Source organism: Nicotiana sylvestris, chromosome 1 (genome assembly GCF_000393655.2).
Source record: "Nicotiana sylvestris chromosome 1, ASM39365v2, whole genome shotgun sequence".
In the NCBI taxonomy this organism is placed as follows: Eukaryota; Viridiplantae; Streptophyta; class Magnoliopsida; order Solanales; family Solanaceae; genus Nicotiana; species Nicotiana sylvestris.
This window is the reverse complement of record NC_091057.1, coordinates 107,917,712-107,989,800: the sequence shown is the minus strand read 5'-3', so window position 1 is coordinate 107,989,800 and position 72,089 is coordinate 107,917,712. Positions and strand designations below refer to the sequence as shown.

The 72,089-nt window shown below is 37.3% G+C and overlaps 4 protein-coding genes, 2 long non-coding RNA genes and 1 other non-coding gene across 7 annotated transcripts in view; 3 read left to right on the top strand and 4 right to left on the bottom strand.

The window, feature by feature from the left end:
- Nucleotides 1-9,671: 9,671 nt before the first annotated feature.
- On the bottom strand, nt 9,672-12,737 carry LOC138880293 (uncharacterized). The gene is made up of 3 exons (XR_011402804.1): nt 12,628-12,737; nt 12,487-12,549; nt 9,672-9,868 (listed from the first exon to the last, which is right to left on the bottom strand). It is a non-coding gene; the product is annotated as an uncharacterized lncRNA (long non-coding RNA).
- A 15,419-nt stretch (nt 12,738-28,156) lies between these two features.
- LOC138873045 (uncharacterized) lies at nt 28,157-31,271 on the top strand. Its single transcript, XM_070151479.1, has 4 exons — nt 28,157-29,296; nt 29,603-29,859; nt 30,545-30,668; nt 31,167-31,271. The coding sequence occupies exons 1-4, from the start codon at nt 28,157-28,159 to the stop codon at nt 31,269-31,271; spliced, it is 1,626 nt and encodes a 541-aa protein (XP_070007580.1).
- A 6,955-nt stretch (nt 31,272-38,226) lies between these two features.
- Nucleotides 38,227-38,966, bottom strand: LOC138880291 (uncharacterized). Its single transcript, XR_011402802.1, has 2 exons — nt 38,851-38,966; nt 38,227-38,772 (listed from the first exon to the last, which is right to left on the bottom strand). It is a non-coding gene; the product is annotated as an uncharacterized lncRNA (long non-coding RNA).
- A 2,240-nt stretch (nt 38,967-41,206) lies between these two features.
- On the bottom strand, nt 41,207-43,655 carry LOC138873038 (uncharacterized). Its single transcript, XM_070151469.1, has 4 exons — nt 43,521-43,655; nt 42,880-42,941; nt 42,070-42,721; nt 41,207-41,836 (listed from the first exon to the last, which is right to left on the bottom strand). The coding sequence occupies exons 1-4, from the start codon at nt 43,653-43,655 to the stop codon at nt 41,207-41,209; spliced, it is 1,479 nt and encodes a 492-aa protein (XP_070007570.1).
- Nucleotides 43,656-50,466: 6,811 nt separating this feature from the next.
- On the bottom strand, nt 50,467-50,573 carry LOC138882080 (small nucleolar RNA R71). The gene has a single exon (XR_011403558.1). It is a non-coding gene; the product is annotated as a small nucleolar RNA R71 (small nucleolar RNA).
- Nucleotides 50,574-51,408: 835 nt separating this feature from the next.
- LOC138873033 (uncharacterized) lies at nt 51,409-52,898 on the top strand. Its single transcript, XM_070151463.1, has 4 exons — nt 51,409-51,753; nt 51,871-52,125; nt 52,300-52,604; nt 52,733-52,898. The coding sequence occupies exons 1-4, from the start codon at nt 51,409-51,411 to the stop codon at nt 52,896-52,898; spliced, it is 1,071 nt and encodes a 356-aa protein (XP_070007564.1).
- An 18,430-nt stretch (nt 52,899-71,328) lies between these two features.
- LOC104242165 (uncharacterized) overlaps nt 71,329-72,089 on the top strand; it is a 1,230-nt gene continuing 469 nt past the window's right edge. Inside the window, exon 1 of the mRNA XM_009797183.1 lies at nt 71,329-72,089. This exon is cut by the window's right edge and continues 469 nt beyond it. Within this exon, the coding sequence (XP_009795485.1) occupies nt 71,329-72,089 (761 nt within the window).

The window sequence follows — 72,089 nt, the reverse complement described above, 5'->3', positions numbered from 1 at the left end:
CGAAATTGACAAGCCAGCCAAAAATGCTGAACAAGAAGAAATGTTCAGGAAGGTCAAAAGTCTAGAACAATCATTCCGAGACATGCAGGGATTAGGTGGGCAAGTCAGTGTAGCTTACAAGGATTTGTGCTTGTTCCCAAATGTACAATTACCAGTTGGTTTCAAGATGCCTAAATTTGACCTATACGATGGGCACGGCGACCCAGTAGCCCACTTAAGGGGTTTCTGTAGCAAGATGCGAGGAGCTGGGGGAAAGGATGAATTATTGATGGCTTACTTCAGTCAAAGTCTAAGCGGATCAGCTTTGGAGTGGTATACACGCCAGGACCATGGGAGATGGTACACCTGGGATGACCTGGCACAGGCATTCACATACCATTTCCAATACAATCTGGAAATCATCCCAGATAGATTATCTTTGACAAAATTTGAGAAGAAACATAATGAAAGTTTCAGAGAGTATGGTTTTCGGTGGAGAGAACAGGCAGCAAGAGTGGATCCTCCTATGAAGGAGAGTGAAATGGTAGACTACTTCCTCCAAGCCTTGGAACCAACTTACTATGCCCATTTGGTTTCAGCGGTAGGGAAATCATTCAACGAGGTAGTGAAGATGGGAGGTATGGTGGAAGAAGGCCTCAAGACAAATAAAATTATGAGCTATTCAGCAATTAAGGCAGCTACTCAAGCTATTCAAGGCAGGGTAGGAGAAATCGGAAGAAAGAAGAGAGAGGAAGCAGCGGTAGTTGGTTCAGGAATTTGGTCGGGACCCAGAGGTTCACCGCCTTACTATAATCAACAACGACCTCGCCAATCAACTTACCACCACAATTCATCCCAACACTACTATCACCTTACAGAGCCCCATTCTTCCATTAACCAAGCCCAAACATATACTCAGCCTCCGGTTCGCTCGCAATGGCGCGCACCGGCTCCCCAGAACACACATACACCACTGCAAAACACCTATTCACCACCAAGAGCCTACAAGAACCCTCCAGGGGTAGGTTTCCGGGGAAATCAGGCTTTCAGAAATGAAAAAATACAAAGAACATTCACTGAGTTAGGGGAAACCTATACTGCCGTGTTCCACAAATTAAGGCAGTTAGGCTTGTTGAGTCCTGTTGAGCCCAGATTGCCAAATCCCTTTCCCAAAAATATGGACCACTCGGTAAGCTGTGAGTATTGTTCGGGGGCTCTCGGTCATGATACCGAGAAATGTTGGAAGTTGAAACATGCAGTACAAAATCTTATTGACACCAACAAGATTGAGGTTCAGACACCAGAGGCACCCAACATCAATCAGAACCCGTTGCCGGCACAACTTGAAACCCACATGATTGAGCTAATGCACGAAGGAGGGAAGCTAAAGAAACCCTCACAAACAGTGATGATGATCCGTGTCGGTTCAAAATAAATGTTAACCAGTGGGAAAACGGTGGTATAGTTGGAAAAGGTGGATAACAAGCCAGTTATGGTGTTGGGAAAAGGGTCCAATGAGGCAGATGTACAGTTTGTGGGGTTGAAAGCAAAAATCAACAATTGAATGGCTACTCCTCTTCCTATACGAAGGGAGTCTTGGTAGTGGGCTCTGATTTTCTTTTTTGTTGTCTGGATTATTCCAGGGTTGTAATCCAAATCTTTCTTGTGCTCGCCAAAGTGTGAAACCTTGCTATCCCGTATTTTAATAAAGTGAAAGTTTTTTTTCCCTCATTCCTTATTTTGTTTTAATTTTTCTTCTTATTTTTGTCTTCTGAACAGTTCTCTTTCTACTGATTCTAATGACATGGCATGCACGACGGATCTTCAACCTAGTCTAAAATAAGAAATCAATCAATCTGATTTCGAACTTATAGTACAAGATTGTGATGATAAGTCGGAATACGATGAGGACTAAGCCTTCAGAAAAATTAACAGAGAGTTGAGCCAAGTTGAAAAAAAAAAAGAGCCCAACTCAAATGACACGGAAGCCGTCAATCTAGGGGATGCGGATGACATCAGGGAAGCTAAGATAAGCATCCACATGGAACCAAACGTCAGGGAAGAACTAATCAAAGCACTTACTGAATTCAAAATATTTTGCATGGTCATACGACGACATGCCGGGCTTAAGCACCAATCTAGTGGTTCAAAAATTGCCCACTGACCCGGCATTACCCCCCGTCCAGCAAAATTCAGGAAGATCAAAACCAACGTGAGTGGGAAGATTAAGGAAGAAGTGACCAAACAGCTGAATACTAAGGTTATTCGGGCCGCTCGATATCCTGATTGGTGGGCTAATGTGGTGCAAAAAAAAAAAAAAAAGGAAAATCCGAGGTTTGTGTTGATCATCGCAATCTAAACAGAGCAAGCCCGACGCTTTATGATCCACAGATATCGAAGGGAAATGCGTCGACATGGCTATCAATTCTGACGCAGTTAAGAGATATTATGATTTCTGGTAATTGTAATTGTTGTTTGTTTGTACTTAGCATTTATCAGAGAATGAAATGACGGAGGCAATTCTTTCTTCTATCCAAACACTTTGACCTTTGCTTCCCCTTTTGAGCCTTATTTACTCTTTCATACCCCTCTTTTGGAATCTGTAATAAAAACGAAAAAAGTAATGATAATAAGAACAAAAGAAAAGTCAAGAAAAAAAAGGAATGGGAACTACGTTTGACCTGATTCCTCAAAGAAGGATACGTAGGCGCCTCACGGCTCGGTCATAGTGTAACATAGTGTGCATAAGGTAACATATTGTGACAAAATAAAAATCCCCAAGCAAGAAAAACTGGGGCAGAAGTTGGCGCTTGTAATTTTGGCAAGAAAGTTTGATTCCAAGAGTTGTACTATTTTACCCCTAAAAATTATTTTTGAACTTTTGATACCCCCTTCTCCTTTCAGCCATACACAAAAATCCCTATTGATGTCCAAAAAAGACCTCCCGATCAGTATCTGAGAAGTGCTAAGTCAATGCAAATGGAAGTCGGGAATAACACTCTGATCCCCAGCAAAGAAGAAGATCATAAGCTGGAACTGAATTGATAGCCGAAAGAATCCCCAACAGAGAGAGTCATATCGGCAACACTCCAATTCCCAGCTGAAAAATAAAATAAAATGAGAGAGTCTTATCGGTGAAAACCTTCACAGGCACCATAAGGCGACAGGAGTTGAGAGAAATGAGAGAGTCTTATTAGTGAAAACCCCTCGAAGGGCACTATGAGGCGACAAAACAAGATTGGCGGGAAGGATCCGCAAAGAGTTGAGTGCCTGTTTATCCCCAGCAACATGAGGCCGTCTGGAAGGTTGATTGATACAAATAGACTGGGTTGATTAATCCGGAATGCGCGACATGAACGTTGGAATCGGTTATATCATTCAGATAAGTTCTTTTCTTTCCTTTTCCCTAGCATTTGTTCAGAAAGACTTCTTCTTTTTTCTATTTTTTGAAATCATCACTTTTTCATTTCTTGGTTTAAAAGACTTACCTTCCCAGCAGTTTGTTTTTGAAAAGGATTTTCAGAGCTTACTACCAGTTGCCAAAATGATGCAAAGCAAAATGCGAATAGGACACGCCAAAGATAAGGCGATAAAGAGAAAAGAAGTTGGTCGCAAGACCAAATGATGAAAGGGGCCTAGATCCCAATAGGACCAAATTTCCAGGGGAAGTTGGAGAAAAACAGGAAAACAACAGTTGAGAAAATTGTGGACCTAATTCCAAGAGGGCCCCCGACAGATCATCGAGATGTAGGAGCATCCCCAACAGATTTTCGACCAAGTTCCAAGAGGGTCGGACAACATAGAGTGGGGAAGGGAGAAAGGGAAAAAACCATCCCAGTAGGAGTATCATAACCAACCACCGGGTTTTTAAACTAACAAATTTTGTTTGGTTTGAAACAGGTAAATGGAATGGCAGTGAAGACCATAAGGGAAAATGCAAACTGGGGCAGAAAATTTTCTTTTCAGTTAGAAAATTTTCTGGAAATCAGGTACCCATTTGGGGAAGAATAAAGATAGCACCAAGGAAGTGGTCTTTGAACCAGGGTTTCCCCCAACATAATAAGCTTCCAATGGAGGAAGTTGATCCCCAGCAGACAAAACAAAGAGATGACATTTGTGCTCAGAAAAGCAAAGAGCCATTATCCTCCCCAGCAGCTTCCAGAAGAATGAAGCATCGATTTGAAGGGATAAAATTCCCCAGCAGCGTTATCCTCAACAACGTTATCCCAAGAAGATAACACTTTTATCCCCAGCAGTGTTAAGAAAGAAAAAAAATTGAATTTGAAGGAAGGAAAGAAAGGAGACTCCCCCAGTGGTATTATCCCCAGCAATCAGGCATCCACCTGGAGAACAAGGATGAGTAGTTGAAGTATTAGTAATCAGGCATCCACCTGGAGAACAAGGAAGAGCAATGAAATATCAGAAATCAGGCGTCCACCTGGAGAACAAGGAAGAGCAATGAAAGAAACAACAATCAGGCATCCACCTGGAGAACAAGGATGAGTAGTTGAAGTATTAGTAATCAGGCATCCACCTGGAGAACAAGGAAGAGCAATGAAATATCAGAAATCAGGCATCCACCTGGAGAACAAGGAAGAGCAATGAAAGAAACAACAATCAGGCGTCCACCTGGAGAACAAGGATGAAGAAAAGAAATAGCAATCATCTGGAGAACAAGGATGAAGAATTGAATTAACAGTCAGGCGTCCACGTGGAGAACAAGGAAGAACACAGTTGAAATATCAGAAGTCAGGCGTCCACCTGGAGAACAAGGAAAAGCATCAAAACTGGGGCAGAAGATTTTCTGCCATGGTCGAAAATTTTCTCAGAAGAACAAGGAAATCAATTCAAGTTTTAAGAGATAGCAAGACAACAAGATTTGGAGAAAAACAGTCGAAGGTAAGACAATTCCAAGATGTTGAAAATGGGATCATCCGCCCTCGAATAGGATATTTGGGTTCATCCGCCCTCGAATAGGATATTCTGGGTTCATCCGCCCTCGAATAGGATATTCTGGGTTCATCCGCCCTCGAGTAGGATATTCTGGGTTCATCCGCCCTCGAATAGGATATTTTGGGTTCATCCGCCCTCGAATAGGATATTTTGGGTTCATCCGCCCTCGAATAGGATATTTGGGTTCATCTGCCCTCGAATAGGATATTTTGGGTTCATCCGCCCTCGAATAGGATATTTTGGGTTCATCCGCCCTCGAATAGGATATTTTGGGTTCATCCGCCCTCGAATAGGATATTCTGGGTTCATCCGCCCTCGAATAGGATATTTTGGGTTCATCCGCCCTCGAATAGGATATTTTGGGTTCATCCGCCCTCAAATAGGATATTTTGGGTTCATCCGCCCTCGAATAGGATATTTTGGGTTCATCCGCCCTCGAATAGGATATTTTGGGTTCATCCGCCCTCGAATAGGATATTTTGGGTTCATCCGCCCTCGAATAGGATATTTGGGTTCATCCGCCCTCGAATAGGATATTTTGGGTTCATCCGCCCTCGAATAGGATATTTGGGTTCATCCGCCCTCGAATAGGATATTTTGGGTTCATCCGCCCTCGAATAGGATATTTTGGGTTCATCCGCCCTCGAATAGGATATTTTGGGTTCATCCGCCATCGAATAGGATATTTGGGTTCATCCGCCCTCGAATAGGATATTTGGGTTCATCCGCCCTCGAATAGGATATTTGGGTTCATCCGCCCTCGAATAGGATATTTTGGGTTCATCCGCCCTCGAATAGGATATTTTGGGTTCATCCGCCCTCGAATAGGATATTTTGGGTTCATCCGCCCTCGAATAGGATATTTTGGGTTCATCCGCCCTCGAATAGGATATTTGGGTTCATCCGCCCTCGAATAGGATATTTTGGGTTCATCCGCCCTCGAATAGGATATTTTGGGTTCATCCGCCCTCGAATAGGATATTTTGGGTTCATCCGCCCTCGAATAGGATATTTGGGTTCATCCGCCCTCGAATAGGATATTTGGGTTCATCCGCCCTCGAATAGGATATTTGGGTTCATCCGCCCTCGAATAGGATATTTTGGGTTCATCCGCCCTCGAATAGGATATTTTGGGTTCATCCGCCCTCGAATAGGATATTTTGGGTTCATCCGCCCTCGAATAGGATATTTGGGTTCATCCGCCCTCGAATAGGATATTTGGGTTCATCCGCCCTCGAATAGGATATTTGGGTTCATCCGCCCTCGAACAGGATATTTTGGGTTCATCCGCCCTCGAACAGGATATTTTGGGTTCATCCGCCCTCGAACAGGATATTTGGGTTCATCCGCCCTCGAACAGGATATTTGGGTTCATCCGCCCTCGAAGAGGATATATGAGTTCATCCACCCTCGAATAGGATATTTTGGGTTCATCCACCCTCGAATAGGATATTTTGGGTTCATCCGCCCTCGAATAGGATATTTTGGGTTCATCCGCCCTCGAATAGGATATTTTGGGTTCATCCGCCCTCGAATAGGATATTTTGGGTTCATCCGCCCTCGAATAGGATATTTTGGGTTCATCCACCCTCGAATAGGATATTCTGGGTTCATCCGCCCTCGAATAGGATATTTTGGGTTCATCCGCCCTCGAATAGGATATTTTGGGTTCATCCGCCCTCGAATAGGATATTTTGGGTTCATCCGCCCTCGAATAGGATATTTGGGTTCATCCGCCCTCGAATAGGATATTTGGGTTCATCCGCCCTCGAATAGGATATTTTGGGTTCATCCGCCCTCGAACAGGATATTTTGGGTTCATCCGCCCTCGAACAAGATATTTTGGGTTCATCCGCCCTCGAACAGGATATTTGGGTTCATCCGCCCTCGAATAGGATATTTGGGTTCATCCGCCCTCGAATAGGATATATGGGTTCATCCACCCTCGAATAGGATATTTTGGGTTCATCCACCCTCGAATAGGATATTTTGGGTTCATCCGCCCTCGAATAGGATATTTTGGGTTCATCCGCCCTCGAATAGGATATTTTGGGTTCATCCGCCCTCGAATAGGATATTTGGGTTCATCCGCCCTCGAATAGGATATTTTGGGTTCATCCGCCCTCGAATAGGATATTTCGGGTTCATCCGCCCTCGAATAGGATTTTATTTTTTAAAGTTGTTGAAATCAGGAGCCCCCTCTGAAGAACAGAATGGCGATGTATTGGTTGAAGAGAGGAATGACATTCATTTTTAAAGTTGTTGTTGAAGTTGGGAGCCCGCCCATAGAACAGAGGCATACATTTCAGTCTTTAATTTTCAAGCATTGAACTTGGGAGCCCGCCCAGATAACAGAGGCATACATTTCAAGTCTTTAATTTTCAAGTATTAAAATTGGGAGCCCGCCCAGATAACAGAGGCATACATTTCAAAATCAAGTCAGAGGACAATAAAACAGAGGGTTACAATAGGAATCCCCAGCAGGAAACAATAAAATTCCCCGGCACCGGGAAACAGAAGGTTGCAACAAGAGGTCACAGTACAAACTCAAGTACATGTGTCAAAAGAAGTAAAGCACCGAAAGAAATGCAAGCATACAAGGAAGCAAGGCAACAAAAATAAATTGTACGTCTCTACTTCTTCGAGATTAGACGGGATACTTACGAGGTACATATTGTTATGTAGTCATACTATACTTCTGTACTTAATTGTACAGGATCTGAGGCAGGTACATCTGGCTATCAGTCTGGTGCGCGCCCCTGATTCATAGTCTGAGACTTCCACGGTGAGCTGCCCCTTCCTGTGCCATTAAGCAGCTTGATGGAGTCTCTCTTTATTTATTTTTGGGTTATCTATTCTATTTCGGACAGTAGGATGAATTTATTCTTTTGTATATTCTACTAGTTGCCCATAACTTGTGACACCAGGTATTGGCACACACATTAGTAGACGTTTCTTTTAGGTTGTATAATTATTATCGAACGTTGCATATTATCACCTGTTTTTAATCGCAAATTAAGAAAATGTTGTAACTGTTTTGGGTAAGCAAAATAAGAATTTATTAATACTTCCGCATTGGCTTGTCTGACAATGATGTTGGGCGCCATCACGATCTGTTATGGAAATGGGTCGTGACAAGAAACTTAGTCTCCAGCTATTAAAATGCAATGGCCAACACGTAAGTACTAAATATTGTACTAAATTCTGATTTATGCAATGACCAACACGTAAGTACCAAGTTTGTCAGTTATCTTTCTAAGTGAACTGACAAACTTGAAGAAGCAGAACAGATTACAGAGAGACGGAAATAAAATGCCATCAAAATTACCCAAAATCAAAATTACGAAATTATTCTTCACCCAAGCGAACCAAGAAATTAAATCTGAAGACAATAATAAAAATCAAGTAGTAAATCTGATTCATTGTAAAATTTTGCCCTTATTCTCAAGGAAATACACAGAAGCTGAAGTGAAGGAGGAGAAAATCCAGCAAAACATAACTAACCTGATAAAAGTTTCAGAGCTACAAGAGAGAAGACCATAAGAGACAAAGAAAAATTGAAGAGGAACTGAGAAAGGTATGAAAATCCGAAGAAAGAGCAGTATAAACCTTCTTCTGAGTTGAGCTCCATATATGGACGTGGCAGAGATTGAGAAACGGAAGGTAACATGTGTGTAGAAAGCTAAAATAGTTGAAATTCCCAAACTAACCCTACGACCCCAAGCTCCTCTCGCTAGTTGTTTCTATAATAGTAGTAATGTATAGCTTATTAGTATTTTATAATATTTATAACATTTTAAAATTACCAAAATATTTTTATTTTAATATATATATATTTCACTTTAATAGTTTATTCTTATTAACTAAGATTAACTAGTATATTTTGGTAGTATTTTTATTTTTATTTTTGTTCAATGAGAAAGAATTGAATTTGGGCCAATTGGGAACTCATTTTCGGATTGGGCTTTTTACCTATTTATACCATATATCAAAACTTATTACCCTCAATGTTTAAGGTTTGTGTTTATTACATTTAAAAATACCAAATTACCATTTCTATACCATAATTCAAATTAGGGATATAATTAAGGGTTCATTTTTATTAGGCATAATTATAGGACTGTATCTTCTCACTTTCTCTTTCCTTTCATCTCAACTGTTCACAACACACACAAAACTCACGATGCTCCTATGCTTCCTCTCGTTGATCATCCCCAATTGCCCACCACCGTCGAAGAATATCATATTTTCAGATTCACAAGAAAATTTTAAATTCTTTGATCGAACCACTTGAATTCCCACTGGAAATAATAATGGCAGAGAGTTCGAAATTCTTTGACCTCTTTTTTTTGGCAGTGGTTGGTTTTGGCTGAATTTCAGATTGAAACTCGAAGAAGAAGAAGAAGAAGAAGAAGAAGAAGAAGAAGAAGAAGAAGAAGAAGAAGAAGAAGAAGAAGAAGAAGAAGAAGAAGAAGAAGAAGAAGAAGACATATTTCCAGAATTTGTAGATATTTTGTAGTCAAATTGTAGTCAAATTAGAAAAATTGTAGATAAATTGTAGACTGTTTTTTGCAGAAGATTTTGTAGAAGCTTTAGTCGTTTTGGATTTGTGAAAACAGAAAATAATGCATCTACAATCAGAATACAAATAATCTACAATTTATCTACAAGATATCTACAAAATAGATACATTGAATTTTAATATCCAAATTCTCATTTCAATTGTAGCATAATTGGCATTTTCGACATAATTGTAGAAGATTTGTAGAAGTTTTAGTCTTCCCAATCTACAATTCATCTACAATTTATCTACAATATATCTACAATTCTACAATTTAACTACAATTTATCTACAATTTCTGGAAATACGTCTTCTTCTTCTTCTTCTTCTTCTTCTTCTTCTTCTTCTTCTTCTTCTTCTTCTTCGAGTTTCAATCTAAAATTCAGTCAAAACCAAGTCTAATCTTCACCAAAACCCCTCAAAATTGAGATATAAACTCCTAAACATATTCCGAATTATTTACAACAACACCCAATCCAAACAAATAATGATTTTTGAAAACCCAAATTTGAATTCAAAGCTTTCAAGCTTTTTAATGGCTATCAATGGTGGAAAATATATGGAAGAACAGATGAAGATGAAGATGAAGAACAGAAATCTCCTTTCCGTTTGATTGCTAGAGCTTCAGTAGCTTGCGTTTTTTGAGAATTGTAGTTGAGTGAGAGAAGAGAGATCTCTTTCCGTTGAGGAAGGAGAGAATTACGCAGCAATTCGAATTTAATGTTGACAGAATCACACGCAGATCTAGTGCCTTCATTTTAGCGCGTTTTTTATGGCAAAATCTATCTATTTTTGGATTGGTATATAATTTGTAGTAAAAGTGTGGACTACACGGGTAAATAACAAATTATGAATATTTTTGATAATAAGGTTTGATATATGGTATAGATAGGTAAAAATCCCTTTTGAATTTTAGTGGTTCAGCAAGACAAGGACCCATTCTTCTCAACCCATTAGCCCACTCCCACTTAAATGCAAAATTTAATGTTAGTTATCTATTCTCCTCCAATGTAATGGCCCATATTAATTCGTACACTCATATTTAAACCCAATTATAACTAAACTCTAAACTATCTTTTAATCTCCTAAGAGACCAAAATACAAAGGGAGGCATCCGTTGATTCTTTATTCTTCAATTTCACCAGAAATCAACAGCACCCACGCCCTCCTTGACAAAAGATCTGTCGTTTCCCGTCCCCACCTTTTGACTTCATCTTCTTGTTTTTTCAATTGAAAAGAAACACACACAATAATACACATAGATGGGAACGAAACAGTGATCAAATTAGGGGTGGGAATTCTGAAAAAAATAAATAAATAAAAAAGGAAAAACGCTACAAGGAGGCTACGTGAGTTTGACGATGCACTAATAAAAATTCTTAAGTTTCTATTTGGTTTCCTCCCTCTGGTTCCTCATTGATGGAGGGGTTTAGAAGGTTGAATAAAAAATACTCCTTCTATAACGTTGACGCATATCTCTAGGCCCTCCTATAAATGAATTTGGTAGAAATGTTTGTTTTCCAACATTAGAAGCATATCGTTCACCAAGTCTTAAAATGTCAAGAAGTCCATTTAACGTATCCATTCTGAACAAATCTTGATTGAAGAAAACAAAATCCATTCTTTGAGTCTCCAATTTTATATATTCATCAACCGAATATTGTTGAAGTAATCTCCCTGTATGTAGAAGTTCATCTTCATCATCGTTTCTCATCTGGAGCCTGTAACTATAGTATTCACGAACTGAAACTGTATCTCTCTTTTGTTTTCCTTTTTGCATAACTTGATCTTCCATATCAAGATATCCGTCAACAGAGGTGAAGTTTTTTATATTTGGTAATTGTTCCAAATCAGACAACGCATAATTTTTAGGCATATTTTCTTCCCCATGAAACTTTTTAATGCCACAATGCCACCCGCTTTGGCCATATGGAAATAGTAAAGGATACTGTAAAGGATTATAACACCCAAAATAGTAGTTCACTCTTTGAGTTCTATTGCTGTGAGTATAAATTTGAATGTGCGGTACATGAATAGCACCAACATCATTCCCATCAACCCATATAGCTGCAACCTCAGTAGTACTGGGCAAGTTAAATATTCGTTGATCCAATCCAGAGTTACATTTAAGTGCGATGTGATAGTTCTGTAAGTTCGAAATCTCAGATAAAGTTCGTAAAAATATAGAATATGGATTATCTTTCAGTGTGTCTATCAATTCCCACACTATTAATTCATCTATTTTATTAGAGCAAGCCATTCTATTTGCAATCTCATTGTCGTTATCATAAAAGTACAACTGCAAATTTTTAGGCCTTCTCTCTGCAGGATATAAATCATCTATAAAGTGATACATTTGACCTTGAACTCTGAATGTATATATACCACGATTTCTTTTGGCTAGATCTTTATCGTAACTGACACCAAGCGAGCTAAAAGCAAACATATTATTATACGTTCTAATATATGTCTGGAAGTGCTTCGATTTTGCAGAAGATCCTAGATATAAATTTCTCAATGCAGGTGCCATTTTATGATAAGTCAACTTAACTGTACCGTTAGCACAACAAAATGAAGGTGATTCATACTGAAATTTTTTAGCCGAGCAGAATTCACAATTTGGCACTTTTTTAAGTGGAACATAGTCAGAGCGTAATCGGATATTATTAGGCATATTTCTCTTTTTTCCATAACCAACATTAGTCAATTTTTTCTTATTCTTTACATGACCTCCATACGCCAATCAGACTTAAGAAGAGGAAAAAATTATGAAACAGCAAAAAAGTAGAAATGATATGTTATGTTCATACTAACCGTCAGCCAAAATCGGCTCAATCGGATATTATTAGGCATATTTCTCTTTTTTCCATAACCAACATTAGTCAATTTTTTCTTATTCTTTACATGACCTCCATACGCCAAACAGACTTAAGGAGTGGAAAAAATTATGAAACAGCAAAAAAGTAGAAACGATATGTTATGTTCATACTAACCGTCAGCCAAAATTGGCTCAAAGGATGTAGCACTTGACTCATTTGAAGTGTCTGATGTAGAACCTGGTGCAACACGATTATGGATTAAACATTTGAGCATAGTAGATGTTGAATTGTCAATGATCAAGGTTACATGATTACCTTTTTCAAAAACATGAAAAGGGTACACCACATTTTTCTCCTTGTGAAGCACATCGGGTGGCGTACAAACTTCACATTCAATGATTTCTGCAAGAATCTTTTTTAACAAACATGAGAATCATATGGGCATAACTGTTTCACATGCGCACTCATATATGTGTACATATATATGTGTGGAAAAGACAGATAGTGCATTTAATATTCTAACTTGTTTTTGGCATAGAAGAAGAGGCTGCAGCAGCAAAATTACCTGGCATTACAGATGTTGGTTCAACAAGATTGACATAAGTTTTACTTGTGAGAAGACGATTAGTTGTTGTCTCTCTTTTTTTTAGACGTCGTTGCTACAGAAGCGCATTCTTTTCAGCCATGGTCATATTGTTGTACACTTCGCGTCATTTGGCATTCTTATCATAGGCTTCTGTCATTATGCAAGGACGTTTTTTTGTTTGATGAGGATCCATTGTTAAGAGAACTTGAGTTATACAAATATCAGTATTCTAATCACAGTACAAACCTACATCAGAAAAATAAAGATTAAAAGGAATAGTAACTTGCCATATATCAATTTTAAGTCTTAGGCTTTCTCATTAAGCAACTCGATTATTTTAATGATAAGACGAACAAACATAGAGATTAAATTGAACCATGTCGAATTGAACATTGTAATCCAAAAGGCTGTAGGCACGAAAAAGAGTATTTGTTTGTGTTTAGACAAAGTGATATGAAGCACAAATATTTGTAACCTATCACCACACAATGAATTTTCACCCACTGTATAAGTTGCCTATGTTATCCCATTCAACAACATTCATCAACTTATCAGATTGCACACTAAATATAACTGATTGTACAATATGATAACAATATGTAGGCATCTTGTTTAACCAAAAATCTGAGTCTTTGGTCAAAGCTAGAAACGAAGAGAAATTCGGGTTACTGATAATCAGGAGACGAAAATAATAAAAGATTTTTGAGAACGATGATAAAGCAGTAAATAGCTTTGTATTTCAGTAAAGTCTCAATAATCTTCCCCTCTACAGATGTCGAGTCCTTCTCATTTTATAGTTGATTCTAGGAGAAGGTGTAATGCCTTTGTCTTAATGAGGCAATTATGAGCAATAAATGACTTTAAAAGAAACGTTACTCAATCATTCCTATTAAATACAAATTCTCTAACGTATTTGATATGTAATGCTGAATTTGGACTCTTTTGCGTCATCAGATTCATATCTTCAATCCTTTCCGATCTTCGGGGTTATAAATGACTTATATAGGTACGAAACTCGTGCCTCTTGAATAACGACTCGTGCCTATTTAACTTTCTTCTCTTCGTATTTGTTGTCGCCCGTGCCTTCTTGGTTGATTACCGTGTTTTGACCATTTGACCAGTCCACGTGTCATGACACGTCACCTTCAATATATAAATTCAGTTTTTTCCCAATACAGATAGTTCCCCCACTTTCCATTTATTTATCAATTAAATATTTGAGAAGTGGATCTTCACAAAAAGGGAATTTTTACCATAATCAATGCTATGACAGTACTGACGCTTCAATTGTCTTTTCTATTTAATGTCCTGCACACGCGTCACCTTCTGATTGACTCCGTAATTTTGCAGCCTTTTTTTCAAGGCTTATTCATACCTTATATTCACGAAGCGATAGTTGCCTTTATTATAGGCTTTCTGTCATTACACTTCTAAGTTTGACGGTTGTCATTATAAACATATTTGACCCTCTTTCTTTTGTCTTCTTCTTCATAGACCTTCAACAAGCAATTTGTTATTCACTTTTGCTTTTTCTCCCCTTTAGTTCATCCTTCTTTAATAACTAAACTTGTGATTCCTACTGTTAGGAAAGATTGTAACTGGAGAGATAATCTTCGTATGATGATTCCTGCCCCAAACCTAGTTATACTTGAATTTTGCCGCTTTTTCAAAATTTGCCTAGCACAAGTAGGTCCTCTTGTTTGGAGAGCTGTGGCTTGCTTAAGGTATTTGTCTACCAAAGCCAATGTTAATTTTACCTTTTCCCATCTTGTTCACCTATACCACCCCAAATTATTCCGCCATGGAGTTTTTACCTTGACTGCAAGAAGCAAGAAGGTTTTGGTAAACCCCGAAGATGACAAGGATCGAGGGTGGTATTGTCGTTACGTTGTTGTACGTACGGTGGATTTGTTGGGTGAAACAATCATTCGCTTCCCTGAGAAGTGGAATTTTGCACGTAAGTTTTTCTTTTTCTTACCGTATCTATTTTTTAAGAATTTTGATTTCCTTTCTAATCTCGTCTCTTTTTGGCTTTTTGTAGCAACCATGGGAGATGTGGAACACATTCCTAACTTTCGTGGTTGGGTAGATTAAATTTTGAAGATTGCGCCTATGGAGGCGAGAACTTAAAAATCAATTTCTCTTTTGAATGGTTGGAAAGTGAAGACCCATGGTATGTATTTCCTTATGCTTTGTCGTATATTGAATTCTTTCTTATTTTAATTCTTTATCCCTCTTTTTATCAGGAATTGGTATCAGGGGTATGACAGCTGAGGTAGCCGTTGCCATTCGAGCGTCTTCAACCGCTTCACTTGATTTGGAAAAGACTCGGGCCACGCTACCAAAAAGAAAAGTTGTAGAAGAAAGTTCTGAGAATGAGGAAGAAGAGAATACCTCTTTGATAGCTAGGCCAAGATCCAGGAGACGCGTCATTGATGGGGATGAAGTTGAAGATACTCCTGCTCGAGCCTCTATCTCCGAGCCTGTTCAAATCCTTTCTGATGAGGATACCACTCCAAGAGGCTCTAATGAATCAATTCGACGTCTCTTTGTTAGTGGTTTTGAGAGTGGAGAGTTTGGACCAGTTCTTGATGAAACTCCCCTCTCTTCTTCTATTCCATTTCTTCTATTCCTTCTATTCCTTTGACAACCACGAGTATTTCTTTGCCTATTTTATCGACTCATGTTTCCTTACCTGTTTTGGTTCCCATATCTGCTCCTACTGTCCCTGCTTTGACTCCCACAGCTCCCATTATTTTTACCTCTTCTACTACTCCTCCTTTCATTGTTCCCCCTCCCTCTGTTCAGCATACAGAGGCGGGTTCTAGCAGCAGAGGCATGGCTATGAGAAGTGTTACTCTTGAAGTTCCTGCCAATCATAGCCTTTTGAGAAAGACTGGTGGAGCTGATGTTTGGCTCGAGCCTCTAATCGGAGATATTGAGAAGAAGAAGATGGAGAGCCACAGTTGCTTGACTTTGATGAATGACATAGTTCATTCTACCTTGAAGGTACTTCTTTTTTAACTTACAAGTTTTTTTTATATCTCTCTATATTCTCACAATTGATGTCTTTCCCTTGTAGGCTAATCTTATTGGTACTGAGTTAATGGGAAGAATCTCCACTCTAGAGAAGAAGGATCGAGAGTCTGCGAAGGCTATCTCTGAGGCTAGGAGAATAGCCAAGGAACCCCAGCTTGAGGCAGCAAACTGGAAGGAGCAGTTTGAGAATGCTCAAGGGACCATAGAGGAGTTGCAAGAAAGTAGAAACCACCTGGAGCAGCAAAAGCGTGGTTTGACTTCTGAGCTAGCAATTGCCAAGGCTTCTTCAAGCCAATTTGAAAAAGATAAGGAGCTTTTGGAGTGCTCATTTTCAGAACAATTATCAAAGGCCAGTGAAGAAATCAGAGAGCTTAAGGCACTAGTGGAGAAGAAAGAAGAATATGCAGGGGAGTTAGTGCAAAGCTTGACTCAATCTCAGGCTAACTTAAGGATCTCCTCTGACGAGATACGTGCTTTGAAGAGTTCTCATGTCTCCCTTGAAGCTTCCCTTGACTCCCACTTAGCTGAACACCAGATATTGAAGAACGATCTTGCTATGTGGGAAAGAGAGTATAGACTTCTTGAGGAGAACTTCAACATAGAGGTAAGTTGGGCTTTTCTAAAATCTCGTTGTGATGCTTTGATGGAAGCTACTCAAGAAAACTTTGAATTGCAATCTGAATTAGCTAAAGTCTTAGACACTATTGAAAAAAGCCAACAACCAGTTGATACTCCTTCTCCTGCACTTGGAACTCTTGGGGCAGAAGAGCTTTTAAATGAAGAAGTGGCTACTGCGGCAATTGGAGTTGCAATTCCGGCTCTCGAGGGTGAAACTTCTATGACACAGTCCATGGAAGCTGAAGCTCCCATGACTCTTGCTTCCCTCGGTGATTTTAACACTCCAGGCCCAGTTGAAACCGCTCCTATTGCTGCTCCCTCAGAAGTTGTTACCGTGCCTGTGACTGCCCCTGAAAATGAGATTGCAACTTCTGATGTTCCAACCCCTTCAGTGAGTAGTTGAATGTATTTCAAACTTTACTGTTTTTTTATTAATTGGTGTTGTTATCCCTTGGAAACTTTAAGGGATCTTTTGATGAAGTCCCCAGTTATCATAATGGGGCATTTGTAAAAAACAAATATTTTGTTGACTAAGTTTGTACTTAGTCTTTTATATTAAGAAGTTTTATCGGTACTTCTGTATATTCTATTCTTGCCTTTTTATCTAGGACTTATAGAATAGCTTAGCATTTTTATCCTTTGAAAATGCTTTATGATTCTTCTCATGGATTATCAACATGAGGCTTATAAAAAGGGCCCTTTTATTTTATCGACACTTAATGAAGAGGACGTCTCAACTTCATAATGGTGTTATAATACGATGAAAGAAATAGGAATACACATGTTTTGTATGAAACAACTTTGACAAGTTTTTATTCATGAACTTTAACAAGTTTTTTGACTATTACATGTATTAAAATACATCTATAACTTTCTCGTAACTGTTTTTCTTGTAACAGATTTTTACATAATATAAAATAAACAAGGTTTTTCTTCATAACCTGTTTCAGTACATAGTCATGACCCTATCTTTATATATTAGGAAGGGTTTGAGAGGTGACTTCGTTTATGAGTTTGAGAGATGACTCTGTTGTTCTCATGGGAAAAACATTATGATGAATGTCGTGTGTTTGTTGAACACGATAATGAATGCTGAAGACTTCGTAACTTTTTCTCAACACTTGTCTCTTTGTGGTCGACTTTTGTTCGATATTCGTATCTGTTTTTCTACACATATCTGTGTATAATATGTAGTCCCCCAAGTGTTTGAGCGGTGAAGTATGAAGCCTCGAGCACTTGTTTATTTCTTTCAATTTGGTCCTTTTCCTGAAACAGAAAAATATACGGGACTCGGAGGTGTGATTATAGATGAAGACTGCCTAACTCGTGTGTATTTCCATCAGATTAATTGTAACCCTGGGCTGGGACTTTTAGAATACTCCATTTTGCCTTGCAGGTCGTGACTCATCATTTGGCACGAGTTAGGATTTTTGCCTAGCATCTAAAATCGTTAGTAAAACTTTAATAATTCAAAAGAAAAATTTTAACATGGCGATACCTGACCGTGGGTACTTTCTCAGAAGTAATATCTCTTTAAATGGACGGCATTCCAATGTGAGGGCAAAACTTTGTCGTCAATTGTCTCCAACTCGTATGCTCCTTTTCCCGCAATGTCACGAACTCTGTATGGTCCTTCCCACTTTGGACTTAGCTTTCCTGAATTAGCAGCCTTTGCAGATTGGAACACCTTTTTAAGCACGAAGTCCCCAATTTTGAAAAACCTGAGGCGTGTTTTCCTATTGTAATATCGTTCAATTACTTGCTTTTGTGCTGCCATTCTTATCAATGCAGCTTCTCTTCTTCCTTCAAGAAAATCAAGGTTGACCCGCATCTCTTCATCATTAGATTCCTCCGTTGCCTGAACGTACCGTGTGCTAGGTTCACCTATTTCAACTGGAGTTAAGGCTTCCACACCATAAACCATTGAAAATGGTATTTCTCCAGTGCTTGTTTTTGTCGTTGTACGATAAGCCCATAGTACTCCAGGTAATATCTCAGGCCAATTACCTTTTGAATCCTGTAACATCTTCTTCAAGTTGTTGATAATGACTTTGTTTGTGGATTCCGCTTGTCCATTACCCACTGGATGGTATGGCGTAGATGTTATCCTTTTAATCTGCCAACTTTGAAGAAATTCTGTGATTTGAGCTCCTATGAATTGTGGTCCATTGTCACACACGATCTCCTTTGGTGCTCCAAAGCGGCATATTATATTTCTCCATATGAAGTCTTTACTTCCTTCTCTCGTACCTGACCCTTTGCTTGTGGTAGTGGACCTACGATATCCATTCTCCATTTCATAAAGGGCCTCGGGGCTATAACAGGGTGTAGTAACTCAGCTGGTCTATGCATATTATTGCCGTATCTTTGACTTTTATCACATTTGGACACGAAACTGTTTGCGTCTTCTTCCATCTTAGGCCAATAATATCCTGCTCGAATCAATGTTCTTACCAGTGACCTTCCCCCTGCGTGATCTCCACAATGTCCTTCGTGCACTTCCCTCATCACATATTCTATTTAGAGGGTCTGAGACACCTTGCTAGTGGTCCACCGAACATCTTTCGATAAAGATTTCCTTGATATAAACAATATCGAGCGGCTTTTTTGCGAAGCGCGTGAGCCTTCCCTTTGTCATTAGGCACGGTTCCGTGCTGTAAAAAAGCAATAATTTTGTTTCTCCAATCCCATGTTATATGATTAAAATTTACCTCATTCTTATCAGGTTCAAGAACGGAATGAAATAAATGTATGACTGAAGCATTTGCGTCATTTGCTACATCGGCTGCAGATGCGAGATTAGCTAAAGCATCTGCCTCCACATTCTCATCTCTTGGGATCTGCATTACCTTCCTAAGTTTGGAATTGCTTTATTAGTTCCCATACCTTTTCGAGATATTCTTGCATTCGAGTTTCCCTGGCTGTATAAGTCCCCAGCATTTGATTGACCACGAGTTGAGAATCACTCTTAATTATAATTTGTGTTATGCCGAGTTCTCTTGCCAATTCTAAACCTGCAATTACAGCCTCATACTCTGCTTCATTGTTAGTTATAAAATGACATTTTATAGCTTGCCTAATAGTTTCACCCGTAGGTGGCATTAGAACTATACCCAGACCTGCTCATTTTATATTAGATAAACCATCAGTGAATAAAATCCAAGTCCCCGGGTTTGCACCATTAAAAACTTGTAATTCTTTTTCTGCTTCTAAATGCATCCCCTGGCTAAAATCAGCTACGAAATCGGCTAATACTTGAGATTTTATAGCAGTCCTAGGTTGATAAATGATTTCGTATTCACTTAATTCTATAGCCCATTTTGCTAACCTCCCTGACAATTCATGTTTATGCAAAATGTTTCGTAATGGAAAAGCAGTAACTACAACAATGGGATGACATTGAAAATAAGGTCTTAATTTTCTAGATGCCATGATCAAAGCTAATGCTAATTTTTCTAGCTGTGGGTATCGTGTTTCAGCATCTAGTAAGGACTTACTTACATAATAAATAGGATATTGTTTACCTTGGTCCTCACGGACTAAAACAGCACTTACCGCAACTTCAAACACAGCCAGATAGATGAGAAGCTTTTCTCCCACCTTTGGTTTTGCCAATAACAGTGGTTTTGACAAATAAGCTTTCAAATTTCTAAGGGCTTGTTGACAATCTTCATTCCATTCAAAATGATCTTGCTTTTTGAGTGCAGAGAAAAACATAAAACACTTTTCTGAAGATTTGGAAATAAATCTCCCCAAAGCTGCAATTCTTCCCGTTAATCTTTGAACTTCCTTTTTATTAGTAAGGATATCAGGGATTTCTTCTATTGCTTTGATCTGAGAAGGATTTACCTCAATACCACGGTTAGAAACAAGAAAACCCAAAAACTTACCTGATGCAACTCCAAATGCACATTTATCTGGGTTGAGTTTCATATTAAATTTTCGCAAAATTTCAAATGTAACAGATAGATGAGAAATATGATCATGAGATTGCTGGGTTTTGACGAGCATATCGTCTATATATACCTCCATTGTCTTTCCTAAATATTCTTGGAACATTTTGGTCACCAACCTTTGATAGGTTGCGCCAGTATTTTTGAGACCAAAGGGCATTACTTTATAACAGTAAGTCCCCCTGTCTGTGATGAAAGAAGTTTTTTCTTCATCACTAGGGTCCATTTTAATTTGGTTGTACCCTGAATATGCATCTAAAAACTTAAAAGTTCATGTCCTGCAGTTGCATCAATTAATTGATCTATATGTGGTAAAGGAAAAGAATCTTTTGGACAAGCTTTATTAAGATCTGTATAATCTACACAAAATCGCCACTTACCATTTTTCTTAGGTACAACAACTGTGTTGGCTAACCAATTAGGGTACTTTACCTCGCGGATTGACCCAATTTTTAATAGCTTTTGGCCTTCATCTTGAATCACCTGGTTTTTGAAAGCCCCTTGCTTTATTTTCTTTTGCTTTATTGGTGTAAAGGATGGGTCTTTGTTTAATTTGTGAGTCATCACATCTGATGGTATCCCTGTCATGTCAGCATGGGACCAAGCAAAACAGTCCACGTTAGATTTTAGAAATTCAATTAACATACCTCGCATGTTTGAGTTTAAATTAGATCCAACATAAACTTTCCGTTCAGGCAATTACTCAAATAATATCATAGCCTCGAGTTCTTCGATGGTTGTTTTGATATTTTCATTCTCCTCAGGTTCTTGAATTGTATCAGGTTTCGAGTCTAAATCTGTTTTCTCTCGCTCAGTTGAGGTTTGATTGCTGACACCTTCAACTGTTTCCTGTAATTTCTATTTTTGTTTGTTTACGGTGCTCGTATCTGTTACAGCGTTGATACTCCTCGCTGTTTGTTGATCCCCTCGAATTTGACAAATCTCCCACGGTGATGGAAATTTAATAACTTGATGTAGAGTTGATGGAACAGCATCCATATCATAGATCCAAGGCCTCCCCATGATCATATTGTGGGCCATTTCCATATCAACTACCTGAAATTTAGTTTCTTTAACAACACCTGCAGCAAAAGTTGTTAGAATTACCTCTCCTTTTGTTACCACACTTGAATTGTCAAAGCCTGACAAGGTATGCGCCTTGGGTATCATTTTGTCTTCAGCTTGCATTTCACGTAATACCCTTAGTAGTATAATATTTACGGAACTCCCTGGATCAATCAAAACTCGTTTTACATTAGTATCATGTACAAGTAAAGATATTACCAGTGCGTCATTATGTGGGGTTATCACTCCTTCGGTATCTGCATCATCGAATGAAATACTTTTATTTTCTAAAACCTGCCGTACCCGTTTCCCGTGTATAATTGTTACTTTAGAAACCTTGTTGGAAGTTGTGTAGGTTATGCCGTGAATATCTTCTCCCCCACTTATCACATTCACTGTTCTCTTGGGTGAATGAGGCTTTGGTGGCTCTTACCTATTTTTCATATAGGCTTGTTTACCTTTTTCACTAAATAACTCAGTGAGGTACCCTTGCTTCAATAGATGATCCACTTCACTCTGCAAGAATCTGCATTCTGAAGTTTTGTGTTCGTGATCATTGTGGAATTCGCACCAATGATCTGGATTGCGTCTATTTGGATTTAACCGCATCTCTTTTGGCCATCGTACCTTATCTCCCATGCTTCTCAAAACAACCACGAGCTCGGAGGTAGTGACATTAAAGTTATATCCGCCGAACCTTGCCTTTAAACTTCTGTCATCATCTCGTGACTCTTGTCTGTTCCGATCATTTCTGAATCTTGATGAACCAGATTCCCTGTTCCTCGATTTTTGATCATATTGCTGGCTATCTTGTTTTGACCGTGAGTCTTTTCCTGCAGGTCCCATATATGGATCGTACCTATTTTTACCTGATCTTTTTTCGGTTTCTGATCTTCTGGAACCGCCCCTTTCTTCATGATGAAACTTAGGTACGATATCTTCTTCAATTCGCAGCTTCGTACTGTACCTGTTGTAAACATCATTCCACGTGGTTGCAGGGAATTCTCGAAGGCTTTCTTTGAGTCTTCTCGTGGCTTCAGAACTTTTGTCATTTAAATTACTTGCAAAAGCTATTGCAGCCCAGTTGTCAGGTACACGGGGTAGAGTCATTCTTTCACGCTTGAATCTATCAACAAAGTCTCTGAGCAACTCTGAATCCCCTTATTTGATTTTGAAAATATCTTCCATTCTTTTCTCAACCTTTTGAGCTCCCGAATGTGCTTTAATAAAAGAATCTGCAAGCTCAGCAAAAGAATTTATAGAATTTTCAGATAAAAGAGAATACCAGGTTAATGCACCCTTGGTGAGTGTTTCTCCAAATTTCTTGACCAGTACTGATTCAATTTCTTGTTTGGTCAAGTCGTTGCCTTTCACGCCTGTTGTAAATGCAGTCACGTGGTCACGTGGGTCTGTAGTACCATCATATTTCGGGATGTCAGGCATTTTGAACTTTTTCGGAATTGGAAGGGGAGCAGCACTTGGCTTCCAAGGTTGTTGTGAGTATTTGTCCATGTCTACTCCTTTTATTACAGGCGGAACTCCAGGGATTTGCTCAATACGCTCATTTTGTTCCTTAATCTGTTTCTGCAAGGTTAGTACTAAATTTTGCAAATAGGAATTATTTGAATTACCTGGTCCCCCTTCCTGTGGTTCACTGGTGGTTCCTCCATTTCCAGAATTAACAAGACCAGAACGAGAATTCTCCAATGTATTATTATTAGGAGTTGGTGTGGGTGGTGCAGCAGGCAATCGACTAACTAGAGCCTGAAGAGCTTTGCCAGCCTGTGCATCAATTAGCTTTTGTAAAGCTTCATTTGCACCTCCTTCAAAATGTTCAGATTGTTATTGTTGATCAGCACGGGATTCAGGGGCAGGAGTGCCTTCACGAGATTGACGTGGTGAATCTAAAGGGGAGGGAACCACGTCAATGTTCGGTAGGTCTCCTTGATTTTGATGGGTTTGATTTTCATGGTTTCCCAAGGTGTTTTCACTGTGGTTGTTGTTGTTTGACATGATGATAACAACGGATAGAGCGTAGCTTAAAAGAAAAGATTATCAGTTTCCCGGTAAAGAAACAATTTGTTTAACCAAAAATCTGAGTCTTTGGTCAAAGCTAGAAACGAAGAGAAATTCGGGTTACTGATAATCAGGAGACGAAAATAATAAAAGATTTTTGAGAACGATGATAAAGCAGTAAATAGCTTTGTATTTCAGTAAAGTCTCAATAATCTTCCCCTCTACAGATGTCGAGTCCTTCTCATTTTATAGTTGATTCTAGGAGAAGGTGTAATGCCTTTGTCTTAATGAGGCAATTATGAGCAATAAATGACTTTAAAAGAAACGTTACTCAATCATTCCTATTAAATACAAATTCTCTAACGTATTTGATATTTAATGCTGAATTTGGACTCTTTTGCGTCATCGGATTCATATCTTCAATCCTTTCCGATCTTCGGGGTTTTAAATGACTTATATAGGTACGAAACTCGTGCCTCTTGAATAACGACTCGTGCCTATTTAACTTTCTTCTCTCTGTATCTGTTGTCGCACGTGCCTTCTTGGTTGATTACCGTGTTTTGACCATTTGACCAGTCCACGTGTCATGACACGTCATCTTCAATATATAAATTCAGTTTTTTCCCGATACACATCTCACTGCAACAACATGCCGAACGGTACAATCACATTCGGGGAGTTGGATTTAATAACGCGTAGGTACCCTTGCAAGTTGAAGCTTAAATCTTGTACATGCTTCTCTCTCTCAAAGTTTTTGTTCATTTATAACAAGCAACAGTTTTATCTGCGATGTAGATTTCTTTCTCACGACACATTAAGCAGCAATTCCTAGCTGGATATTGGATAGTAAAAAGAACATGTTGGTATTTGCTCAAGTTTGTTTCTTTTTGTGCTTTTTAGTAGTAAAGTTTGGTTAACATCGTAGCTAGCCAGGAATAATGTATTGTAGCATGCCACACTTCAAAGTTAACTTTTTCCTTCCTAAACTTTTTGTTTGGTGCAAGAATGCATTTACAAGAATTTGGTATCCCTTGAGTTCATGACAGTTATCATCTTTTGTATGCGATATATCATACAACAATTTCACACCAACAACTACTACAGGATGACAGTCCTCCACCATGTGAGCTTTATTCCTCTTTGTTTTGGGAACCTATATTCATATATTATTTCTATTTGATAAGTGAAAATGTTGGTCCTATAACTACATGACTTACAAACCTTGGTTGTTCACCAGAAATGTAACGACCCGACCGGTCATTTTGCCTTTAAGAACCCCATCCCTTAAATACAAAAATTCGCGCTTGCTTTAACTAATTTACTACTTGCGGGGATGGAGGTACGGGATTTGGAAGAGTTTGGAGTGACATATGCTCATTTAATTCCTAAGGATTTTCTTAAAATGCTAAGTTTGATTTTGGTCAACATTTCGAGCAAACGGACCCGGATTTGTGATTTGATGGTTCCGGAGGGTCCGTAGGAAAATATGGGACTTGGGAGTATGCCCGGAATCAAATTCCGAGGTCCCTAGACCAAGTAATGAATTTTTATTAGAAATTGTTAAACTGAAATTCTAAGGATTTAAAGAAACTAACTAATGATTGATCACATGGGTATCGGGCTCGTATGTTGGTTCCATAGCCCGGAACAGGTCCGAAATAACATTTAAGACTTGCCCGCAAAATTTGGTACCAATCCAAGTAGTTTAAGGGCGTTTCGGCTCGTTAAAGGAAAGTTAAGAACTTGAAGATTCATAATTTTGATTCAATTGGTTTTAGGGGGTGATTCTTAGATTTAGCGTTGTTTCAGGTGTTCCGAAGGTTCAAGTAGGTTTGTTTCATGATTTCAGACTTGTCGGTATGTTCGGGCGGGGCCCGGGAGTCCCGAGCGTCAATCGGATGTGGCTCGAGTGAAGTTGGAATTTTTGAGAAGTGCTGAAGCATATGCTTCTGTCATAACCGCACCTGCGGTTGGTCGACCGCAGGTGCGCGACCGCAGAAGCGGTCCATCTATCGCAGATGCGGCCCAGGGTAGGCCAGGCCAAAACCGCAGAAGCGGCTTCGAGACCGCAGAAGCGGTCGCAGCCCGCTTGGTTGGTTCCGCAGGTGCGTCCGATTTCTCGCAGATGCGGAAATCGCTGAAGCAGTGAGCTTCATTTAATACGGGTTCTAAGTCCCTTTTTGCCACTTTTCACTCTTCCATTGGCATTTTTGGGAGCTTTTGAGAGAAGACTTCCGCTTAGCATCTTGAGGTAAGTTTATCACACCTATTCTTAGTTTAATACTTGTGTATTAGGTAGATTAAACACTAGAATTTAGGTAAAATCAAGGGGTTAGAGCAAAACCTAGGATTTTGAAAAAAGATAGATTTAACCATGAAATTTGTTATGAAATGAATTAGAAGTCATATATTATTGATCCTTAGGTTATAGAGAACAACTTCCTTCGAAAAATTTCAGAATCTGGGCACGTGGGCCCGGGGTCGGATTTTAGGAAACTTGTGTTAAGGGTTGGAAAATTGCCTAAATAGCTAGAATATGATCTTGTGAGCTTCATTTGACTAGTTCCTACCTCATTTGACTAGTTTTGGATCGTTCGCCTCCAAATTGAGAGTTCGGGCTCGTTCTTGGTATTGGAAGTGCACTTTGGAGCGAGGTGAGTCTCCTTTCTAACCTTGTAAGAGGGAATTGTCCTCATAGGTGTAATAATTGAGTAATTTGCTACTAAATGCGGGGGCTACGTAGGCAGCAGGTGACGGGAGTCCATGCGTAGCTACTATTATGTTAATTATCCGGGTAGTCTAGGACCCGTATCATGCTATATTTGTGAATGTCTCTATAGTTTCTTGCTAATGTGATCACTTAGGATATGCTAGAGACTTGGAAAGGAATATAAGCGAATGTATACACTTTTTGGACATTTGTATAAATTTACTTGGAAATAAATGCGCATTCATGTGTTTTCTTGATATTAATTGATATTTGTGGATTAGGCTGATCGCCTCGGTAAATATAGATGCATCTATGGTTCGCGCCATTCGACCTTCTGGCTGCGCACAATTTATTTTCTGTTGGATCGGGTAGTCGACCTCGGCATAATGTGCGCATGATATCTATGTGAAATCTTATCCATGACTTGATCTGCTAAATATTTGAAATGTAAATGGCTAACTGTAAAATTGTTAAGAACACGACTTATTACCTCTTGCTACGAACTGTTGATTATTTGTGACTCCCATGCTTAACATAACACTTCATTATATTATTTGACCTTAGTAAGTATCAAGTCGACCTCTCGTCTCTACTTCTTCGAGATTAGACGGGATACTTACGGGGTACATATTGTTATGTACTCATACTACACTTCTGTACTTAATTGTACAGGATCTAGGTAGGTACATCTGGCTATCAGTCTGGTGCGCGCCCCTGATTCATAGTCCGAGACTTCCACGGTGAGCTGCCCCTTCTTGTGCCGTTCAGCAGCTTGATGGAGTCTCTCTTTATTTATTTTTGGGTTGTCTATTCTATTTCGGATAGTATGCTGGATTTATTCTTTTGTATATTTTACTAGTTGTCCATAACTTGTGACACCAGGTCTTGGCACACATTAGTGGACGTTTTTTGGGTTGTATAATTATTATTGAATGTTGCATATTATCACCCGTTTTTAATCGCAAATTAAGAAAATGTTGTAACTATTTTGGGTAAGTAAAATAAGAATTTACTAATACTTCCGCGTTGGCTTGCCTGACAATGGTGTTAGGCGCCATCACGATCTGTTATGGAAATGGGTCATGACAACATGGTATCAGAGCACTAGGTTCACGTAGGTCTCACAAGTCATGGGCAAACCTAATAGAGTCTTGCGAATTGGTACGGAGACGTCTATATTTATCTTCGAGAGGCTATAGGGTGTTAGGAAAACTACTCTTTATTCATTTCCTGTCGTGCAGTGGTTGGTATACTAAATTTCCCTCTTCTATTCTCGCACAGATGGTGAGGACACGCACGGCTGATGTTCCAGATTCGGGAGGAGCTTCTCCCCCCGTTGCTAGAGGCCGAGGCAGAGGCCGGGGGAAGGCACCGGTCGGAGGTAGGGGACGAGGGCGTCCCAGAGCTGTTCTAGTAGCCCCATCAGCAGATCCTGCGGGAGATCCTATCATCGAGGAGCAGGGCGAGGTGCCCGCAGCTTGGCCTACCCTGGCGGACGTCATAACAACACCGGGTTTTCAGGAGATCATGGGCCGTATGCTGCGATTCATGGATTCCATGACTCAGACTGGTTTATTTCCAGCCGATCCAGCTACATCACAAGCAGAAGGGGGAACACAGACCCCTACTGCTCAGGCCCCTGGACATGCAGCTGCAGTGTATCAGACTCCGGGTGCACTACCCGCAGATGGGGCCCAGCCAGTGGCTGCAGTGGCGCCCCTGCCCAGACCAGCTGTGGATGGCGACCCGTAGAAGTTATTGGATAGATGGACCAGACTTCACCCTCCTGTCTTCGGGGGTGAGCGTCATGAGGATGCCCAAGACTTCATAGACAGGTGCAGGAACAGACTGCACAACATGAGGATTTTGGAGTCGCATGGGGTTGACTTCACTACTTTTCAGCTAGAGGGCATGGCCCGTAGATGGTGCCAGTCTTATGTTCTTGGCAGGCCGGCAGGTTCCCCTCCCCTCACTTGGGGTCAGTTCGCACAGTTATTCTTGGATAGGTACATTCCACCCTCTGAGAGGGAAGAGTTGCGGTATCAAATTGAGCATCTGGAGCAGGGTCAGATATCCGTGACCGATTATAAGGCAAGGTTTTCTGAGTTATCTCGTCATGCACTCATGGTACTTCCCACTGACGCAGAGAGAGTGCGGAGATTTGTTGCGGGGTTGCACCCCAGTATTCGAGCTAGCATGGCCCGAGAGGTGGAGATGGGTACTGAGTATCAGCTAGTGGTAGAGATTGCTCGCAGGATTGAGGGATATCGCCAGAGGGGTAGAGAGCAGATTCAGCAAGACAAGAGGGCCCGGTTTTCGGGAGAGTTCAGAGGTGCCCCAGCTAGGGGTAGAGGTCACTTCGGGAGGGGTCAGCCCAGCAGATCCCCGTATTCAGCACCACCACCACCTCCCCGAGGTGCTCCCGTGAGACCATATTTCAGTGCGATACCGGAGAGTTCTTACCGCCCACCAGCTATTCAGGGTTCCTTTGGCGGTTATTCAGGTCCACACGATTCTTCTGATTCTTATTTCAGTGCTATGCCTGAGAGTTTGTACCGTCCACCGGCTATTCAAGCTTCTTCCAGTGGGTCCACAAGACATCAGGGTCAGCCATCAAGGCAGCAGATCACCGCACCACGGGGTTGTTTCGAGTGCGGATACCTTGGTCATATGATGAGATACTGCCCCGGGTTTCGGGGCAAGGTGGTGCAGCAGGGTCAACAGCCTATGATTTCAGCACCGGCTGACCCGCCACCTAGAGGTGGAGGGCAGACTGGTAGGGGTCGTCCTAGAGGTGGAGGCCAGGCAGGGAGAGGTCAGCCAGCTACTGCTCAGTCGGGTGGAGGCCAGCCAGCCGACGCTCCAGCCAGATTCTACGCCCTTCTGGCAGATGCCGTTATCACAGGTACTATTTTCGTCGGCGGTAGAGGTGCTTCGGTATTATTTGATCCAGGGTCTACTTATTCATATGTATCATCTCTGTTTGCTCGTTTCCTGGTTATTTCTCCTGAGCCTTTGGGCACTCATGTTCATGTGTCCACTCCTGTGGGCGATTCTGTGGTTGTGGATCGGATATACCGGTCCTGTGTGGTCACATTCTGTGGTTTCGAGACTAGAGCGGATCTCATATTGCTTGATATGATCGATTTTGAGGTCATCCTAAGCATGGATTGGTTATCTCCATACCACGTCGTCCTAGATTTTCATGCCAAGACTGTTTCATTAGCAATGCCCGGGTTGCCGAGGTTGGAGTGGAAGGGCTCCACAGTTGATACATCTGGTCGGGTTATCTCTTTCCTGAAGGCTCGGCAAATGGTCGAGAAGGGGTGTTTGGCTTATTTGGCTTATGTTCGAGACACCACCACAGAGTCTCCGACGATTGATTCAGTTCTAGTAGTTCGAGAGTTCGCCGATGTATTTCCTTCTGATCTTCCTGGCATGCCACCGGATCGTGATATTAATTTTTGTATTGATTTGGGCACCCAGCCTGTATCAATCCCACCGTACCGTATAGCTCCGAAGGAGTTGAAGGAGCAGCTTGAGGAGTTGTTAGCAAAGGGGTTTGTTAGACCTAGTGTATCGCCTTGGGGTGCACCAATGTTACTTGTGAAGAAGAAGGATGGGACTATGCGGATGTGCATTAATTACCGCCAGTTGAACAAAGTCACCATCAAGAACAAGTATTTGTTGCCTCGTATCGATGACTTGTTTGACCAGTTGCAGGGTGCTAGGGTGTTCTCCAAGATTGACTTGAGGTCAGGGTATCATCAGCTAAAGATTCGGGACTCGGATGTTCCGAAGACTGCATTCCGGACTAGATATGGCCATTATGAGTTCCTGGTGATGTCCTTTGGCTTGACTAATGCCCCAGCAGCATTCATGGACTTGATGAACATGGGATTCAGGCCTTACATTGATTCATTTGTCGTCGTCTTCATTGACGACATCTTGATATACTCCCGTAGCCTGGAGGAGCACGAGCAACATTTGAGGGTAGTGCTTCAGACCTTGCGAGAGCAAAAGCTATATGCTAAGTTCTCCAAGTGTGAGTTCTGGCTAGAGTCATTGGCATTCTTGGGGCATATTGTGTCAGGAGAAGGTATTAAGGTGGACCCCAAGAAGATTGAGGCAGTTTAGAGTTGGCCACGTCCTACTTCGGTGACCGAGATTAGGAGTTTCCTGGGGCTAGCAAGTTATTACAGACGATTCGTGTAGGGCTTTTCATCTATTGCATCACCTCTCTAGATTGACCCAGAAGGGTGATCCCTTCCGTTGGTCCGATGATTATAAGGCGAGCTTTCAGAAGCTCAAAACAGCCTTGACTACAGCACCAGTCCTTGTATTGCCTTCCGGTTCGGGGAAGTATACGGTATATTGCGACGCTTCGCGCGTTGGATTGGGGTGTGTATTGATGCAGGAGGGGCAAGTTATTGCATATGCTTCGCGTCAGCTGAAGATCCATGAGAAGAATTATCCTATGCACGATTTGGAGTTGGCCGCGATTGTTCATGCTTTTAAGATATGGAGGTTTTATCTGTACGGGGCATCATGTGAGGTTTAAATTGATCATCGCAGCTTACAGTACTTGTTCAAGCAGAGGGATTTCAATTTGAGGCAGCGTAGATGGCTTGAGTTGCTCAAAGATTATGACATCACCATTCTTTATCACCCGGGCAAGGCAAATGTGGTCGCAGATGCCTTGAGCAGGAAAGCAGAGAGTATGGGTAGCTTGGCGTTCATACCAGCAAAGGAGAGGCCACTAGCTTTGGACATCCAGTCCCTGGCCAACAGACTTGTGAGGTTGGATATTTCAAAGCCCAGTCGAGTTCTTGTGTGCGTTGTTGCTCAGTATTCATTATTGGGGCAGATCAAGGCCCGGCAGTTCAATGATCCACATTTGGTAGTTCTCAGAGAGACAGTGTTTCAGGGTAGTGCCAAGGAGATTTCTATTGGCGAGGATGGTGTTTTTTGACTCCAGGGTCGCCTCTGTGTTCCTAATGTTGATGGTCTGAGGAAGGGGATACTAGAGGAGGCACACAGCTTGCGGTATTCCATTCATCCGGGTGCTACGAAGATGTATCGTGACTTGAGGCAGCATTATTGGTGGCAGAGGATGAAGAAAGATATAGTGGAGTATGTGGCTAGGTGTTTGAATTGCCAGCAGGTCAAGTACGAGCACCAGAGGCCGGGTGGCCTACTTCAGCAAATGCCTATACCAGAGTGGAAGTGGGAGCGCATCACTATGGATTTTGTAGTTGCCTTGCCCCGGACCTTGTGGAAGTTTGATGCAGTGTGGGTCATCGCGGATAGGTTGATCAAGTCGGCACACTTTATAATGGTTGTGACTACTTATACTTCGGAGAGACTGGCTCAGATTTACATTTGGGAGATAGTCCAGTTGCACGGTGTGCCTATTTCCATCATATCAGATAGAGGCCCTCAGTTCACTTCGCATTTCTGGAGAGCTGTTCAGGGTGAGTTGGGGACCCGCGTGGAGCTTAGCACAGCATTTCATCCACAGACCGACGGGCAGTCGGAGCGGACAGTTCAGATTTTGGAAGACATGCTCAGAGCATATGTGATTGACTTTGGAGGGCAGTGGGATCAGTTCTTGCCCTTGGCGGAGTTTGCCTATAACAACAGCTATCAGTTCAGCATAGAGATGGCTCCATACGAGGCTTTATATGGTCGACGTTGCCGTTCTCCTATTGGGTGGTTTGAGCCTGGTGAGGCTAAGTTATACGATACAGATTTGGTACAGGATGCCTTGGACAAGGTAAAGTTGATTCAGGAAAGGCTTCGCACAGCTCAGTCCAGAGAGAAGAGCTACGCGGATCAGAAGGTGTGTGATGTATCATTCATGGTTGCGAGAAGGTTCTCTTGAAAGTCTTGCTAATGAAAGGCATTATGAGGTTCGGGAAGAAGGGCAAGTTGAGCCCTAGGTTTATTGGCCCCTTTGAGGTGTTGAGACGAGTTGGGGAGGTCGCTTACGAGCTTGCTTTGCCACCCAACTTATCGGGAGTTCATCCGGTTTTTCATGTATCGATGATTTGGAAGTATCATGTCGACTTGTCCCATGTGTTGGACTTCAGTACTATTTAGCTGGATGAGAGTTTGGGTTATGAGGAGGAGCCAGTTGCCATGGAAACTATGGGACCTGGGAATATGCCCGGAATCGAATTTCGAGGTCCCTAGCCCGAGTAATGAATTTTTATTAGAAATTGTTAAACTGAAATTCTAAGGATTTAAAGAAACTAACTAATGATTGATCACATCGGTATGGGGCCCGTATGTTCGTTCTGGAGCCCGGTACAGGTCCGAAATAACATTTAAGACTTGCCCACAAAATTTGGTGTCAATCCGAGTAGTTTAAGGGCGTTTCGGCTTGTTAGAGGAAAGTTAAGAACTTGAAGATTCATAAGTTTGATTCAATTAGTTTTAGGGGGTGATTCTTAGATTTAGCGTTGTTTCGGGCGTTCTGAAGGTTCGAGTAGGTCCGTTTCATGATTTCAGACTTGTCGGTATGTTCGGGCGGGGCCCGGGAGCCCCGAGCGTCAATCGGACGAGGCTCGAGTAAAGTTGGAATTTTTGAGAAGTGTTGAAGCATCTGCTTCTGTCATAACCGCACCTGCGGTCGGTCGACCGCAGAAGCAGTCCATCTATCGTAGATGTGGCCCAGGGTAGGCCAGGCCAAAACCACAGAAGCGGCTTCGAGACCGCAGAAGCGGTCGCAGCCCGCTTGGCCGGTTCCGCAGGTGCGTCTGATTTCTCGCAGATGCGGTCCCCTGGCCGCAGATACGGAAATCGCTGAAGCAGTGAGCTTCATTTAATACGGGTTCTAAGTCCCTTTTTGCCACTTTTCACTCTTCCATTGGCGATTTTGTGAGCTTTTGAGTGAAGACTTCTACTTAGCATCTTAAGGTAAGTTTATCCCACCTATTCTTAGTTTAATACTTGTGTATTAGGTAGATTAAACACTAGAATTTAGGTAAAATCAAGAGGTTAGAGCAAAACCTAGGGTTTTGACAAAAGATAGATTTAACCACGAAATTTGTTATGAAATAAATTAGAAGTCATTTATTATTGATCCTTAGGTTATAGAGAACAACTTAATCCGGGCATATACTTGGAAATAAATGCGCATTTATGTGTTTTCTTGATATTAATTGATATTTGTGGATCGGGCCGGTCGCCTCGGTAGAGATAGATGCATCTATGGTTCGCACTATTCGACCCTCTGGCAGTGCACAATTTATTTTCTGTTGGATCGGGCCGTCGACCTCGGCATAATGTGAGCATCATATCTATGTGAAATCTTATCCATGACTTGATCTGCTAAATATTTGAAATGTAAATGGCTAACTGTAAAATTGTTAAGAACAAGACTTATTACCTCTTGCTACGAACTGTTGATTATTTGTGACTCTCATGCTTAACATAATGCTTCATTATATTATTTGACCTTAGTAAGTATCAAGTCGACCTCTCGTCTCTACTTCTTCGAGATTAGACGGGATACTTACGAGGTACATATTGTTATGTAGTCATACTATACTTCTGTACTTAATTGTACAGGATCTGAGGCAGGTACATCTGGCTATCAGTCTGGTGCGCGCCCCTGATTCATAGTCTGAGACTTCCACGGTGAGCTGCCCCTTCCTGTGCCATTAAGCAGTTTGATGGAGTCTCTCTTTATTTATTTTTGGGTTATCTATTCTATTTCGGACAGTAGGATGAATTTATTCTTTTGTATATTCTACTAGTTGCCCATAACTTGTGACACCAGGTATTGGCACACACATTAGTAGACGTTTCTTTTAGGTTGTATAATTATTATCGAACGTTGCATATTATCACCTGTTTTTAATCGTAAATTAAGAAAATGTTGTAACTGTTTTGGGTAAGCAAAATAAGAATTTATTAATACTTCCGCGTTGGCTTGTCTGACAACGATGTTGGGCGCCATCACGATCTGTTATGGAAATGGGTCGTGACAAGAAACTTAGTCTCCAGCTATTAAAATGCAATGGCCAACACGTAAGTACTAAATATTGTACTAAATTCTGATTTATGCAATGGCCAACACGTAAGTACCAAGTTTGTCAGTTATCTTTCTAAGTGAACTGGCAAACTTGAAGAAGCAGAACAGATTACAGAGAGACGGAAATAAAATGCCATCAAAATTACCCAAAATCAAAATTACGAAATTATTTTTCACCCAAGCGAACCAAGAAATTAAATCTGAAGACAATAATAAAAATCAAGTAGTAAATCTGATTCATTGTAAAATTTTGCCCTTATTCTCAAGGAAATACACAGAAGCTGAAGTGAAGGAGGAGAAAATCCAGCAAAACATAACTAACCTGATAAAAGTTTCAGAGCTACAAGAGGGAAGACCATAAGAGACAAAGAAAAATTGAAGAGGAACTGAGAAAGGTATGAAAATCCGAAGAAAGAGCAGTATAAACCTTCTTCTGAGTTGAGCTCCATATATGGACGTGGCAGAGATTGAGAAACGGAAGGTAACATGTGTGTAGAAAGCTAAAATAGTTGAAATTCCCAAACTAACCCTACGACCCCAAGCTCCTCTCGCTAGTTGTTTCTATAATAGTAGTAATATATAGCTTATTAGTATTTTATAATATTTATAACATTTTAAAAATACCAAAATATTTTTATTTTAATATATATATAGTTCACTTTAATAGTTTATTCTTATTAACTAAGATTAACTAGTATATTTTAGTAGTATTTTTATTTTTATTTTTGTTCAATGAGAAAGAATTGAATTTGGGCCAATTGGGAACTCATTTTCGGATTGGGCTTTTTACCTATCTATACCATATATCAAAACTTATTACCCTCAATGTTTAAGGTTTGTGTTTATTACATTTAAAAATACCAAATTACCATTTATATACCATAATTCAAATTAGGGATATAATTAAGGGTTCATTTTTATTAGGCATAATTATAGGACTGTATCTTCTCACTTTCTCTTTTCTTTCATCTCAACTGTTCACAACACACACAAAACTCACGATGCTCCTATGCTTCCTCTCGTTGATCATCCCCAATTGCCCTCCACCGTCGAAGAATATCATATTTTCAGATTCACAAGAAAATTTTAAATTCTTTGATCGAACCACTTGAATTCCCACTGGAAATAATAATGGCAGAGAGTTCGAAATTCTTTGACCTCTTTTTTTTTGGCAGTGGTTGAATGTTACTGGTTAACACTGTCGGTTGAAACTCGAAGAAGAAGAAGAAGAAGAAGAAGAAGAAGAAGAAGAAGAAGAAGAAGAAGAAGAAGAAGAAGAAGAAGAAGAAGAAGAAGACATATTTCCAGAATTTGTAGATATTTTGTAGTCAAATTGTAGTCAAATTAGAAAAATTGTAGATAAATTGTAGACTGTTTTTTGCAGAAGATTTTGTAGAAGCTTTAGTCGTTTTGGATTTGTGAAAACAGAAAATAATGCATCTACAATCAGAATACAAATAATCTACAATTTATCTACAAGATATCTACAAAATAGATACATTGAATTTTAATATCCAAATTCTCATTTCAATTGTAGCATAATTGGCATTTTCGACATAATTGTAGAAGATTTGTAGAAGTTTTAGTCTTCCCAATCTACAATTCATCTACAATTTATCTACAATATATCTACAATTCTACAATTTAACTACAATTTATCTACAATTTCTTCTTCTTCTTCTTCTTCTTCTTCTTCTTCTTCTTCTTCTTCTTCTTCTTCTTCTTCTTCTTCTTCTTCTTCGAGTTTCAATCTAAAATTCAGTCAAAACCAAGTCTAATCTTCACCAAAACCCCTCAAAATTGAGATATAAACTCCTAAACATATTCCGAATTATTTACAACAACACCCAATCCAAACAAATAATGATTTTTGAAAACCCAAATTTGAATTCAAAGCTTTCAAGCTTTTTAATGGCTATCAATGGTGGAAAATATATGGAAGAACAGATGAAGATGAAGATGAAGAACAGAAATCTCCTTTCCGTTTGATTGCTAGAGCTTCAGTAGCTTGCGTTTTTTGAGAATTGTAGTTGAGTGAGAGAAGAGAGATCTCTTTCCGTTGAGGAAGGAGAGAATTACGCAGCAATTCGAATTTAATGTTGACAGAATCACACGCAGATCTAGTGCCTTCATTTTAGCGCGTTTTTTATGGCAAAATCTATCTATTTTTGGATTGGTATATAATTTGTAGTAAAAGTGTGGACTACACGGGTAAATAACAAATTATGAACATTTTTGGTAATAAGGTTTGATATATGGTATAGATAGGTAAAAATCCCTTTTGAATTTTAGTGGTTCAGCAAGACAAGGACCCATTCTTCTCAACCCATTAGCCCACTCCCACTTAAATGCAAAATTTAATGTTAGTTATCTATTCTCCTCCAATGTAATGGCCCATATTAATTCGTACACTCATATTTAAACTCAATTATAACTAAACTCTAAACTATCTTTTAATCTCCTAAGAGACCAAAATACAAAGGGAGGCATCCGTTGATTCTTTATTCTTCAATTTCACCAGAAATCAACAGCACCCACGCCCTCCTTGACAAAAGATCTGTCGTTTCCCGTCCCCACCTTTTGACTTCATCTTCTTGTTTTTTCAATTGAAAAGAAACACACACAATAATACACATAGAGGGGAACGAAACAGTGATCAAATTAGGGGTGGGAATTCTGAAAAAAATAAATAAATAAAAAAGGAAAAACGCTACAAGGAGGCTACGTGAGTTTGACGATGCACTAATAAAAATTCTTAAGTTTCTATTTGGTTTCCTCCCTCTGGTTCCTCATTGATGGAGGGGTTTAGAAGGTTGAATAAAAAATACTCCTTCTATAACGTTGACGCATATCTCTAGGCCCTCCTATAAATGAATGTGGTAGAAATGTTTGTTTTCCAACATTAGAAGCATATCGTTCACCAAGTCTTAAAATGTCAAGAAGTCCATTTAACATATCCATTCTGAACAAATCTTGATTGAAGAAAACAAAATCCATTCTTTGAGTCTCCAATTTTATATATTCATCAACCGAATATTGTTGAAGTAATCTCCCTGTATGTAGAAGTTCATCTTCATCATCGTTTCTCATCTGGAGCCTGTAACTATAGTATTCACGAACTGAAACTGTATCTCTCTTTCGTTTTCCTTTTTGCATAACTTGATCTTCCATATCAAGATATCCGTCAACAGAGGTGAAATTTTTTATATTTGGTAATTGTTCCAAATCAGACAACGCATAATTTTTAGGCATATTTTCTTCCCCATGAAACTTTTTAATGCCACAATGCCACCCACTTTGGCCATATGGAAATAGTAAAGGATACTGTAAAGGATTATAACACCCAAAATAGTAGTTCACTCTTTGAGTTCTATTGCTGTGAGTATAAATTTGAATGTGCGGTACATGAATAGCACCAACATCATTCTCATCAACCCATATAGTTGCAACCTCAGTAGTACTGGGCAAGTTAAATATTCGTTGATCCAATCCAGAGTTACATTTAAGTGCGATGTGATAGTTCTGTAAGTTCGAAATCTCAGATAAAGTTCGTAAAAATATAGAATATGGATTATCTTTCAGTGTGTCTATCAATTCCCACACTATTAATTCATCTATTTTATTAGAGCAAGCCATTCTATTTGCAATCTCATTGTCGTTATCATAAAAGTACAACTGCAAATTTTTAGGCCTTCTCTCTGCAGGATATAAATCATCTATAAAGTGATACATTTGACCTTGAACTCTGAATGTATATATACCACGATTTCTTTTGGCTAGATCTTTATCGTAACTGACACCAAGCGAGCTAAAAGCAAAAATATTATTATACGTTCTAATATACGTCTGGAAGTGCTTCGATTTTGCAGAAGATCCTAGATATAAATTTCTCAATGCAGGTGCCATTTTATGATAAGTCAACTTAACTGTACCGTTAGCACAACAAAATGAAGGTGATTCATACTGAAATTTTTTAGCCGAGCAGAATTCACAATTTGGCACTTTTTTAAGTGGAACATAGTCAGAGCGTAATCGAATATTATTAGGCATATTTCTCTTTTTTCCATAACCAACATTAGTCAATTTTTTCTTATTCTTTACATGACCTCCATACGCCAATCAGACTTAAGAAGAGGAAAAAATTATGAAACAGCAAAAAAGTAGAAACGATATGTTATGTTCATACTAACCGTCAGCCAAAATCGGCTCAATCGGATATTATTAGGCATATTTCTCTTTTTTCCATAACCAACATTAGTCAATTTTTTCTTATTCTTTACATGACCTCCATACGCCAAACAGACTTAAGTAGTGGAAAAAATTATGAAACAGCAAAAAAGTAGAAACGATATGTTATGTTCATACTAACCGTCAGCCAAAATTGGCTCAAAGGATGTAGCACTTGACTCATTTGAAGTGTCTGATGTAGAACCTGGTGCAACACGATTATGGATTAAACATTTGAGCATAGTAGATGTTGAATTGTCAATGATCAAGGTTACATGATTACCTTTTTCAAAAACATGAAAAGGGTACACCACATTTTTCTCCTTGTGAAGCACATCGGGTGGCGTACAAACTTCACATTCAATGATTTCTGCAAGAATCTTTTTTAACAAACATGAGAATCATATGGGCATAACTGTTTCACATGCGCACTCATATATGTGTACATATATATGTGTGGAAAAGACAGATAGTGCATTTAAAAGGTTGAATAAAAAATACTCCTTCCGTTTCAATAAAAAATACTCCTTCCGTTTCAATTTATGTGAACCTATTTTTTTTTTGGTCCGTTCCAAAAAGAATTACTTCTTTCCTTATTTGGAAATAATTTACTTTTACACAAAGATTTATAGCTGCACATAATATATGTGCCTCATTTTAGACCACAAGATCAAAAGTCTTTTCTTCTTTTTTAAACTCTATGCTCAATCAAATGGATTCACATAAATTAAAACGGAGGGAGTAGAAAGTATATGGTTTTGTTCTTTTCCCAGAAAGAACGAAACACACACACGTAGGAAAACAAAGGAACACAGACAGAGAGGTTCAGTTGCCGGTTCGAGGGTTGGTCAATAGTCCGTTTTTTTTTTGGTTTGCTGCTTTGGAGATTTTCATTCATTGTACACGGTGAAAAATACAAAGCAGTAAAGGTCCGAATTTCATTATCCTTAATCACTTTTATTGATACCTTACGTGTGCTTATTGTTTAATTTAAATTTATTTTACACTTGTAGCCTAAAGTGACCTATTGTACCAACGTGGAATTATCCATATGTTTGTGTGCTCGTAGTGGACCATTTTAAGACTTATTCAGTTTGTAATTTAAGAATATTGGTAGTAATTGATGGATTGTTGGCTAACTTTTATTCTGATTATTAATTGGGTTGCACGAATTTTTAGTTGGAATCAAGTCGGATTAAGTTATTTTCTGCCAGAATATGGGCCAAATGCATTGTTTTGTCAAGCCAATCCAATAAACGCCAAATAAGGCTACGACTGACATGTTTTCTTTCATAGACAATTCATCACAGGTTATTTCACAGTATTGAGAATTTTTGGCATACTTATCGTGATCACGTACTGGATTGCGTATTGTGATTTGCGGATATTAATTAAATAGCTTCAATTGTCTCCAAACCCTTTCTAATAGCTTTAATAATATCACATCACTTCTTCTGTGATAGTTCCAGTTCCATAAATCATGGCCTTACGACAATCTCTTATGAACATCGTAACTTGCTTTAGGTGCGATTAATAAATAAATCATCGTGACTATGGATATGGTTCCCGTAGCATAGTTATGATACATAATCCCCAATTCGCTGCGCATTTTACGTGACTCGACCATAACTTCAAATCAATTAATAATAATAAACATGTTGTCAATCGCGGGTGCATTTCACGTGACGCGATTCGCAATGTGTTAAAACAAACGAATGCGCGACATCGCGATTTATTCAAATAATTTTCCATAAAATTAAAAGTGGTTAAATAAATAATTAAAAATGGCTAAAAGGTTAAAAATGTACAATAGGTTTTAAATATGTAATAAATCAGATAATTAAACCAATTATTAATAGTTGAGTGACCGTGCTAAAATCACAGAACTCGGGAGTACCTCACACCTTTTTTCGGGTTAACAGAATTCTGTACCCGGTCTTCTGTGTTCGCGGACCATAAATAAGAGTCATATTTCCTAGATTTGGGATTTTAAAATAAATCAGTAACTTGGGACACTATAAATTATTCCAAGTGGCAACTCTGAATTAAATAATTAATCCCATTTCGATTAATATCACTTTAATTGGAAAAAAAAAACTCTCTATCCCTTCGGAAAAAAGGAGGTGTGACAGCTATTACTTAATTTTTGTGTTTATCTCATTGATTAGTCATAAATATCTAAATCATATTTTTTTGAAGCCATCATCCTCGCCCGTCGCGGAGGCCACTTGGTGTGACACTCACATGCCTGAGACAGATGAGTATATTCAGGAGCCCGTTGCGACCATGGTAAGACATTTTAATTATTTTTATGCAATCAACCCCTACATTACTATTACATATTTCATATAGTAAAATATGTCATTATTCTGCAGGTTACTGCTGCATCGACAACCCCTTCTATCGAGCCTGCTAGTTATGAGAAATAATAACATTGAAATCTGGCTTGATATGCATCTTTGAAATGACCAGTGTTACCACAATGAGTGCAAAGCCAGATATCAGGAACAATAACATACTTGCTATGTGGGTTGTAACCTTTTGGATCCCAATTTTCTGCATGCTCCCCCATTACTTTTATACATGAAAGTGATTGTATCAGAGAACTAGGTCCACTTCAGAGATTTATCTAGGTCATTTTAAACCCTTCTTAGATCTTCTTGAAGTTGTCTATTTGCTCCAGGTTCAGCATACATACTCAATTTTATCTTTTTGAGTTCATTTTCAAGTTTAAGGCGTGCCTCACTTGCCACCTCCTTTCCTTTTGAAGAGTTCATGCAATTTTCTATTAAGGCTTTCACAGAAATATTTTCCCTTCTTAATTTCTCTACTATTTTCTCTAGATCCACAACTACTACCAACAAGTCATGTGTCTCATGTTCTATATTTTTAATTTTCTCAGTTAGAATATCCTTTTCATTCTTTAAATCCCCAATGATTTCTTTTAAATCAATAACTATGACTAGTAAATCATCTCTCTCATGCTCTACCTCTCCTAATTCCTTAGTTAAATTTTTTTTATCATTGATAAGGCTATGGTAAGCATCAATTAGGACATTAGATAAAGATAGAAGCTTCTTTTGAGAGTAAGACTTCAAATTTCTTTGAACGTCTAGAAAGTTTACCCCATCGTCATCATCATCTTCATCATTATCATATTTTTCCATCAGGGCAAAGATAGAATTATATTCAGCTGCTTCGCTTTCAACGAACATCATGGATGTGTCGCCTTGTTCATTATCGCCCTCAGATTCACTAGAGGAAAATCCCTATAAGCAAGAATTTGTTTCACAACATTGTCAGCGACATCTTTTCACTTGTATTTCCTATCAGGAACCAGGTTCTTCTTGGACATCTTATCTGTGTTGTGCTTGTAATGGTCATGCTTGTGGATAGGATAATCTTTGACGAAGTATCCTGGCTTCCCGCATTTGTAACATCAATCATAACCTTTTATTTTGCTAGAGCTGTCCTTTTTCGGGATACCTGTATTTTTGTGTACCATTTTCTGAAACCTCTGTCTCAAATAGGCCATATCTGCATCATCACCACTTGAGTCACTGTTTTCTACTTTGAGAACCATGTTCTTCTTCTTTTTGGGTTCTTTTCTTTCATGGTCCTTCTTCTTCTTCATTTCATAGGTCTTCAGATTTTCAATGAGTTTGTCATTCATCAACTTTTGCATATCTTTTGCCTCCCTGATATCATTGTCTTTGCTCTCCCAAGAACCAGGTAACATACTAAGTATTTTTCTCGCCAGTTTGTTCCTTGGAATGATCTCTCCTAGATAATTGAGTTCATGGATAATAGAAGTGACGCGAGTATGCATGTCCTGAATGGACTCGTCATCTTTTATCTTGAAGAGTTCACACACAGTGGTGAGCATGTCGATCTTTGACTGCTTTACTTGAGTTGTTCCTTCATGTGTGGCTTGGAGAGCCTCCCAGATCTCCTTGGCAGATTGACAAGTTAAGATTCTGTTGTACTCGTCTGGTCCGATACCATAGACGAGGATCTTCTTTACTTGGAAGTTTTTCTCGATAGCTTTGCGATCGACATCATTGTACTCCTTCCTTGTCTTTGGGATTGTCAATGTTGTCTCGCTAATAGTCTTTATAGGGACAAAGGGTCCATACAAATGAAATCCCAAAGCTCTGAATTTTTAGCCATGATAAAATCATGCATTCTTGTCTTCCACTAGCCGTAGTATTGTCCATTGAATCTTGGTGGTCTGTAGGTTGATTGACCTTCTTCAAAGTTTGGTGGAGCAGCTATGTGGATCATTCCTACGTGTTAGCTTTATAGAAAGAACCTGCTCTGATACAAATTGATGTAAACTAAGAGTCCACCAAACTGTATAGAGAACCTGGTTCTCTGTCAGTTCCCACAGAACACACACATAATAGTAAGTAAATCACACAACAATATTTTACGTGGAAACTCCCAGCTTACGGGATTAAAATCACGACCTACACTCGTAGGATTTCAACTTCACTAACCAAGCAACTTTAGATTACAACCTATTATAACCTAGGAATTAATCTCTTAATCTCACTTACTTGCAATAACTCTATTGCAAGCCTCTTTGTAATAACTCTATTACAAAGCTCACCACTTTGACTAACTCTAGTCAAACACAAACACAAGATTTGTGGTTTACAAAGACATCTTACGAAATGCTTCTAACTAAGTTGAGTGGGAATTACAAGTAAATAACATTAATAAAGATACAACAATACTAAGAACACACGATGAACTCAGTGCTAGGATCTGATCCTTTATTTTGTTGCTACTTTGTTCTTCAAGCATTTGAGTAAAATGAAGACGGCTGCACACTTGAGAGAGAGTTAATGTTGTAGGGTTTGCAAGGGTGTGTAATCCCTTACCTCATGTTGGTAATATATAAGTGAGGTCATTGGGATGATGTAAGCAAGTATCCAGAACACAACATACTTCAAACAGTGACTGTTGCACTGTTGCGTGTGCAATGCAACAGTGCAGTAGCTTTAACAGCTGTAAAGAGTTAACTTGTACTGTGACCGAAGGAATTGATAGCCATATGTTCCCTCTGTTATTCCTTTGACTCATGTCATTGGAACTTGTGCCAGACTTGTGACTGGTCGTACTGAGCACTTTGAGGCTTTGTATCGGATTCCCTATCTGGTTCTCCTATGAAGTTTGTTAAATCATCAAAACACAAAGGCACATAACTTATAAATATGATCTGTATAAATTTTACCACTATCTTTTCTAACATATTTTAATCAATTAATTCGTCTTGGCTAGTCTAGTTAGCAGTTTAATCATGTAGGGCATAGTATTGATTTGTTTTAATGAATTGAGCCATGTGCTTCGTTATCTCCGTTAGGTATTATCTTTTAAAATCTTATTCATAATCAAGAACTCTTGACATATTTTCAACTACTGTCCAAAGACTCACAATATTGGTCACCCTTTCCCTCTACACAATGAGCGGGCATCTACTCTCACTCATATAACTCATCTCAATGAAATGAACGTCTATTTCTTTGTTCAAAAAATTCAAGATCTTGAATGAGGTTGGCGCCATATAAAACAAGCATGCTCTTTGTACACAAACGTTGAAAAACATGAGGACTCTTAACAGAGGTAAAAAATATTAATAGGTGATTTCTTCTTATCTGTTTAAGTTTTAGTGGACAAAGTTATCCGATACCTATATTGATACTCGGTAGGAGCTAGCATATACCTTACGGAATTAGTCTAGAACACCACGATTATTAAAAAAAAAGAGATAGAGGAATGCTCCTTCCTTAGTTAGAACCGAAGTCGAAATAATTGAAGTGAGAAAAAACAGATGTGATGTTCTAAATTTTTCTCATGTTCATGTAAGTAAGCGCCAAATGGGAAATGGGGACCAGTGAAAGATGGAAATGGGCTGGTGGTCTGTACTAAGGTGGAGTACATAAAACGGGCTGAAGCATCTCCATCTTCGGGCCTGGGCCCATGAAAATCATGTGATCACGCTCCATTTGTTTGTACCTTCCTTCAATCATGTGATACCTACACTTTATCCACCGACACTGTTACTTATCTGTAAGACGTACACGTACTCCTTGTTCACTACTGATTTGATTTGGATGGCAATTATTGTTTTCGTTAATATATGTATTTCTTTCGGAAACTACTACTTTAATTTAGGAAATTGCATGCTCACTTCATTTTTATAATTGAATTTATCACTTTGTTCTTGAAGCTTCAATATAAAGTTCCTTCAATTCGTATACATTTTGGAGAACAAACCTTAAAAGTGATAATGCCAACCACGGAGAGGTCTAGCAAGAAAGATTTTGACAGTGAACAAGTAGGTTTAAGGTTAGTTCAATGATTTGTTGTTTGTAACTTGTAAGTAACCTAACCTAATGATATAAATAGTTAGCCGGGGAGTACTGAAGGATAGAGAGATTCACACAATTATTAATCACCAGTTTTAAGATATGCGCGTGTAATCTATTTCAAAGAATATAAATTTTAAAAAATTATATAAATAATCTATTAAAACTTGTGTTAGAGTTATAAAATTAAAATTAACAAACATGTAAGTTTCTAAACATTATTGATCCCAATAGCTAACTCTAAATGAAAGAAGAAACTCGACAAAAATACAACTATTCTATTTCTGTGATCAATAAGAAATGTCATATGAATTATTTCCAACATATTAGAAAAGACTAAATACAATTGCAAAAGGTATTATTCAATCACTATATTTTGATTAATCTACTCTTTCTTCATTTTGGAGTGAGTTTTCTTTCTCCATTCAAGCACATAACCATATGCATACGAGCATTTTCTTTTATGGAAGTAAGAGTAAAATTATAATGGAATTACTTACTGTTAAAGGATTCTAAAAGAACTATATTAATCTTTGAGCGAAAAATATGGAGCTTATATTAAAAAAAATCCTATGCTTTGCACAAAATTAGTTACACCCTTAAACAAATTATATTCTTAGTTACCTCCAAAGTTGGCCATTTGATAGTTGTTACTCCTGGACATTGACGTGGTAAAGTGCATGGATATATACACTCTCCTTTAGGCATGTGAAGAAAAATTTAAAAATTAACTTTCAGATGTAATATTTTTCAATCTAATATAATTGTTTATTTGTTAGAATATAATTGTGCATTTCTTCTTGCTTCATCTTAATATACAATGCATACTTCATCTAACTTTGTATTTTAATTTCTTTTTAAAATACAGTGACTATTTGATCCAATTGTATATTTTATTTTTTTGGGGCTAAATTTTTAAAAACTTAGCAGGAGTTTCACCATAAATAAAAATAATTTTACCTAAGATAATAAAACACTAATTGTGTATTAGTTTTATTATTTTTTGTTAGATGCAAATGATTATTTATTTTAATTGTGTATTTTAATTTAGGCTCAAATCCATAAAGAAAAATTGTCTAGAGCTTTATTTTCTTGCTTAACTAAAAAGGTATAGCCAAAATAACGGAGTTGCTATTGTTTTCAAAATTCATAACATTTTTGAAATGTGTAAAGCCACCTACTACGTTGTTTAAGTAAATAGAATAATTATTATAGTATATATATATATATATCTTTTTTTATTTCTTTGACATGTCTAGACACTGAAATTTTAACGGATCAAGATAAATCCTAAATTCAAGATAACTCTTGAAATATTAGGAGTCTATTAGGGTTACTTGGTGGTTACTCCACTAAAACCCAAATTCATGCCTATAAATAAGGCTACATATGTCTTTCAAAGAGAGTCTCAGCAATTCCATAAACTCTCGGAATATGCATAAAGAGATCAAAATATGAGATCTCCGAAATTCCATGAAACTCTTAGAATATTTATTAAGAGATCAAAGACATGTCAAATATGTCTTGCTTAAAGTCTTGTGTTCGAGAAATATGTCGCTAAGGCCCTCGAATCACGTAGAGTAAATCGGAGGAAAGAATCAAAGGATAAACTGAGTTGTAACCTATAATGTTTATCAATAAAATCCTTTTTTTATAGTTTTTTGTGACTGTAATTTTATTTTTCTCTGCATAAATTTGTTACAAACAACAAGCACACACATTCTTCCTTCTCCAAAAAAGATATTTTTCAAAACTTGGATAACAATTCGTATTGTGTGACGAAAGATTTCTAGAGTAGGGGTGGGCATCGGTCGGTTCGGTTCGATTCGATTGTGAATATTATCGGTTTTGCATATCATTTATCGGTTTATAAATATGATAAACCGATAACCGAACCGATAAGATATCGCTTATCGGTTATTGGTTAATCGGTTATTGGCCATTATTGGTTCGATTATCGGTTTACCCGATAAGATAACTCAATCAAGAGTTAAGCAAAAAAAAAAAGACAATTCACTGGAGTAAAGTAAAAAAGAGAAGAATTCACATATAGTATACTACCCATTTCTGCGTTCTGGCCACAACTAATATTTGAAGCATGCTTCATTTTGACAAATTCAAGACCCGTACAATCTCAAAAATTGATACTACATCTCCACAAGCATTTCATCTCTAATTCGCTGGAAATAGAAGTTAACAGGAACATAAATAATAATTTTTTGGTTTCCTGCCAAACCATAATCAAGAGATCAATGTCTTTCTTCAAAGTCTAATTGTAGCAAGAGCAACAAGAGTATTAGTAATGCAATTGTTGTCCAAACACAACTGAAATAGTACTAATTCTTATTGGGTTATAGGTTTACCCGTTAAGAAATTGGGCAAACCGAGGCCCGAACCGATAACCCAATAGTGAAAAAATATTAAACTGCTACCGAACCGTTAACCCAATAACCCGATATCGATACTCCAATAAGCTTTTTTCGGTTCGGGCTATCGGTTATACCCGATATATGCCCAGCCCTAAAAATGATTGTTGTTTTGGAAGTTTTAAAAAACTTAAGTAATAATTCTTACAAAAAGAGATAATTCAAACAAGAAAAGAATTTATATTTATATATAAGTAAAATCTTACTCGATATTAGATTTTTAAGTATTAGGAGTTTTTACCTAACTCAAATAAGAAAAAATTTAATAATCAAAATTTAAATTAATTTAAAAAGCATAAATATTAGAAAAATAATTAAATGACTATTTTGTCCAGTGTGAACTCTATATTAAAAAGATAAAAAGGGCTCGCGATATTTCGCTAAGGGTATTCATGTTTTTAATATATACTAGCTTTAGTGTACGTTTTTTTGCACGTGTGCCTAACCTTAATCAATAAAGTACAGGAAGAACATGTAAAGCAAGTTATCAAATGCTAAGTTTAAAATACCTACATTAAATTAATATTTTACAATAAGTAACTTAGTACACAGAAAAATATAAGAAGTTGTCATTTGTTTAAATGAATACACCAAAGAAAAAAAGACTAATGACAAAAAAAGGGTATTTTAGAATACCTCATTTGTTGTTGTTTGTTGACACTTTTACTCAGCCTTGAACTCTTGACCTAGTAAGTTAGAGAGAACTCCCCAACCACTATGTACAAGGATGGCCCGTAATGGCAACTCACTTAGAATATATTTTATCTTTTAAAGCATTATGCTTATTGTTTGTCGTTTGTATTTTAACAATTTGACTCTTAATACTATATTATAACAGATTTATATGAAGAACTTCGAAAAGAATGACTTGGATTTTTCAGAAATTAGTTAAATCAAAGATTTTTTTGGTTAATTAATTTAAGGACTTAATTATTTATTCTTAATATTTTTGTTTATTCAAATCTTAATATTAGCTCTCCCAAGTTTTAATATCTAACTGTAATTATAATCTTTTTCCGGTAAGAATTTCATATTCAGAATAATAAAAACACTCTGGCATATCACTTTTGAATTTGTATGTTAGTATAACCATTAATGTTATTGAATCTTACGAGCACTTTTCTTTCTCTTGTATTCTTAAAATTAAATATTTTATGTTAAGAATGATACTTGAATTCTAAAAAAATGGAATTGATAAATGATAATAGGTGAATTGGACTATAATTAGGCCCTAAAGAACCACCTTCTTGTATAGTTTTTATGGTAAAAAGTGATAACAAAATGCTCTGATTAGTGTTTTTCATGCTTTGCAGGCTATATACAATAAAAGAAGTCTATGAAGTACTTTTGGGATCAATTACGGAGAAAAAGAGGTCAATCTTACAATATCCGCTAAGTGCACCACGCGAAGGCAGCAAAAACAAAACTGGAGATGGACTGCCGCGGTCCCGGCGTAACCGCGGTCGGACCGCGACAGAAGGCTATTGCAGATTCTGAGAGGCTAGTTGGCCGCGGTCCTGGCATGACCGCGGTAGGACCGCGATAGGAAGCAGAAAATTGAGGGACTGAAGTGCAAAAACACGGAAATTTTAGCCCAAAACCCTATATTAAACAATAGAACTCGTCCAAAGGAGGCATGTAATGTTTTAGAAAGTACTTTGGCAAGAGAAACAAGTGTGAGAGATCACCCAAAACATCATATTTTCTTCTTCTCTTTATTTTTCTTGCAATTTTGATAATGAATATTTTCATAGTTTATTTACCCATTGTCATGAGTAGCTAAATCCTTTGTCTAGGGTTTTGATGGAACCTATTGAAGGATGAATTTCTTGATTATGTTAATATAGTTTGCCAGTTTAATCTCTATTTGTTCAACTACGTATTTGTTGTAGTTAATTGACAGGATCCTCAATTAGTTGTGCCTATTTAGTATGCATAACTCGGGAGAGAGTGCATATTTAGGTGATTGTTGAACAACACCACTCCCAAAGTATAAGAGGGATCTATAACTGCGGGTTTAAAGGCGGGATTAGGGATAACGAAGTCTTGGGTGCAATCTAAAGTGAACTATAAGAAACAAAGCCAGCTAGCGTATCTCGGGAGAGTGCGCCTAGTAAATTATCGTGATTACTCGGGAGAGATTCACGATAAATAGAGTATTCATGGTTGATAGAGATGTGTTGATAAATCTATATGAAACATAAATAGAAGAGATTCCATCAATAGGGGAAATCACTACCTTAGAACCTTCTCATTATTGTTCACAACTTAAGCATATTTAGTTTATAACTGTTTATTGATTTTCAATCTTAGTTATTAAATATACCATCAACTGTTATTCACAACGTTTGGGGAAGTTGATTCTAAAGAATTTAGTAAGTACAACGAAAGTAATTGATAGGTTAATTCTATGTGGATTCGACTCTGGGCATAAATACTCAAGTTATATTTGCAACGTCCGCATTGTCCTTTTATAAGGCATAGTTGGGCATGATTAAATTTTGGCGCCGTTGCCGGGGAATTAACGGTGTTATCAATTACAATTGAAAGAAGTGCATGCCTAGAAACTCATCGAGATCTAGTGAAGTATTTGAAGCATTATCAGATCTCGAGAAAGTTTTCAAGGCCTTGAATCGGGCTAATCGGAAAAACAAACAACAACCAACAACTGCACAAGTCGAAACAGTCATGGGGGATCACGAGGAAAACCCAGCAGTACCAATAATGCCAGAGGCTGCTCTCTATGACTGGGCACAACCCACAACTAAAAATTTGTCCACAACCATTGTAGTTCCGCAGATACAGGCTGAGTCATTCCAAATTACGAATAACTTGCTGCACTTGTTGCAGAACAAGGGACTATTTTCGGGGTCGCAAGTAGAAGATCCTCAGCAGCACTTGAAAAACTTCCTCTCTATCTACAAAACCCAAAGGCATCCCAACGTAACTCCTGAAGCAATCAAGCTGTTATTGTTTCCATTCTCAGTGGCAGGAGCTGCCCAAACTTGGCTAAACTCACTTCCCATAAATTCTATAACAACTTGGGATGAGTTAGTCAGGCAATTCCATAACAAGTTCCACCCACCCAATAAGACTGCTCAACAAATTGATGAAATTTTGAGTTTTAAACAGAGACCAATGGAGACACTGCATGAAACATGGGAGCGCTTTAAAGGGATGCTGGTTATATGCCCGCACCATGGTATTCCAGATCTGATGTTGGGGCAGCGGTTTTACATGAGATTGTCAGATAGCGTGAAGAACATTGTTGATGCTTCAGCTGGTGGAGCATTTTTTAGCAAAACATGGAGAGAAGGCCAGAGTCTGCTTGACAAGATGGCACAAAATTCGGGATGGACAACCAGGAATGCACCTATCACTCCAGTGGTTCACTCAGTGCCCTTAGATCCATCCAACTCTATGGCTGAAAATATGGCCACCTTATTGACACAGATGAGTATACTCACCAAAAAGGTGGAAGAGTCAGGGCAGAAGCAGCAGGTACACATCGTAGATACTACCAATGGGGGCTTGTGCGCATCTTGCATTAGTCAGCCAATCGGTAACCAATGGAATGCAGAACATGATCATCACCACTACCCTGAAGACATGAATTATGTGTCTAATTATGGAGGCCAGAGACAGGGTGGTCAGAATTGGGGCCAGCAAAATCAGCAATACAAGCCAGTTCATCCACAGTTCAACAATGGAAACATGGGAGGTATGAGACCCCCTAACAATATGGCACCTTACCCAAGGCCACAGGGATATAATAATCAGAATCAGCAGCAGGGGTATCACCCTCCTCAGCAGCAGCATGGTGGAAAGCAGGAAGATGGGTTTGCTAGACTTAAGGCAATGATGCAGCAGGTTATTGGGTCTAATGCAAAGATTAATGAGAGAGTGGATGCACATGATGCAGCAATCAAGAATATTGAAGTGCATGTGGGCCAAATTTCTATGTCTCTGAACAATCGTCCTCATGGGACACTACCTGCAGATACCCAGATAAATCCAAAAGATCAAGGCCCAAAATAGCTGATGGCTGTAAGTCTACGTAATGGCAAAGATCTGGATGTAGAGCAAGAGAGGGCTCGAGAAACTAGACAAGCTGAGACACTTATGCCAGTGCCCATTGAGCTGGATGAGTCAATGAAACAGACGGAGGTGCCAGTCCAGCCTGCCCAGGAAGAAAATAGCATCCAGAATGCGACCGAGAAAGAAGCTGAGACAGTCCAAGAACCAGTAGTTGATGTAGCAGCTGATAAGGATCAGTCCCAGTTGATTGGGAAGAAGAGACCTCCTGCACCTTTTCCTCAGAGGCTGGCTAAGTACCAAAAGAAGGAACAATATAAGAAGTTCTTCGAAATGCTGAAACAAATCCAGGTAAACATACCATTGATTGAAGCTTTGAAGGAGATGCCTGGGTATGCAAAAATGATGAAGGACTTGATGTCCCGAAAGTTTGATTTCCAAGACTTGGCCACAGTTACTCTTACTCAGACATGTAGTGCAGTGGTGACTAGACCAATTGCAGAAAAGCTGTCTGACCTAGGGAGATTTACAATTCCATGCACTATTAGTAATTTTGTTTTTGCTAAAGCGCTGTGTGATCTAGGGGCCAGCATCAATCTTATGCCCCTGGCAATTTATAAGAGGCTGGGCATTGGAAGAGCTAGACCCACCTCTATGTTGTTGCAGCTGGCTGACAGGACAGTGAAACGACCCTTTGGTATACTGGATGATGTGCTAGTTCAGGTAGGGAAATTTGTGTTCCCTGCAGATTTTGTGATCTTAGACTGCCGAGTGGATGAAGAGATTCCCATAATTTTGGGAAGACCATTCTTGGCCACAGGGATAGCTCTCATTGATTGTGAAACCGGGGAGCTCAAGATGATATTGAACGATGAGGAGATAACATTCAATGTGCAGAAATCTATGAGGCGCCCAAGTGAATTCACCAATTGTTCTCTTATTGATGTCGTGGATGTAATCGTAGAGACCGATGATGAGGTGCTAACCATTGAGGACCCATTTGCTGCATGTTTGATGAATTTGGATGAGGTGAATGGAGAGGAACTGGCGAAATGGGTGTTCGCATTAGAGGGTGGAGGGTTCTGGGATAGAACTCTAGAATTTGAGCCCTTGCACTTGGAAAATCAAGAGACTTCTCCAGCCAAGCCATCTATCGAAGAACCGCCAAAACTGGAGTTAAAGTCATTGCCCAACCATCTCAGGTATGAATTCCTTGGACCTAACTCCACATTACCTGCTATTATCTCATCTAGTTTGTTAGATGTGCAGGCACAACAACTCTTGCAGGTACTTAAGGAGTGCAAGACTGCCATTGGGTGGACCATGGCAGACATAAAGGGGATCAACCCCGCTTACTGTATGCACAAAATTCTACTGGAAGAGGGACACAAACCTTTCAGGGAACACCAAAGAAGGCTGAACCCCAACATGAAAGAAGTGGTGAAGAAGGAAGTAATAAAGTGGTTAGACGCGGGAATTATCTTCCCAGTCTCTGACAGCAGCTGGGTTAGCCCAGTTCAATGTGTACCTAAAAAGGGTGGTATGACAGTAGTTAAGAATGATAACAATAAATTGATCTCTACAAAAACAGTCACGGGCTGGAGAATTTTCATGGATTATAGAAAGCTAAATCTAGCCAACCGGAAAGACCACTTCCCACTTCCCTTCATTGATCAGAAGTTAGACAGACTGGCAGGGAGGTCACACTTCTGTTTTCTGGACGGGTACTCAGGATACAACCAGATTTCCATTGCACCGGAGGACAGAGAGAAGACCTCTTTCACTTGCCCTTATGGCATTTATGCCTTTCGGAGGATGCCCTTTGGCCTATGCAACGCACCCGCCACATTCCAACGGTGCATGATGGCCATATTCACTGACATGGTAGAGGACATAATGGAGGTGTTCATGGATGACTTCTCAGTGGTGGGGAATTCATTTGATGAGTGCCTGATAAATCTGACGCATGTGCTGAAACGGTGTATTGAGACTAACCTGGTTCTGAATTGGGAGAAGTGCCACTTTATGGTACAAGAAGGCATAGTCTTGGGGCACCGGGTGTCAAGCAAAAGAATTGAGGTGGATCGTGCTAAAGTGGATGTAATAGCAAAGCTACCTCCTCCAACTTCAGTCAAAGCAATCAGAATCTTCCGTGGGCATGCCGGTTTCTACCGGAGATTCATAAAAGACTTCTCAAAAATTGTCAACCCTCTCTGTAAGTTGTTAGAAAAAGATCACCCTTTCTTGTTTTCTGATAATTGCAGGGTAGCATTCGAGGAGCTGAAAAAGAGACTGGTCACAACACCTATCATTGTTGCCCCTAACTGGGAGCAACCATTCGAACTCATGTGTGATGCCAGTGACTACGCAGTGGGGGCAGTGTTGGGACAGCAGAAGGACAAGCTGATACATCCAATCTACTATGCTAGTAGAATGCTGAGTGGAGCTCAGCTGAACTATACTATGACTGAGAAGGAGATGTTGGTTGTGTGTTTGCCTTCGACAAGTTCAGATCATATTTGATTGGTTCTAAGGTAATTGTACAGACTGATCATGCAGCTCTCAGGTACTTGATCGATAAGAAGGAGTCTAAGCCGCGCCTGATTCATTGGGTGTTGTTGCTGCAAGAATTCGACCTTGAAATTCATGACCGTAAAGGCACATAGAACCAAGTCGCTGATCATCTATCATGACTTGAGGGAGCTGAAAATGCAGTTGAGGCTGAAGATATTCTGGAAAGCTTTCCAGACGAGCAGCTGCTCGCTACTAATCTTGAGAAAGCGCCATGGTATGCAGATTTTGCAAATTACCTGGCCTGCGGTATAGTTCCCTATGACCTTTCATCTGTACAAAAGAAAAAGTTTTATCGTGATTGCCGCATGTATTATTGGGATGAGCCTTACCTGTTTAGAATTTGTGTTGACAATATGATCCGGAGGTGTGTCCCCGAGATAGAACAATCGTCTGTTTTGCAGGCTTGTCACGCATCGGCTTATGGAGGACATTTTGGAGGGGTCATGACAGCTGCGAAAATGCTTGAGGCCAGATTCTTTTGGCCAATAGTGTTTAAAGATGCGCATCAATGGGTGAAGGGTTGCAATGAATGTCAGCGGACCGGGAACATTTCCCATCACCATGAGATGCCCATGAACCCAATTCAAGAGGTGGAAGTGTTTGATGTCTGGGGGATTGACTTCATGGGTCCCTTCGTTAGCTCCTATGGCAATAAGTACATACTTGTTGTTGTGGATTACGTGTCCAAATGGGTAGAAACTGCAGCGTTGCCCACTAATGATGCAAGAGTGGTGGTGGGGTTTTTGAAGAAGAACATATTCACTAGATTTGGGACACCAAGAGCGATTATCAGTGACGGAGGCACTCACTTCTGTAATAGAGCTTTCGAGAAGTTGCTTGCAAAGTATGATGTACGCCACAAGGTGGCTACCCCTTATCACCCACAAACTAGTGGGCAGGTTGAAGTGTCCAACAGAGTGATAAAGAGTGTGCTAACCAAGACTGTGAACGCCACAAGAACTGATTGGGCGAAAAAGTTAGATGATGCACTCTGGGCCTATAGAACTACTTTTAAAATACCGATTGGTATGTCACCATATAAGTTGGTATTCGGGAAGGCCTGCCATTTGCCAGTGGAACTTGAACAAAGAGCGTGGTGGGCACTGAAACAGCTGAATCTAGACATCGAGGCTGCGGGCACAACGAGGATCACAGAATTGCATGTGCTCGACGAGTTCAGACATCTTGCTTTTGAGAGCACAAGGTTGTACAAGGAAAGAATGAAGAGGTTGCACGACAAGAACATTATGGAGCGAAATTTCAATCCTGGAGATATGGTGTTGCTTTATAACTCATGATTAAGGCTATTTCTGGGTAAACTCAGGTCGCGATGGTCTAGACCATTTAGAGTGGTCGAAGTTTTCCCTTCAGGTGTTGTCGAGATTGCCACAGAGAAAGACTCTCGTACATTTAGAGTCAATGGGCAGAGATTGAAACTATATGTGGGCATAAGCGAACCAAAGGAAGTGTCTGAGCTACACCTGACTGAACCATAGAGGTCGAGCGAGCCTTAAATGCGCTCATCTGAGTCGTGCCGCGACGTTAAATCAGGCGCTGCGTGGGAGGAAACCCACGAATGTGTTGTAAGTGTAATGCATAACTTCAAAAAAAAAAAGTAGTAGCAGAAACATACCCAGACCGCGGTCCCAGCGTAACCGCGGTCGGACCGCGGTCAAGGACCTCCTCTAAAAGAGGTCTACCGCGGTCCCAGCGTACCCGCGGTAGGACCACGGTCAAATACACTCTCTGAAAAGGGTCTACCGCGGTCCCAACGTAACCGCGGTAGGACCGCGGCAGACCAACGCGGGCCAGGTAAGTGCAGATTTTTTTTTTCTCCCCCCTTTTAATAAACCTAACCCCCCACTATTCACCCAAACCCTTTTTCTCTTCACCCACCCGCATCCCCCATCCCATTCTCTCTTCTCTTCTCTCTTTCACACCATCTCCCAATTGCCCCTCCTTTCTTCTCCATCTCTCTCTCTCCACAACCTATCCCTTCCATTCTTTCTCAAGGTAAGCTTCTCTATTCTTTTCTCTTTCTTTTACATAACTTAGTGTAGTGTTTTAGTGTAAATTTTTTATTTTTTATTTTTTTCTTTCTTTCTTTTCTTTCCTTTTATCCATTATTTGCTTCTTTTGGCCATGATTGATGTTTAAATGGTTGGGTTTTCATTGTGCTTAACTTGGGGGTGATTTTTATAAAGTTTGGAGGCCTAAACAAATTTTTTAGGGTGAAGCTTGGTGAGGGGTCTAAATGGCCGAAAATTGGGGGTATGTTGTAAAATTTTGGAGCACTTTGTGCCCTTCTTAGTTTATGGTGGTGGTAGCATTTGACATGATTCAGTTGTGGGAGATTGTGTGGGGTATTATATGGCGGAATTGTAGCATTAATAGTGGTGTGAGGGCAATAGTGGAGGTTGTCAACTTTGGGCACCTTACTAATTGGGTATACTGCCATTGTTTGACAAAAGGAAATTGTTTGGTGCCATCGGGTGGCGAAGTCTGAGTACCCATCCAACTAGCACATGTTAGGATGCATCTGATTGTTACCCTGAATTGTCTGCAGGTAATATGGCCCGAAAAAGGCGAAAGAGCTCGGCAAGCACTTCCCAAATGCCAACATATAATGCCACCAGGTTCCAGTCACAGGAGGCCGAGGACGCGTTTCATGCTAAGGCCACCAAAAGCTTTATCCCTGAGATTCCTGTTGACAGGGCTACCCTCAGTATGGAAAAAGCAGACATGTATGAGGAAATCAGACGGAGGGAGATGGAATTCTTGTTTGATGAACCTGAGACGGCAGACCCGATGATAGTCCGGGAGTTCTACGCGAACTGCCCAGAAAATTTGTGCCGGTCTGTGATTGTGCGGGGCAGGGTGGTGGATGCCTCAATTCTGAAGATTCGCCAGGTCTTGCAGCTGCCCCAGTTCATTGGTGACATTGATCATTACCACGACGCCCAAGGGGTCACTTAGGACACTATGATTGTGACAATCTGCGCAGGGGGTCGACCAATCTGGATACAGGAGAACATTACCCTTCACTCCAAGTCGTTCACACATGAGGCTAAGTGCTGGTTCACCATTATTTGTAGCCGATTATTTCCCACGGGCAACACGACAGATGTGAACCACCTACGGGCGCTATTGGTGTGGTGCTTCGTCACCAAGAAAGACTTTGATGTGGCGAGAATTATTGGAGATGAAATGATCCTTCGGTCACCTCTGCTATCTAAGGGGTTTTACTTCCCCTCACTTGTGACGAAGTTGTGTCTGCTGGATGGTGTCCCCACCAATCCTACAGATGGAGCTTTGCCCGTAAAAGCAGTATTCAGAGCTTCAAAGATCACAGTGGGCAGAGATGCACCCACAACCATTGAGCTTGATGATGAGGATGACGCCCCAGCACCCATGGCACCATCCAGGAGATCCTATGATGGAGCCGGATCCTCTAGGCAACCCCATACTAGGGAAGGGTTCTCTAGATCACAGTCCAGCCGACCCATGTTGCATTCTTTGGAGGAAGAGGTGGCAGATCTTCACTCCTCGGTGGATGGCTTGCATGTACGTATGGATGTCATGTCTCAGCGGCATGCTAGGTCTGAGAGCCGGATGATGGCTTGGTTCCGTGCTTTGGGGAAGGCTTGTCATGTGGATCCCAGCACCGTCTCCGACTCCGAGTGACGCTCAGGGAAGTCTTCTTACCCTTCTGCACTATATTTGTGTTATGACATGGGGACATGCCATATTCTTTTTGTGTAGGGTGAGAGACTTGCTTTAGTGGTGTATTGTTAGTGTACATATACATTGGTTGTAAAATAAATAAATGTAGGAGACTCTTCCTGAGGACGGACCACTTGGACAGTACTCTTGAGGGAAGTAGTCCATTTAGATTTTTTTTAATTTTTTTTCTTTTTCTTTTTAGGTAGTGTAGTAATTCCTCCTTGGTTTTTCTTTTGACCACGGTTCTTTTCCAAGGGCTTTTCTTGAACCGGGTCAGGTAGATTTTTATTTAATATTTTTAGGACCCTTAGGACTCTATTGGATCAAGATGGGTGAAGGCAAGAATGCAACCCGTAATGTACACACCTGCAAATAACTAAAACGAACTTGAGGGTGCGACGTCTAGGCTCGTTTGTAGACTCGTAATTTTATGCCTTAATTCTGCACACCTTGTCTTTCTTGAACGCTCACGTGAGTGTGTTGACAAACTAATTCGGAATGAGTTACATGCCAAGTGTGTGTGAGATAATACTTGTATTCTGTGCTTGCATACGATACTTAGAACTTGCCATGTATGTCTGCAATGCGAAATAGAAGTTGTTTGGTCTTAGAGATGATTGAGGCATTTCCTTGTGTAGCATGTATACTTATGAATCCACCTGTACATATTGCCATAGTTAACCCCTTCGAGCCTGAAGCCTGTTCTTTGATAACCTTACAACAACCTACATCCCTGTGTTTGAATAGTTTGATTGTTTGAACCTGTACCTCCTAGAAGCACTTGAATCGTTAAAGAGCATATAAAAATCAAAGTGTGGGGTAGTAATGAAGTAGGAAAAAGAAACTCAGGAAAATACTTGAATGGTACAATAGCTGTTAAAAAAAAGAGAGGCCAGTTGCACCTAAAGAAAAGTGGGGGTAGCCTATGAAACAAGTGTGGAAGAATGATTGGGTTGAACATGGAAATTGGAATAAAGGGAACGATTGTATTAAAAGTGCTTAGAGAGGTTAGTCACTATATCCAAATATATCTTACCCGTCCCTTAGCCTACATTATAACCAAATAAAGACCTCTTGATCTTGGACTGAATAACTTGATTAGTAGAGTATTACACTAAGGGCAAGCTTATGGTGTATCTGTGTGGCATGTGAATGTTCTTTGCTGAGAGTGAGTGGATTCGTTCTATCTATAGTTCCTTGTTGCTTGATTTTATGTGTGTGGAACTTCTCTCAGAAATATGATGTGAGGGGCATGTGACTCAGGAAGAAAAAGCAAGTTTTCACCTCTGTTTAGAGTAACTAGAGTAAGCACGAGTGTGGCATGGCATTAGAGTCTTCATCTGAGGTGTGGTTGTTGCACTGCTTAGGTTGTTCTTTCATAATGGCGGGTGTGACATAAACTGGGTAATGCATCGAACGATTAGGCCTAGAAGTGTGGTTCAACTTGCTCGAGGACGAGCAAAGATTTAAGTGTGGGGTGTTGATAATAGGTGAATTGGACTATAATTAGGCCCTAAAGAACCACCTTCTTGTATAGTTTTTATGGTAAAAAGTGATAACAAAATGCTCTGATTAGTGCTTTTCATGCTTTGCAGATATACAATAAAAGAAGTCTATGGAGTATTTTGGGATCAATTACTAAGAAAAAGAGGCCAATCTTACAATATCCGCTAAGTGCACCACGCGAAGGCAGCAAAACCAGAACTAGAGATGGACTGCCGTGGTCCCGGCGTAACCGCGGTCAGACCGCGGCAGAAGGCTGTTGCGGATTCTGAGAGGCTAGTTGGCCGCGGTCCTGGCATGACCGCGGTAGGACCGCGATAGGAAGCGGAAAATTGAGGGACTGAAGTGCAAAACACGGAAATTTTAGCCCAAACCCTATATTAAACAATAGAACTCGTCCAAAGGAGGCATGTAATGTTTTAGAAAGTACTTTGGCAAGAGAAACAAGTGTGAGAGATCACCCAAAACATCATATTTTCTTCTTCTCTTTATTTTTCTTGCAATTTTGATCATGAATATTTTCATAGTTTATTTACCCATTGTCATGAGTAGCTAAATCCTTTGTCTAGGGTTTTGATGGAACCTATTGAAGGATGAATTTCTTGATTATGTTAATATAGTTTGCCAGTTTAATCTCTATTTGTTCAACTACGTGCTTGTTGTAGTTAATTGACAGGATCCTCAATTAGTTGTGCCTATTTAGTATGCATAACTCGGGAGAGAGTGCATATTTAGGTGATTGTTGAACAACACCACTCCCAAAGTATAAGAGGGATCTATAACTGCGGGTTTAAAGGCGGGATTAGGGATAACGAAGTCTTGGGTGCAATCTAAAGTGAACTATAAGAAACAAAGCCAGCTAGCGTATCTCGGGAGAGTGCACCTAGTAAATTATCGTGATTACTCGGGAGAGATTCACGGTAAAAAGAGTGATTATGGTTGATAGAGATGTGTTGGTAAATCTATATGAAACATAAACAGAAGGGATTCCATCAATAGGGGAAATCACTACCTTAGAACCTTCTCATTATTGTTCACAACTTAAGCATATTTAGTTTATAACTGTTTATTGATTTTCAATCTTAGTTATTAAATATACCATCAACTGTTATTCACAACGTTTGGGGAAGTTGATTCTAAAGAATTTAGTAAGTCCAACAAAAGTAATTGATAGGTTAATTCTCTGTGGATTCGACTCTAGGCATAAATACTCAGGTTATATTTGTAACGTCCGCATTGTCCTTTTATAAGGCATAATTGGGCGTGATCAATGAACTTTTGAGATTACTACTTTTGTGATCGCTAGATATTTGTTCTTGCTCCCAAGCATGATTTAATAACAAAAAATTTAGTTGCTATCAAAATTCTAAATACAAGAGAAATAATTAAATAATCATGTTTAACAAAATACCCGTAAACTTTTAAAAAGAACTCCTAAGACTGGAGCAAAAGAGTAAATTAGGATAACTAAACCTAAATCTTTGTAACAAAAAAAAATACTCATAAACCTCATATAAAAAGAATACTCGTGAAGTGCTTGGATTTAATACCCTAAACCTAGATAGAGTTTATATGAAGTATTTGGGAAATGACTAAGAGAGTATTTCTAAATATATCGAAATAATTAAATGAGTATTCCTACAATTTAGGAAAATAACTTAAATTACTATTTTGTCCAACGTGAAAGCTAATTTTAAAGGGTAAAAAAAGATGAACGATATTTCGCTAAAGGTTTTCGTGTTTTTAATATCTATCTATCTATATATATATATATATATATATATATATATATATATATATATATATATATATATATATTAAAGCAAGAAAGTTGCCATATATAATTGACATTGTGATTAAGCCAAGTGGCAAGCTAATAAATGTCAATAGTATATGTTAACTTTATTCTATATTTGACTATTTTAGTTAAATACGAATAAATATTATATATATATTTGAATTAAAAGATAATTTTGAATTTATAGATAAAGTTCTAAAATTCGAATTTAAATTAAAAATATTTTTTTTATCATGTTATCATACTTAATTCAGTTAATGATCATATGCAATCATATTAGGTACTTTTGTTATTTTTTATAATTATTTAAATATTACTTCGCCTCTAGAAAAAAAAACACTTTATATAACTATAAAACTCTTTCACATTTAAAATTCAATAAGTATAGATCTTTGAAACATCGTAGCTACATTTGATTAAAACGAAATTCTTTTAAATAAATGTAATATATAGGGTACACGTCTATGTTTATCTAAATAACAAAAAAGAGTTTACAAAACCAAATAAAAGTTTACTTACATATTTAATAAATTAAACATACATGCTGGAGAAAGAAACATCACAAAATTAGTCAATATTAGAAAAAAAAAAGTTGTTTCTTTTTTCTTCTTGAAGATTATTTGTTTGAAGAGTCAATTTGCATAAGTGGACATCAAACAAATAACAAAACTTTGGCTATACAATTGCTATCATTAATTGCAATTTAGCACATTCAAGGAATTGAAGGGTATAAGCTGAAACCCCTTCATTTAGCTGTAGGCAAGCCAATATTGCAAGGGTATAATATTTTTTGTTGTTGAATAATATTAGTTTTGAATCATTAGATTATGTGAAAGGCTTTTTTTTTTTCAAACTCAATAAGAGATAAACTGGTTTCTAATTGATAGTTTCTATAGCGACTTTTAAGTGTAACAAAGAGTATATATAAAGAAAAAATTGGTATGACGTGAAATATTTTTTTAAAATGTAAACAAATTATTTCAAAAAAACTCTTTACTTTTTCAATTCAAAGATAAGATATTTTTTAACATTAGTAAAGAGTTTTAAAATTATTATAATAGAAGTATATCATGGATAAACTAAAAAAAACGAAATCTTATGAAATATTTACATAATATCCGGCCATATTTATTGTTTACTTTTTATAGCTAATATAAATAGATGATATACCGACAACACACGATTATACACATATTATATATGGATTATATATAAATTATACATCATTCAATTTTTTAATTTAAGTGGTCGGGTGAGCACCTATTTAGGCTGATTAGATAAAGCCAAAAGAAAAATATGAAATAATTTCAACCAAAGACTAAAAATATAATTAAAGTTCATAGGTAGACAATTTTTATTAAAACTCATTCTTTTATAGTGAAATAAATTAATTTTTTGTAACAAAAGAAATAATGACATAAAAATAAGATAAAAGAAAATAAATATTGAAAAAAACGTTAGAAAGATCTAAAAACGAGAAATAAAAGATGACAACAAGTTTCTTCTTATGTTTTATCTTTGTTGAGTATAAAAAATTTGAAAGTTAATCTCATCGATTTTAAATATTTGTTTTTTCAACTCAAATCCATAGATTATAAGATAAGGATATCTTAGAATATTTTTTTTAATTTACATTATGTGTCATTTTTAAAAAAATCACTATTACTAACAAACTAATATGATACTCGAATTTGAATTGGAATGCAATTTGAGTAGTTTACATTGAGGTTAAGTCAAGTATGGTGTCGAAAAATAAACTACTTGACAATTTTAAGACAATTTATGCAATATTTTATAATAATAATAATCAACTAATTTAACATTTAATGATTCAAAGAACAAAATTTTTGTATATATAGGGTATTAAAAATTTAAATTCTGGGGCTAAAGATATCAATAAACTAAAAGTGAAGTCATACTGAAATAAATCCGACCAAAGAATCATTTAAATTTTTAGATAGCCGATTAAAGTGAATTTTAAATTAAGGATAATATCTTCATTTGCATCATTATTATAACTAGTTTTAATGTACATGTGTTGCACGTGTGTATCACGTCAATCCATAAAGATTACGTAAATATTATTAAATATTATTTTGAGATATAAAATAAATAAATATATAAATAAAGGTAAGTTTTTTACAATGTTGAAGTTAATCGATTTGGCAAGCTTAATAAAAGAATAACTTTCGGCCCACCTACCTCAGACGTCTTATTTACGTTTTACCTCCAATTCACCAAGTTAAGTGATTATCTTCTGTCTTGTGCGATTAATTAGCGGAATTTTATTATAAAGAAAGTAATAATAAGATTATAATAATAATTTATTCATCTTTTATATTTTGTTAGAATTAACGTTGAAAAAATCTTTATATTTTGTTAGAATTAAGAAGAATATTGAAAAAATTGTACATTATTTTAGTCATATAAATATAGATGACCAAACTAAGAATATCTTACCTTGTTTCCAGTGAGTTGTATATTTATGTTTCTTATTTGTTCCATTACCTTTCTCTATTATTTTCACAAAACTAAACTTTTAGAATTATTCATAGTAGTATAAATTGTTATGGTCAGTTAAGAGTTACAGATAGTCAAAATATGGTCAGTTAAGAGTTATATGTTTACCGTCAGAAAATATTAAAGTTAAGAGTTATATGTTTAATTCTTTAATGATAGACTGCAGTAGGTTGTATATATAGTTTTTCATTTTTTTTTTATCTTTTTCTCCCATATTGTTTAAAATATTATCTTTTACAATTATTCATAGTACGATATAATTTTTTACCGTCAAAAAATATTAAACTTATAGGTAATCAAAATATGGATTACACTTTAAATATTTAACGATAAAAGTATGTTTTTTTGAGAAAATAATTATATAATTTTACATATATACAATAATTTAAATATTAGAAAAGAAGTGTACATCCAATTGGAACTTTGAAATGGTTATCAAAGTCATATATGTATGTTCGTAATTTTTTTTTTTGGTCAAATTAAAATTTATATTTAACCAATTGAAATATTTACATTCGCTAGCCCATGGGCCTCTAGAGTTAGATCCTTTACGATCTTTCTATTCTCATAACTACAGTTATGTACTTTTCCTAATCTCTTCGTGATTTATACATTGTTTCCGCTAGGATATCTATTTAACTGTTCTAACATTGACTTCCATTTGCTCATGTTCTGGCCTTTGATATGTAGCTGCATGGCTATTTCTCGAACTCTTTCTGCATATGTAATACACTGGTTCTGAAATCTTCTTTTGTTCCTCTCCATCCATGTGTAATAAATTGTTGCTGCAAATAGAAATATGAGAACTTGAGCTCGTGGTCTGCTGCTGTTTGTCCTCTTGATCAGCCATTTTAATTCGTGTTCCCAGCTTCCAACATTGTGCTTTTCTTTCAACCAGCCTACTAATGCAGCCCATATTGATCTAGCATAAGCACATTCAAAGAAAAGGTGATCCAGCGTCTCTTCTTTCTGGCTAGTGCATAACACACATTCATTTGGCACATCAATCTTCCATTTTGCCAGTCTATCCACTGTTGCTAACCTTTGGTTGAGAGCTAGCCACAGAATAAATAGATGCCTTGGTATAGTAACATCTCCCAGCACAAGATTCTTCCATGTAACTTTCTAAAATTGAAACCTTGCTGCTATATACATTGTCTTGATGCTAAACTTCCCTTGCTTGGTCTACATAAATAAAAGAATAAGTGAATATTTTAATTTATATAAGGTAAAGATTTAATTAATTTTAATATCCTACGTATTAGGATTTCTTATATAGCACTTCAAAGTTTTAGTTGATTTAAAACTCCTAAATATTAGAAGAAAATTTAAATGATGATTTTGTCGAGTGTAAACTCTATTTTAAAGGGTAAAAAAAAGCGGACAACATTTCGCTAAGGTTAGGGTACGAGCTTTTGATAAGTATATAAGTTTAAAAAATCACATAGATATTACTCTTGTTGGTTCACTTTAATTGATTTTTTTATTGTTTGATATTAAAAATTTTATCTTTGAACATTAATTAACAATAAAATTGACCATATTAATCTTAAGACCATATTAATCTTAATTTGTTCAAATACAACAAATACTACAAAGGCAATTTTAAAAAAAAAATTAATTCCTTCTTGATACCTGAAAAAATTATATATTATGGACTACTAAAAAGGTAAAAAAATTAATTAAATTGGACCGGAGGGAGTATCAAATAATGTGTTTGAGTTATAAAAGTTTTAAAAAATTATAAGTTCCTAAAAATAATGAATGTTGACCCTATCAAGCTATAGCTCAATAAAGGAAGTAATCATATCCCATTAAATTTTGCAAATGCCTTATTGTGATTTTGAGGACTTTATGAGAATCTTTAAGAAAATTATACTGAAAATAAATAATATAAATATATTTTTCAAACTATTATTTAATGATTTGATGAATAATATATATCAAGAAATTTAATCTTTGATCTTTAGAGTTTTGGAAATGAGAAGTTTAGCTTATAGCTCTTAAATATTAATTTGATACATGACAATACAAAATCTAAAATTGACTAACGTTTTGTTAACAATTTACAACAAATAATTAATATATAAAAAAAATGGACCGGTCATTTGCTGGAATAAATGCAAACAAAGAAAAAGTTAATTTATGACAACTCAAATAGAATACAACTTATCTTTTACTATTTCATATTTATTACTTCAAATTTGCATTTTATCAATCTGACCCTCATACTATATTATATTGATTTTTTTATTTCTTTCACTGTCAGTGCTCTTTTCTATAAAAATAAATTTATGTACCCTAATAAAGAGTTTGTAAACTTGAAAATGTATTTTTATTTTATGATAAATTTGAAAAAGAATTTAATAGGATTCTTTAGCTAGTTAGTTATATAATTTAGATACTTAATTATTTATTCTCAATATAAATGAAAATAATTCATAGTATAAGTATATACTATGAATTCTATGTTCCAACGGATTAAAAAACTAATATGATCATATTTTATTTTTGAATCTTTATATGTAGAATAATTAATGTTGTTGACTCTGGTCAACTACTTTTATGAACTCTCTTTTTCCTTACCTCTTTTATATCTTTTATATTTTTAAATTTTGTTATTTATTTTAATTATTGAATTTTATATTTAAATATTATATAAAAATATTTTTTGGGTTAAAAAGTAGCACAAATTTGATATGCAAGTGTATTATGATATATATATATATATATATATATATATATATATATATATATAGACACACACATGCAAAGAATTACAGTAATGTTATATTATCCAAATAAATAAATAAGTTATATTAGATAATTAAAATATTAAATGATTTTAAAGTCCTATATTAAGACTTCTTACATAGTTAATTAATGAATGATTTGATAAATAATATTACAATGAATTTCAAAAAGGGATAACTCTCTAAAGTATTAACCATTATATTACGTCTAAAATTAATAGATTACAATTATGTTACATCTTCTCTAAATAAATAAATAATTTATATTAGATAATTAAAATACTAATTTATTTAAAATTTCTTACATGATTCAAAGGATAACAAATTTTTAGTTGATTTTGAAAATGGGATAAATTTTTAAAGTGTTAGCTACTGTTCTACGCATAAACTTTGTACCACTATCCATCATAATAGTGTGCTTGGTAATATATTTGTTATTATACATACTTTTACAACTTCTGCAAAATCTAAATATGAAAAAATAATATTATTCATTTAAAGTTCTAAATATTAGAATTTCTTACCTAGTTCAAAAAAGGAAAAATTTAATAACTAAAATTTTATTTGATTTAGAAGTCCTAAATATAGGAAAACAACTAAATTACAATTTTATCTAATATGAAATTAGTTTTTAAAGGGTAAAAAATGCGAATAATATTTCGCTAAGGGGTTTCGTGCTTTTAATATAGTATATATATGGATAGATTGATCAAAATTCTTAATATTAGCCATCTTAAGTATGAAATATTTGACTGTAGCGTAGAAGGAATTACAGTGGTGTTTGGAATTTTTTTGTCAAACGTGAGAAATTCTCTTTTAAGTTTTAACCCAAAATCTCAAAAGGCATAATTTTTTATTACTAAACGAAAATTAAATTGGATGTAAAGTAAGAACAGGAAAGAAGGTAGCCTCAAAAAATTTCGAATCTTCTGACTAAGAAAGAAAACCTGCAGATTAGTCACAGAAATCCATATTGAACTACATTAGGCTTTAAATGTGTAACATCTTTTAATCCAAAATGAGCATATTCTTTTACTCCTAAAAAAATTGAATTGGATGGTTAATAAGAAAAGAAAAAGACATTAATGAAAAATATTCTTCCAAAACCCATATAAAACATTTAAAACAAAAGCAAAAACAAACTAAAACAAGAAAAAACTTCAAAGATAACAGCAATATTCTATAGAACGATCGGAAAAAGTATAAAGAACTCACCTACTAAGGAGCAATCACATATCGTTGGCAAAGTACTATAAATTAGCAAGTCTTTTTATACTATCAAGTCAAATAATATGGAAGGAATAAAAATTATATTACATAATTCAAATAAGGAAAGAATTTATGTAAAAAAAATCATAGTTGATTTTGAATTCCTAAAATATTTAGATTTTCTACATAGTTTAAATAAGGAAAGAATTAATAATTAATAATTTAATTAATTTTAAACTAATAATTAAATTACTAATTTATCCACTGTGGAATCTATTTTTAATGGATAAAAAAGGCGAACGACATTTCGCTAAAGGCCTTCGTGCTTTTAATATAATATAGATATAAATAAAGTTTAGAAATTGAAATTTCAAAATAGAAATATTTTTTGAAAGATAAAATCATACCAAATAAGATTTCAAGTCGTAGTATAAGAGTCATGTCGTAATCAAAGAATCGTTTATATCGCGTCAACCTTTGTGCTTTGCCATAAATATGAGTTATTATTTCACTTTATGTCTATTTTTAGGTTCCAATGACACCTATGAGAATATTGCAAAAAATCACTACGAGAATTGAGAAAATGTTAGTCCTTTTTCATATAGTGTTTCTTAATTAGTATTTGGCGATTATACATAATTATTTAGAAGGTTTAAATGTTTAGGTTATTTACATATAATTCAAATACTTCCGATATTTAACATGATTAATGTCAAATATCAAAATAGAGTAAAAATAACTCACTAGCTAAAGAATTTTTTATATTTTTAGATAGCCAACTAAAATGAGTTTTGAATTAAGAATAATATTTTCAGTTACATTATTATAAAAATAATTATTATTGAAAAATAATGTTTTAGAAACTGTAATTTTAAGAAAGAAATATTTTTTAAGAGATATCAAACACACCAAATAAGAACTCAAGTAGTAGAAAAAGAGTTAAGTCTTATCCAAATAGTCATTCATTGTCTCAACATTTGATTGGTTTGCCATAAATATGAGTTATTATTTTGCTTCCTAACTATTTTTAGGATCCAATGACACCGGCAAGAATGGTATCAAAAAAGAAAAATAATGGTTAATTTTTTTCATGTAGTTAATATCCAATGATTATCTATATTTACTAAGAAAGTGTAAATTTTAAGATTATTTACATACAATACAAATAACTTAAATATTTGACATGATTAGTGTACGCACATCCGCACAGGTACTAATACTAGTAGTATAGATATAGATAGATAAATATAGATGGATAGATTTGAAAATGTCAAGCCTTCATTGGAGTATACAAGTTAATCTATACAATTAGGATATATTATGTGTTTTATTATTTTAAACTGAGACGACTGAGGACTTTTTGGTCATAAATGTAATCCTACTTAAATAACATAAAAGCGAAGAACTTGAATAATTATTAATTTTTCAATCGTCACTTATGAGAGTCGAGATATAGTATTTATTATTTTCAATGACTTCTACTTTTAAAATTTTTATTTTATTATTCAAATATATTATTTGATAATAGTTACGTGCCTTTTTAACATTATGTAATCATTGTTATGAGGTAGCATGTTGTTTTACGTGCAAATATAGTTCCACACAAATATATTTTCTTTACATAACTTGTTTTTACTTCTTTAGACAATTATTAGGAGGAGAAGATTTGACTTCCGTAAATATCACTTAATTTCCTTGCATAAAATTTAGAAGTACTAATTAATTAATATAAGGAAATAATAATAAAGCTTTTATAAATTAAAGATACAATGTATGTGCAAATTAGGACTCGTAGAAGTTAAAATAAGAAAATATTTAGTAGTCAATATTTTAGTTGATTTCAAACTCTTAATTATTAGAAAAATAATTAAATTACTATTTTACCTAGTGCGAAATCTATTTTGAAGCGGTAAAAAAGGCGAACGACATTTCACTAAGGACCTTCGTGCTTTTAATATAATGTAGATACACACATTTAGGCTTGTGCAATTTTATATGACTTTAATTTTACACGAACTATTTATTTTGTATGATAAAAATAAATGTCTTTAAAATGCGTAATTAATTGTTTATTGTTGAGATAATTTCACTTGCCTGTGTTTTGAATGAATTTTATATCTTCTCTATAGTGCTTCGTGATGAACTGATGACTTCATATAAATTATTTGCTAATCACGTTAAACATCCTACATGTTACATATATGGATTTATTTTCAAATAGCACACTTTATGTAAGGTAAAATATTGATAGATTTTGAACTCTTAAATAGTAGGACTCCGTACCTAGTTTAATAAGGAAAGATATTATAGGCAAATTTTTAGGTGATTCCAAGGTTCTAAATATTAGGAAAATGACTGAAATTACAATTTTATCTGATATGAAACTTATTTTTTAAGGGTTAAAAAGGCGAACGACTTTTCGCTAAGGGTCTTCGTGCTTTTAATATAGTATAGATTTCTTAGCTTGATAAAACCATTTTGGAAGGAATGCCGTCTTTAATAGGGATATTTTAATAAGACAGGATTTTCGTTAAGATGGTTTAAAAAAAAATTAAAAGAGATTGTAGCTAGTGGAGATTGAGAACCAATGATTTTCAAAGAAATTTTGGACCCCCTTAACCACTAAGCTATGCTTTTGGACTATGTCAAGAGGATTCAAAACACAATATATAAAGGTAAACAATATATTTTGCCTTATATATACAGTATAAATTTTCGGCGAAGGGATTTTGGTAAACTCCTCACGCCCCATGAAGAGTGTCCGAAACCTAAATAATGGTATTTTGGACTCAAAATACCTTTTACAATTAAAATAAAAGGTTACATTTCTAACTAAAATGCAGTATTATACTGCGTTTTAATTTAACGAAAAGTTAGCCGTTAAAGAAAAATATAATATAATACTGCATTTTAATTAATAAATTATTTTTTTTAATGTAAAACGCATTATAATACAACGTTTTGCTAAAACATCGTATTATAATGCGTTTTACTGCATCCAAGCTTAAAGCCACAAACTTAAAGCATTTATGAATGTTGTCCTCTACTGCATCCAAACTTATCCAAAAGTAAATGTATTTTTGTCTAACAAAGGGACGAGTAATGTAAAATATGTCAAGTTTTTCTCCATCACCTATGCATAACATGTTAAATTAATTATTTAAATCATCTATACGTGTAGAGTTATCTACACCGCGAAAATTTCACAGTGTGCGAAGTTTTAAACACGGTAAAAGAAGCTAAAAATAAGAAGTAAAACGAAAAATTAGCAGAAATAAAATCCAACGGCCCAAAGGTCCCCACACGCATGCAAAAGCAGCTCCATTTCTCCCTATTAAATCCATCCATTTCCAAGATCCTCTTTTCATCATCATCTCTAACTCTAACTCTTCCACATTTTTCTCTTCTTTCAACTTCAGACGTAAATATTTTTGCCCCCCTTCATTTTTCCATGTTTGTTGAGTTTCAGATCATCTAATTCCATTTCTGGGGGTTGTACCTAGAAACTCAATTTCCATGGAATTTTCTTGACAAAAAATTGACCTGTATTGAGTACATTAAGAAGAAAACATCATGGAAGTAGCTAGAATTAGACAATTGTTGCTCCTTTGGTGTAGAATCAGATCTAACCGTGTTGCTCTTGTGGGTGGCAACCACACCGCTGCCAGGTTTTGCACTCGCTAAATTCTCCTCTCTTCCACCGTTGGCTTTTCCTCTCTCTCTCTCTCTGTTCTTATAGTTGTTAAGAATTTGTCACGTACAACTATAGGAGCACAAGATACAATCAATTGTTGCAGAGTCTTGATTCCATAACTGTACAATTTTGGATTGTTTTGCTGTTGAACGATGGATTTGGGTCGCGGGTATTGCCCCAAAAAGGGAAAAGTAAAGGGGAATCAATTTCCTGGGGTTAAAATTGGGCTGAATCAAGATGCCCTTTTGATAATTAAGCTACCAGATTCTAGGGCTTTAAGGATTATGTCACGGTCTTTGTTCTTGGCAGTGGTTCTTCTTACATTGCCCTCAATTGGGTCCATACTAAGAGGCTCAGTCGACGTAATCGACGTGAATTCTGATGATGTGAGGGACTTTAACATGTTGCATAATCTTTTTCGTGATTTGGGAGATGAAGGACTTGTTAAAAAGGGCCAAAAAGGACTCATTTTGAGCTCTGAGAATAATGATCATTTGGCGGAAGATTTGGAGTTGTTGAATGACAATGTGGTTGATTTGGTGAATGATTCAGATATGGATAACAAAAATTCAATTCCAAATGAGACGTTTGATTTTGCAATTGCTTGGACTAAATGGAACAGTAAGTTCATTGATCGTGTGCTCAAGATTGGTGGCATTGTGGTAACTCAATTGAGCAATGATCCTTTAGCTGAGCTCAAAGCTCTAGCTAACTATAGAATTGTGTACATACGACGATTCGACAAAACTATGATTGGTCTGAGGAAAATTGGGACAGTAAACGATGAGCTGAATTCGCGAAAAAAGAATATTCTTTGTGGAAGCACACCTGAGGATAAGAAAGTTGCATTGAAAGGATTAGAGGATGTGTTGTTTGAGCCACCAAGAAAGGCACTTGTGAAATCAATTTCAAG

What these genes read in the sequence shown, in the direction of transcription:
- LOC138873033 (XM_070151463.1), top strand. Translation starts at nt 51,409, where the DNA reads ATGGCTGTAAGTCTACGTAATGGCAAAGATCTGGATGTAGAGCAAGAG. An exon ending in TGGATGATGTGCTAGTTCAG is followed by an intron (nt 52,126 to 52,299) that starts GTAGGGAAATTT and finishes TTCAATGTGCAG; the next exon opens with AAATCTATGAGGCGCCCAAG. An exon ending in TCATTGCCCAACCATCTCAG is followed by an intron (nt 52,605 to 52,732) that starts GTATGAATTCCT and finishes GGACCATGGCAG; the next exon opens with ACATAAAGGGGATCAACCCC.
- LOC138873045 (XM_070151479.1), top strand. Translation starts at nt 28,157, where the DNA reads ATGAGGATTTTGGAGTCGCATGGGGTTGACTTCACTACTTTTCAGCTA. An exon ending in CTCTGTTTGCTCGTTTCCTG is followed by an intron (nt 29,297 to 29,602) that starts GTTATTTCTCCT and finishes TCTTTCCTGAAG; the next exon opens with GCTCGGCAAATGGTCGAGAA. An exon ending in GAGGAGTTGTTAGCAAAGGG is followed by an intron (nt 29,860 to 30,544) that starts GTTTGTTAGACC and finishes TCACCTCTCTAG; the next exon opens with ATTGACCCAGAAGGGTGATC.
- LOC138873038 (XM_070151469.1), bottom strand. Translation starts at nt 43,655, where the DNA reads ATGAGTCAAAGGAATAACAGAGGGAACATATGGCTATCAATTCCTTCG. An exon ending in TGCAACAGTCACTGTTTGAA is followed by an intron (nt 42,942 to 43,520) that starts GTATGTTGTGTT and finishes GGGAACTGACAG; the next exon opens with AGAACCAGGTTCTCTATACA. An exon ending in GACAGAGGTTTCAGAAAATG is followed by an intron (nt 41,837 to 42,069) that starts GTACACAAAAAT and finishes TCTTGCTTATAG; the next exon opens with GGATTTTCCTCTAGTGAATC.